General features: G+C 35.8%; 1 non-coding gene and 1 pseudogene across 1 annotated transcript; one reads left to right on the top strand and one right to left on the bottom strand.

Annotated features, from left to right (window-relative positions):
* Positions 1–27,702: 27,702 nt before the first annotated feature.
* Positions 27,703–27,857, bottom strand: LOC139179097 (U1 spliceosomal RNA; annotated as a pseudogene).
* Positions 27,858–49,518: 21,661 nt separating this feature from the next.
* On the top strand, positions 49,519–49,625 carry LOC139179367 (U6 spliceosomal RNA). Its single transcript, XR_011563737.1, has one exon. It is a non-coding gene; the product is annotated as a U6 spliceosomal RNA (small nuclear RNA).
* Positions 49,626–72,089: the final 22,464 nt, after the last annotated feature.

Below are 72,089 nucleotides of genomic sequence, written 5' to 3'. Positions count from 1 at the left end.
TTAGGACTGTGAGTTCATAAACATTTAATTCTCTATGTGTGTGTGTGGAGTCGGGGGGCAGGAGGTTGAAAATGCCAAAATTCAAATCAAAATCATGCATTAAAAGTTTTTATTTGTTATTTAGTTCACTGAGAATTAAAATTATATTGAAGTGAGCAATCAAAAAACATGCTTTTAGGCAACCAAGTGCTGATAGAATGAATAAAACACAATCTCTGCCTTCAAGGAATGCAGAAGAAACGTCACCCCCCCGGCTCTTTTGAAGTTTAGAGTTTAACTGGGAAAATAGAAACAGGAATGTTATTTTGAGAAAAGGGCAAAATTATACAGTAGTTCAGAAATGAGTGACATAAGCTCTAGCTAAGAGTGTTACCGTTTGAGCAGAGTATTATAAAAAGGAGTATGGATTTCTCAGAAAAAATGAGACTGAAGAATGGAACAAGGATGGGCAGAACAATCCACAGCAGATTTGGAAATCATAGTCAGCCAGTAAGGTGTGGTGTAAGCAGAACATGTACAGTAGAGAAGTTCCAAAGGCTGATGTAGGGATGGCAAACAGATAGGTGGCACTGAAGCCCACAGATTACATCGCTATCAGCCTGGAGGGTGTTGATCTTAACTCTGTCTGACCTGAAAACCCATTTTTACAAAGAAATATGTAATTACATATATGTATTATATATGAGTAATTTGCACACATACATATGCATAGGTCCCTGGAGAAGGAAACGGCACCCACTCCAGTGTTCTTGCCTGGAAAATCCCGTGGATAGAGGAGCCTGATTGGCTACAGTCCATGGGGCCGCAAAGAGTCAGACACAACTTAGCACACACAGACAAAGCACACATGCATATGCATATACACAAAATAACATTAAGACGCAATCACTTCACTGTTTAACAATAAAATCTATAGGTAGCTTATTAATAAAGTTAACTACAAAATGCAACTTAATATAAAGAAGAAAATTTTAAGACATAAATGCCCAGATATGACTGCATTAGAAGACGTAATAAAGAACCCAGATGCTTGGATCTGAATCACTAAAGATAAAATCACTTATAAATGCAGGCTGATTCAGGTGTGTTGTATTGGCAGCATAAATATCACTAACATGGTTGTTAGATGTGATATAATTTTCCTAAGTGGTGAGTTTTTTTAAATTTTCAAGATTCATTAATGTTTCAGCATGTGCTTTATTCTCTTTATTGTCAAGTAAAATTCTTTTGCATAGGTAAATCACATTTATTTAATCAATTATTGGACGCTTGAGTTGCCTCCATTTTTTGTATATTATAAGCAATGCTGCTATGAACATTCCCATGAGGGCACTTCTTACCCATAAAAATTAAAATATTATGTTTTTAGAACAGCACCATTAAATAAATGAAAAGGGAATCCATAGACCAAAATAAAATATTCACAACATATAAATTGTCAAAGATCTTGTATCTAAGATGTAAAAACAATGCTTACAAAAAACAATTGTAATAGGGTAAATAATTAAAAGTGTTGAAATGATTTGAACAGTACCTTCACAAAGGATTATATACAAATAGATGATGAATTCAAGAAATAATGCTTAATATATTAATCAATAGCAATAAGGAAATTAATGTTAAAACCACAGTGAGATTCCACTACAAATATATAAGAAAAAATAATTATAAAGACTAAAAATACCAAATGTTGATAAGGAATGTGGAGTAACTGGAACTCTCATACAGTTCTGTGGGAAATGTAAAATAATACAAACATGGTGAAACAGAGTCAAGCAATCTCTTGTAAAATTAAACATACATGTACCAAAGAATTAAATTTATTTTTAAGGTAAAATGATGGCTAAATAGAATAAAAGCAGTTAATCCAGATGACTATATGTCAAATTTTAGACCAGATTTGATAGATTCATACTAAGAGATTTTGAAATTTTCCTGTTACACATAAATAAATTCAAATTTTTATTTATGTGAAATATTAAGTATTATGTGAAATGCTAAGTATTATAACTGGGCTAGATACTGAATATTCAGTCAAAATCACATAGACATAACACTGCAACTCTTACAAATGATTTTAAAAGTCACGCTTTCCTACTGACATTTAGTCTAAAACTTTATACATCCATGACTGTCATTGATCATATTAAAATTCAAAGATCATTTCTACCTTTTGCTTGTTAAAGTGTTGCTTTTAGACTTCTCTTTCTTTTAGAGTACAAAATATCTGGCCAATGACTCCTAAATATTTGGAGAGTCATATAGAGCTTTAAAATCTGAAGAAGCAATCATCTTACTTTCCAGAAAAATATACCAAATTGCATGCACAGGAAGTTTAAGATATAATTTTACAGAGTCCTTGATCCCCTAACACACAGCTGCGTACTTGTTAGGGATCTATAAACTCTTAAAAAAAAAATCCATGAAGCAAATACAATTTAGAAATGTTGAAAATATGACATGGGCAGACATAGCATCAAAATCTCTTTCACCTTGCCGTAGATCTAACTTAATATAACAGTAAACAAAGCTCTTTACCACATGCCATTGAGTATTTCTTGAGGAACCAAAATTTGCATCATTATTGGAAGGAAATATAGGATAGATAACTGAGTACAATGGCTCGCACATATAGTGCACTTAACACTTATTAGCTACTATTGATGCCCTTATTGGAACTATAAGACATCATTTAAAGATAACTTTCCAAAAGATGGTGAGTTTCCTTAATTCCAGTACTCTTTTTAAGTGGTTGCTTAATGGCACCCCACTCCAGTACTTTTGCCTAGAAAATCCCATGGACAGAGGAGTCTGGTAGGCTGCAGTCCAGGGGGTCGCTAGAGTAGGACACGACTGAGTGACTTCACTTTCACTTTTCACTTTCATGCATTGGAGAAGGAAATGGCAACCCACTCCAGTGTTCTTGCCTGGAGAATCCCAGGGATGGGAAGCCTGGTGGGCTGCCGTCTATGGGGTCGCACAGAGTCAGACATGACTGGAGCGACTTAGCAGTAGCAGTAGCAATCTCACTATTACTTTTATATTTGTATAACAAAGGAATACTATTTTTACTATAGACCCTAGAGTATAGTAGGGCTTCCTTGGTGGCTTAGAGGGTAAAGGGTCCGCCTGCAATGCAGAAGACCTGGGCTCAATCCCTGAGTCGGGAAGATCCCCTGGAGAAGGAAATGGCAACCCACTCCAGTACTTTTGCCTGGAAAATCCCATGGACGGAGGAGCCTGGGAGGCTGCAGTCCATGGAGTCGCAAAGAGTCGGACACGACTGAGCGACTTCACTTCACTTCACTTCACTAGAGTTTAGTATTGAACACATTCTTTTCCTTACGTTATTATAGAACAAGAGAACTCTGATGATACACTGCCCCACACAAAGCTTCCTTGTGTAATATTAAGATAGATCATTTGCCAAAAGAATAACCTCACTAAGAGGCCAAAGGCATGGGAGCAACAAAAACGTCTTTATGTAATGATTGATCCAGAGGCATCCTGTGCCTTGAAGCATGATTCAAATTTCCTCATTGGATTAACTCTGTACAGCTCTCACGCATAACCAAGTCCCTCACAAATCAACTCTCCTTGCTTCTAGAATTCATTAGGGATGTAGCTTCTCTTTAAAATAACTACAATCTAACTTTCTCCCAGTTTTGTTTTCAGCACAGAACAAAGAGGAGCTGAGTATTTAACTCCTTAGTTAACAATAAACATATTAGTAATAAAAGATAAAAATGGGATAGAAAACTTGGATACCCAACACACCAGCTTTTTTGGTTGAACTCAAGTTGCTCAAGTCTTAAGTTTACACAATTAAAATTCTAAATAAAAGAATACTTAATGATAAAGTTGTGCAGACCTAGGAATGAGAAATCTGGAAATACTTCCTTTAAATTAATCATATTATAAACTTAATTATATTCAGAACATGAAATTAGAATAATGAAGAATGCCTCTTTTTAAAATTAGTTTGAAGGTTTAAATCAAGCTCAGTAAATTTAGCTGAGCAGATACTCAGGTCCCTTATAGCTTTTTTTCCCTCTCCTTGGGTTCTTTCTTTTTATTATTGCTTTGCCTTTATTGCTGAAGCCTGGCTTGGAGAATTTTGAGCATTACTTTCCTAGCGTGTAAGATGAGTGCAATTGTGCGGTAGTCTGAGCATTCTTTGGCATTGCCTTTCTTTGGGATTGGAATGAAAACTGACCTCTTCCAGTCCTGTGTCCCCTGCTGAGTTTTCCAAATTTGCTGACATATTGAGCACAGCACATTTACAGCATCATCTTTTAGGATTTGAAATAGCTCAACTGGAATTCCATCACTTCCACTAGCTTTGTTCGTAGTAATGCTTCCTAAGGCCCACTTGACTTCACATTCCAGGATGTCTGGCTCTAGGTGAATGATCACACCATTGTGATTATCTGAGTCATGAAGATCCTTTTTGTACAGTTCTTCTGTGTATTCTTGCCACCTCTTCTTAATATCTTCTGCTTATTTATACATATAAATGTATAGTTGGTCTTGTTCCTTCATTTCTCCAATTTACCTAGAATAGTTTTGTTTACACCATTGCAAATTAATTTCCTCTTACTATTCTAGTTCTGCTAGTTTTCTGTATTTTCTATTCATTTAACTTCCTTGATCACATATCATATATCATCAGTTCTGCCTCTTAAATATCTCCAAATATATTCATTTTTCTTAATTCCATCAGACTTTTTAAATTTCTCCTTTGGATTATAGTATTTGCCAAGTCAGTGTCCTTAGTGCATGGCTTGGTTCCCTTTTATCTGTTCCCTAAATTGGAAGAATTTTCCAAAATGCAGAGTCCATCAAATCATCCTTTTTTATCATACATTTGATGTGGTATTGATATGGTACCATTAAACTGTACTTTATATACACTAATTTTTTTTTTACATCTATGTAGCCCAATCTCAGAAATTGAAAAACATTCTAAAAGCTTCCCATACATGAATAACAAAGTTCAATCAAGCATTGTAAAATGAAAATCAAAGATGTTTATTTTTCAGCCTCTGCTTATCCTGTCTGCCTTGCTGCTTCAAACTGTGTAGCCTAAAATTTTTGTAGTTTTTGGAATCTAATATGATCTTGTTAGTGTCTGTACCTTTAACATGATGTTTCTTCTGATTAAAAGCCCTTTATTCCTTCCTTACTTAAAATAACACTTCATTCATTGTCTTTCAAGGTTCTGCCTGGGAGCCACCTTGTAACCTATTCAAAAATAGATGTGTAGTTTAAAGGTCTGTCATGGGAAACCAACAACTCAAGGGCAAAGACCTTGTCTTACTAGTTTTTGTGTGCACAGCACCTAATATCTACTTAATGCTTAGAAATATATGCCAATAAATATTGCAGGTTTGACTGTCTTCCTACATTTTCACTTCACTCCTCAGACCACTTTAAGCCATACATTATTTTGGATAGACACACTTGGTCCTATTGACACTGTCTGTCAAATACATTTTCAAAAGTTTGTCAAAGCTAAGAGATAATGTGTAGTATGGCAGAAAAGATGAGCTTAAATTTACAATTTATACACTAGGAAACAACCGAGAAAATTTAAGAGGTATACAGCCAGACTGCATATTAGCATTATCACTTTGATGACAGTCTGAAAAACTAACTGGATATGGATGAGGATCATGCCAGGGTGATCAGTTTGGAGGGAGGCTGTTATAACAGCCAGGAGATAAATACTGAGTGCTGAGAGTAGGCAGGAAAGAAATACCTGGGAGGTAAAATCAACAAATTTTTGTTAAGAGATGTAGGGCTGAATTACAGTTAAGGAAAACTGAGTCAAAGGAAATTCCTAGATTTCAGCCTTTCCATTCTGCCAAATCAGAAAAACAGGTAGAAACTTTGAGGTTGGTGTATGCGGCAGTGAATTTGCAGAGAAGATAATCAATTTGTGTTCCAAACATGTTAAGCTTGAGAAATATATGGGACATAGAGCAAGAAGGTTCAGTTCAGTGCAGTCGTGTCTGACTCTTCGCAACCCCATGAACCACAGCACGCCAGGCCTCCCTGTCCATCACCATATCCCAGAGTTCACCCAAACAGATGTCCACTGAGTAGGTGATGCCATCCAACCATCTCATCCCCTGTCATCCCCTTCTCCTCCTGCCCCCAATCCCTCCCAGCACCAGTGTCTTTTCCAATGAGTCAACTCTTTGCACCAGGTGGCCAAAGTATTGGAGTTTCAGCTTCAGTATCAGTCCTTCCAATGAACACCCAGGACTGATCTCCTTTAATGCATTGGTTGGATCTCCTTGCAGGCCAAGGGACTCTCAAGAGTCTTCTCCAACACCATAGTTCAAAAGCATCAATACTTCGGCACTCAGCTTTTTTAATAGTCCAACTCTTACATTCATACATGACCACAAGAAAAACCATAGCCTTGACTAGACGGACTTTTGTTGACAAAGTAATGTCTCTGCTTTTCAATATATTGTCTAGGTTGAACATAACTTTCCTTCCAAGGAGTAAGTGTCTTTTAATTTCATGGCTGCAATCACCATCTGCAGTGATTTTGGAGCCCAAAAAAATAAAATCAGCCACTGTTTCTGTTGTTTCCCCATCTATTTGCCATGAAGTGATGGGACCGAATGCCATGATCTTAGTTTTCTGAATGTTGAGCTTTAAACCAACTTTCTCACTCTCCTCTTTCACTTTCATCAGGAGGCTCTTTAGTTCCTCTTCACTTTCTGCCATAAGGGTGGTGTCATCTGCATATCTGAGGTTATTGATATTTCTCCTGGCAATCTTGATTCCTGCTTGTGTTTCCTCCAGCCCAGCATTTCTCAATGTACTCTGCATTTAAGTTAAATAAGCAGGGTGACAATATACAGCCTTGACATACTCCTTTTCCTATTTGGAACCAGTCTGTTGTTCCATGTCCAGTTCTAACTGTTGCTTCCTGACCTGCATACAGGTTTCTCAAGAGGCAGGTCAAGTGGTCTGGTATTCCCATCTCTTTCAGAATTTTCCACAGTTTATTGATCCACACAGTCAAAGGCTTTGGCATAGTCAATAAAGCAGAAATAGATGTATTTCTGGAACTCTTTTGCTTTTTTGATAATCCAACGGATGTTGACAATTTGATCTCTGGTTCCTCTGCATTTTCTAAAACCAGTTTGAACATCTGGAAGTTCATGGTTCACATGTTGCCGAAGCCTGGCTTGAAGAATTTTGAACATTACTTTACTAGTGTGTGAGATGAGTACAATTGTGCAGTAGTTTGAGCATTCTTTGGCATTGCCTTTCTTAGGGATTGGAATGAAAACTGACCTTTTCCAGTCCTGTGGCCACTGCTGAGTTTTCCAAATTTGCTGACATAATGAGTGCAACACTTTCACAGCATCATTTGAAATAGCTCAACTGGAATTTCCATCACCTCCATTAGCTTTGTTTGTAGTGATGTTTCCTAAGGCCCATTTGACTTCACATTCCAGGATGTCTGGCTCTAAGTGGGTGATCACACGATCGTGATTATCTGGGTCTTGAAGATCTTTTTTTGTACAGTTCTTCTGTGTATTCTTGCCACCTCTTCTTAATATCTTCTGCTTCTGTTAGGTCCATACCATTTCTGTCCTTTATCGAGTCCATCTTTGCCGAAATGTTCCCTTGGTATCTCTAATTTTCTTGAAGAGATCTCCAGTCTTTCCCATTCTGTTGTTTTCCTCTATTTCTTTGCATTGATTACTGAGGAAGGCTTTCTTATGTCTCCTTGCTATTCTTTGGAACTCTGCATTCAAATGGGTATATTTTTCATTTTCTCCTTTGCTTTCCACTTCTCTTCTTTTCAAAGATATTTGTAAGGACTCCTCAGGCAGCCATTTGTCCTTTTTGCATTTCTTTTTCTTGGGGATGGTCTTGATTCCTGTTTCCTGCAAAATGTCATGCACCTCTGTCCATAGTTCATCAGGCACTGTATCAGATCTAGTCCCTTAAATCTATTTCTCACATCCACTGTATAATCATAAAGGATTTGATTTAGGTCACACCTGAATGGTCTAGTGGTTTTCCCCACTTTCTTCAATTTCAGTCTGAATTTGCCAATAAGGAGTTGATGATCTGAGCCACAGTCAGTTCCTGGTCTTGTTTTTGCTGACTGTATGGAGCTTCTCCATCTTTGGCTGCAAAGAATATAATCAATCTGATTTCACTATTGACTATCTGGTGATGTCCATGTGTTGTGTTGTTGGAAGAGGGTGTTTTCTATGACCAGTGCATTTTCTTGGCAAAACTCTATTAGCCTTTGCCCTGCTTCATTCTGTACTCCTCGGCCAAATTTGCCTGTTACTCCAGGTGTTTCTTGACTTCCTACTTTTGCATTCCAGTCCCCTATAATGAAAAGGACATCTTTTTTGGGTGTTAGTTCTAGAAGGTCTTGTAGGTCTTTTTAGAACCGTTCAAGTTCAGCTTCTTCAGCGTTACTGATTGGGACATAGACTTGGATTACTGTGATATTCAATGGTTTGCCTTGGAAACGAACAGAGATCCTTCTGTCATTTTTGAGATTGCATCCAAGTACTGCATTTCGGACTCTTATGTTGACTATGATGGCTACGCTATTTCTTCTAGGGGATTCCTACCCATAGTAGTAGATATAATGGTCATCTGAGTTAAAGTCACCCATTCCCATCCATCTGATTCCTAGAATGTTGATTTTCACTCTTGTCATCTCCTGTTTGACCATTTCCAATTTGCCTTGATTCATGGTACTAACATCCCAGTTCCTATGCAATATTGCTCTTTACAACGTCGAACCTTACTTCTATCACCAGTCCCATCCACACCTGGGTGTTGTTTTTGTTTTGGCTCCTTCCCTTCATGCTTTCTGAAGTTATTTCTCCACTGATCTCCAGTAGCATATTGGGCACCTACCAACCTGGGGAGTATTTTATCTTTTTGCCTGTTCATACTGTTCATGGGGTTCTCAAGGCAAGAATACTGGTTTGCCAGTCCCTCCTCCAGTGGACCACATTCTGTCAGGCCTCTCCACCATGACCCGTCCGTCTTGGGTTGCCCCACACAGCTTGGCTTAGTTTCATTGGGTTAGACAAGGCTGTGGTCTATATGATCAGATTGGCAAGATGGTTAGAGCAGTTTTAAATGTATAAACCTAGAAACCTTGGGACAGACAGACCTATACATAAATACTGTATAACATGAAGCTTAAAAATACTGTTTGATATCATGACAGTATGTGAAATTTTCAAATGACACAGTAGATTTTTATCCAAGAAGTCTAAACCACATTTTTTGTACACCACATAGCTAATGAAATTGAAAACTGACAGCACAGAAACTCAAGTAAAAGCTAGCATGTTTATCATTTACAAAATAATAATAAAGTTAAGCTGATACGTTCCACTGTGGAATCTACAAAGTCTTATTTTCTGACTTAATTCTATGATTTCTGTCTAATGCACCCTAATGGGGTGCATCGTTATGTTTTATATGTTTTAAGGACATTTATATAGTACTCAAAATCATTCCTTCATCTTTGTCTTTAATCCATAACAATTTTTCATGGTTGGCACGTCTTTATTTTATCCAAATTCTTCTTTTGGGATTGTGTGTAAAAGCTGCAAAGGGTCAAACGATGTGTGGGTTGAAAGTAGTTTCATGATTCATGGGAACTACCAAACTATGCAAAATTATCACTGTGGTACAATGAGTTTCTTATGAAAGGCTTCTTAATGCAAAAAGGAAAATGGAGCATTCCATGGATTTTCCATCTCAAAAAATGCTAAGAAGTACATGGAAAATAGTCACATACCAGTTTCCAAATAATGGCCATATAGCTCCGTTATCATGCAAACATTTTTTCCACTGTTGCCTAGATGCAAGTGCTATATATAACTGGTTCTCTTGTAATTCTGATAATCTACTGCCTGATTCCAATCTTATTCAAATATAGTTTTTTTAAGTTTGTGGTCGATTTTGAATAATTAGAATAATAATATCACGCACATTTGTTCAAGGCTTTGCTATTTATTAACTTCTTTCATATAGATTATTTCATTAACCACATAAACTATAGGTCACCCAGTGGCAAAATTTTATTTAATTACATTTCCATTCCATTAGAGGTCCATTGTTAACTTTTCTGACCACACAAATGCAGTCCATTTTAAAGTTGTTTCTCATTTTATGCAAATATTTAGGAATAAGTTTTATAAATTAAATAAATTAACATTTATAAGTTATATCCAATGCAGGATATAACAGATGTGCTGATGCTATCTATCCTGCTTGGCAGAATGGAAGCTGATTAAGGACCGACAGACTTGGCAAGTTATATATTCACATTAAGTTTTCCTGAATGTTTACATTAATTCAGAAATAGCCAGTGTAAAGTAATACTTTTACTCTGCCTTTTTCTATAGCATTCTAACCATCACTGGCTTCTCTCATCCTCCTGGAGCATCTTCAGCTTCTGTTCACTCACCTGTGCGCTCACTCAGTCATGTCTGACTCTGTACTCAATGGACTGTAGCTCACCAGGCTTCTCTGTCCATGGAATTTTTCAGGCAAGACTACTGGAAAGGGTTGCCATTTCCTACTCCAGGGGATCTTCTCAACACAGTGAACGAAACTGCATCTCTTGTATTGCCTACATTGACAGGTGGATTTTTTACTATTGTGCCACCTGGAAGCCCCCTACTACACTTGATCTTAGCCAAAAGGCCTGGAGCTAAATTTTCTCCTAAGCCCAGGATCTGAACAATGAGTATCTCTTTCCTTTCTTCTCCTCTTCTTTTCTTTCCTCTTCACTTCTCTCTTTCTCTCTCCTGAAATATGAATTATAAAAGGTTTGCCAAAAGAATGAACAATGTAAAAAAATACAGGAAAAACCTAAGTTTTAGTTCCCAAAGATTCAAAAGTAAGCATGTTATTGAAATTCATTAAATTAGTCATTAAAAACTCAAATTAAACAAGAAAGAGAACGTTAAAATATTGAAATTACTTAAAATTTTTCATTAATACACATGTATATGATTTCCAACAAACAAAAAAATAGGGAAAATAGATTTAAAATTTGATTTAAAATATTTTAATCATATATCTTGGCTTCAGTATGTTATTAACTGTTTGATAAGCAAATGGTAGGATCAGTAAGGAGCGAGCCAGAATGAAAATACCTAAGAAAAAGGAATCTACTTTACACTAACATTTTGATGCTATGATTATTAAGCTGGACAATGCAGGCAACGTTCTGGTATCAAATTATTATGATTACTTTCCATGAGTATATTATCATATTGAGATTATTATCATGTATCATAACAATTAAATACTGTTGAAATATGATTATAAATATAAAGGTGATATGCAGCTAATCAGTTTTAATGTCCTTTTATCACAAAAATTCTCATTAAGTGCAAATACCGCTCATAAGCATTCCAATTTGAAAACTATGAATTGCTATAACTTTAACACTTTGTAATTATGTAATTGTGGTTGTTTTGTAGCTTTTCCAGAGGTTAAAAAAGCAAACAAATGAAAAATCCATGAGTTTCTTTTGAAGATGTTATTCTGAAATGTTCATCAATTTAATTCAAGGCAACAGACAAGGAAAATATTTAGAAATCAATAAATATGTGTCAAATTAATGACTGGATGATTTAAAATAAATATAAAACTAAGCCCCATTTCAAAGCACTTATGTTATCTGCACTGATAAAAATAAATATTACAACTATAAAACTTGCAAAACTGACACTGTAAGTATTCATCCCCTTTGTAGATCATCTTTAATTGAAAACAGTCACTTTTAAAAGTATTCTTTTGTTGTTTGAAGCTAAATTCAAAGATCACATTTCTTTGGATTAAAGGCTATGCTGACTTGTCTCTATAGCCAGATTGCAAATTTAAATGGAGGCAGCAAACATAATAACCAAACATCACAAATTTCCATGCAATGTATAAAGCACCAGCCAAATTTGCAGCTCTATCTGCAAAATTCCCACAATACCATATAGTTTAGCTTGCCGTTTTCCTGCTTAACTGTCTGTATAAATAAACATATATATATATATAATATGTGTGTGTATTCCCTTGTAGCTCAGTTAGTAAAGGATCTGCCTGCAGTGCAGGAGACCTGGGTTTGATCCCTGGGTTGGGAAGATCCCTGGAGAAGGAAATGGCAACCCACTCCAATATCCTTGCCTGGAAAATCTCATGGACAGAGGAGCCTGATGGGCTGCAGTCCATGGGGTCGCAAAGAGTCAGACACAACTGAGCGACTAACACTACACTACAGTCTTACGTTTACAAAGTGTTTAAGCCCTAAAAATGGTTATTAACATTTCTAAAAGTTTCAGAAGCATGAAAGATTTTAATGACAACTGTTATCTCTAAATTTAGGAAAAGAACCACAAGGACATCTCTGTTAGTACCAATAAAACAAGAAATTAGCCAAAGTTAGTGAAAATAATAGCAATCATATGTGCTGTTTCAATAGTTCAAGATGTTAAGCTAAAACTATTGGACTGATAGTCAATTGTTTTTAAATTTGCTTAATAGCATACATTTAGTAAAAATTATTGATCATTCATGATATGCCAGGAGAGCTTCCCTTGTGGCTCAGTCAGTAAAGAATCCACCTGCAATGCAGGAGACCACCTGCAATGCAGGAGTCCTGGGTTCGATCCCTGAGAATGGAAGATCCCCTGGAGAAAAAAATGGAAATCCATTCTGGTATTCATGCCTGGGAAATCCCATGACATAGGAGCCCGGCAGGCTACAGTCCATGGGGTGCTGGAGTTGGACATGCCTGAGAGACTAAACCATCATATGATACATCGGACGCAAAGATAATCTCCTCTAAAGATCACAGACTTTCAGGATAAACAGTTTTATTAATTAATACTTAAAATTAGTTTGATAAAAATTATATAAAGGTTTGAGGGTAGTTATATTTGTAAATTCAAGAAAAGAGTGATGAACACTTCTGACAGAGTAATAAAAATCTTCAGAGGAGAAGTGATATTTGGGTTAAAACTAAACTGGGAGAAAATTTATTACAGACAAAGAACAATGCAAGAATTATTGCATGCAAGAGTATAATTATTAAACAACAGGATATGCTTGTTGTGCTGTGCTGTGCTTAGTCTCTCAGTCTGTGTCCAACTCTTCGAAACCCCATGGAGTGCAGCATGCCAGGCTCCTCTGTTCAAGGGGATTCTCCAGGCCAAGAACAATGGAGTGGGTTACCATTCCCTCCTCTAGGGGATCTTCCCAACCCAGGGACCAAACCCAGGTCTCCCGCATTGTGGGCAGATTCTTTACCATCTAGCTACCAGGGAAGCCCAAGAATACTGGAGTGGGTAGACTATCCCTTTTCCAGGAGATCTTCCTGACCCAGGAATGGAACCCAGGTCTCCTGCATAGGATGTGCTTAGGTATCTGCAAACTTGTGAAAGAGCAAATGTATTTACAGAGTAAAAAGGAACTATATCATTAAAAGCCTTCATCATATTTTTATTAATAAGCAAAGAAAAAATAGAGATATAGAATTACTAGTATTTTCATTACTTCAACAATTCTTTTAAATGGCAAACACATTCCAAGTTCTGAAGATACAAAAATGATTTAGACATGATCTTGTTCTCCAAGAGTGGAAAATCATTGGGAGAAACAAATTGTTTGAATTTATCTACTATTTATGTTGTTCTGATCTACACTTTTTTCAGCTAACATTTAAGATAATTGGTGAAACTTTATGAAGACAGCATATTTTAAAATATGGGGATATATGCAATAAAGAGTCAAGGGAAAAGGCTGGAAAAGAGGCCAGAATCTTATGGCATAAAGATATATACACACACCCAGTACTTGGCCATAATTGGTGGCTCCAAGGGATTTGGCAGCGAAAATAAAAAAGTAGGACTTGGCAATTACACAAGTCACAATGTTCATTAGTTTGCTTCTTTTTTTAATCCAAACCACAATGAAGTTCAAACAGGATTTTCTCAGCAAGTTTCTCATAAAGAGCACATTGCATGATGTCATGTATATCTTAAGCAATATTTTGTTTAGGATGCAGCACTTAATGGGTTAAAACAAGCTCACCCCTTCAACAAGGACAGCTAGATATATTTTGACAGCAACAAGCAATCCCTCCTGAGTAAAAAACATTGCTTGCATTGCTTTTCTTCCCAATAAATTACTTTTAAAATGATCAAACTGTGCCATATTATTTGTAATGCTGTTAAGAATAATATCTAAAATACTTAAACTAATTATGCCTATTTTGTAAGATTAATTATCATTAATAATTTAACATATTTTATCATTTAAGTCAGTATCCGTTCTGATCTTTAACTTTAGAGAGCGCACTGTATATGTACCACATAATTAGGGCTTATGTATCACATAATTAAGGCTAAATACTAGGAAATCAGACTAATGAGACCAAATCAAACTGAATTATTTAAGCATTTTTTCTTTAATTTTAGAGGTAGAATATTTAGTAATTAAACACTGATTTCATTTTCTTGAACTTGCATATGTCGCCTTTGTTTCTGAGGTCTTTGCTACAGAAAAATGTTGCCCTGAGAAGTGAGGAGTAATGTGGTTTTAGTGTTTTTCTCTCTCGCTCTCCTTTTCCCTCCATTCTTAAGTTTCCTGGGGTCTTCACTGTTTTTGTTGTTGTTGTTTTTCCAGGGTTCCAAGGATCTGTTTCCAAATGGGAATTTTCTCAGTTTCCTGTCATTTTTATATTCTGTGACATGATGGAGAATTAACAGTTATTCAGCAAAATAATATCATTCGGGATTTCAAGTTTTATGAACAAATACTTTAGAGAAAAAAGCTTTTGTGTTCTTCTCAAAATTTTACTCATTTATTTATTCACTTACTTCATCATTCTTTGAACAGATGTTTGTGAATGGCTATTGTGTGTCAGACTGTTGTTTATAGCACAACTAATGAGACTGTGGATATGTGACTTTGATAAATAACAAATCACATTGGAGGATGTCATCCCACAAATTTTCACTAAGGGTCTCTTGTGTTCCCAGGGGGTGGAGTAGGTGCTAAGCACAGTGTTGTGTGAGAACAAGATCTATGCTTTCAGACCTGATGGTCTTGTTGGGAAGACATAAACACATCATTCAATAAGATGCCTTATGATGGAAGATGTGTAGAGTCATACATGGGAAATAATTTTAAGTAGGGGTCAAAGAAGGACTCCTGGAGGAGGTGTCATTTAAGCTAAGTTCTGGAAGATGGTGAGATATCAGGTACACAAGTAGGTGTGGGGGTCGGGGGTTGGGATGGGAAATAGCTGATTAGAGTTGAATTAGTAAAGGATGTTCCCAATAGATGTAACAACACTTGTGAAGGCTGAAGGGAAGAAAACACTGTAACTTGATTCAGAAACAGTAACTAATTCTGTATAGCTGGAATGTAACATTAAATGAGTCTGGAGATGTCAGTGAAATACAGACCAGAAACTGGGGTCCCAGCTAGTTAAATGCTTTAAATGGACAAACTTTCATTTCTGATTCTAAAATCTCCATTGTACCTGATGATTCTCTGAACCAAGAAAACACAAAGAAGTTACTTAACTTGAAAAAAATCTTTCCATTGACAAATGATTTCTTAGAAAACATCAATAAAATTAAAAGTGTCCATTTTCAGAAAAGCAATTGATGTATCTGTACACTTGCTTAGCTGTAATTATAGGAGGTGATGTGGTTCAAGAAGGTAGAAAGAAAGATTTACTCTCTAACTTCAGTTCCAACTTGACTCCACTCTGATAATCTTTTTTTTTTCCTGTCCCTTCCAACTCCCTCCTCCTTTAGATCTGGACCCAAAAGAGCTGTGTTTAGGCAGCAGGGTTCTTTAGACAGGAGACCAGAAGCAAAGTGAAGGATGCCCTTCAGACAGAAATCAAAGAAGACGTATTAAGAGGTTATTCCTAAAGGTAGTTGCTAAGATTCTGAACTAAGACTCTGGGACTGGAAATGTTAAAAACAAAAAAAAAGATAAAAAAACAGCCAGGTTTGGAAGTTATTTGTGAAATAGAAGTGACCATATGTGGTGAACTAACTGGGGAACGGCTGGTATTAGAGGGAGAAGGCAACAGAAATTCAGATTTTATCATTCCTGAACAAGGAATGAAGAACAGGCTTGGAAGACATAGAGATTTCAAAATTTTCAATGAATTTTATTATTCTTTTTATTGAGCTTTCCCTGATGGCATAAACATTTGTCATTACAGTCAGTGCTTTAAACATGGGTTAAATAATTGATTGGATTCATACAATTAAATAGAGCAACTAGGTTACTTCTCATATAGCCAAATGACCTACAAACAAGTTGTTTTTATTAGTCAATGTGGAAACCTCAACAGGTAGACCTATTAACCAATGCTTGACATACGGCCCATAGTGTTCTGGCATTATTCCCTGATGGGAGGGGAGAAACTGATGGGCAGTTCAGCCTTCATCCCTGGTCCACTCAGGTAGTTCCTTGTCAGCAGTTCAGCCCCTCTGAGATCTCTCTGCATCACTCTGCTGCTCTCAGTATCATTCAGTGATAGCAAGACTTTGAGGAGATTAAAAGTAACTTTTCAGAAGAGTCAGTAACCCTTATCTGGAAAAAGACATACACTACTCCACGGGCAAGTCCTGAATCAGAACATGCTACTGGTTGATAGTGAAGATGCTGGAAAGGGTAAAGAAGAATCATTTCTCCTTAATGTCAAAAATGACTTGAATCCAAATTGGCATACTTTTTTTTTACCCTATCCATCTATCACTGAAGAAATCTTAAGTAATTTTTCAATCATATTTTTGACATGTACTGGCTATTTCTGATGGCCTCAAACCTTACCATAACCTGGAATTGTTTTTCAATCTCTACTGGGGAAAGAAAACAAGACCATCATTACCACAATATTCATCTTGGGTAGCACAAAGTGACATACACAATTTGGACTAGAAGACAAATGTAATAATACCTTACAAATGAATCTCTTGTTTTCCCAAAGTAGATTTGGGAGAAATTATGAATAGAAAAGATTTTAAACCTGAGTCAAGGAAATAGAGTTCTTCATTCATCACAGAAACAAACAGTAGAGAAATGACATAATTTCCCATAATGTCTCTTGATCGAGTCAACCTATTTCACTCATTTTATTACATAGGCCCTACAAATGCTTTAGATCTTCCCCATCACCTGTCAATTCATGCTTCATTATCCTGCTCCTCAGTGCCACTCAAGGTTGACTTCCTTTCGGATAGTCATTCATGTCCAAACAGGAGTCATGCGTGTCATTTCCCCCCTACTGTCAATTCACAACATGGTTTACCATAATTGTATATTTTAGAAGTCATAGTGAGCTCAATTTTCTCTGCCAAAGAGAGGAAAGAATTCAGACTTTGTAGGAAAAGTGGAAAAGGAAAAGTGAATCTGCAGCAATTTTGTTGGGCAATTATGAGTTAAGATAGAGTGTTTTCTCCACCTTATAATTCCACAGAGTGCCCACAAAGGGCCTTTGGCAAACCCTGTCATGAAGTACTTTTTAAGAGCATGGTTATGAACAGAAGAACAAAAATATCTATGAATTTCTCAGAGAAAGCCATGGCTTTAGCCTGCTGCAGTTTCTCTGTGAATGCGTAAGTCTATCTGACACAGAGGACAAGGTTCAAATTGAGCTCTTCAGGTTCAAGACAGCACAGTCAATTCACTTTGCTCCATGTGGGACAAAACCTACTGTGACAGTCTTGTGAGGAGGAGCTGCTCCAAACGCATACATTTTTCTAACTACATCATCACTGGCCACTGGCGTGGTTTCTGTCCCTTCTGCCACAGTCATAGTCGAGGAAATATTACTCATAATGAAATCAAATGAACAAACATTTAAGTACCTACTATGAGCTGTTACCCTTTATTCTTGTCTTCAGGTGTGTCTAAATCAGTTTAATTATCTTGAATGTACTCAGAAGAAAAGTGAGAATGGGAGAGGTTGTTGAAAAAAAATCACGTCAGTAATACATGGTAAAGTCTAACGTAAAACCCAGATCTTATGGACTCCAAAGCTCATATTTGGTCCCCTTCACAACACTGTATTCAGTACAGAAGTTTTATGCTTAAAGATTATCAGGTTTAACCTTCACGTTTACAAGGGCAGAAACTGTGACACCTATTGGGTAAATGACTTAGTCAAGGTCACATAACCTCGAATGAGTTAGAGCTAGCACCAGCATTTAAACTCGTGATTCCCAGCTCAGTTCTCTCCTGCACAAATTCAACTTAAAACAATGATCAATAACAATGATCTAATAACAATCATCATTATTGTCACCACTGCCAATGGAAACCATACTTTTAGTTATCACTGGAACTTCCATAGAACTACCACATTATTCCCTGTGGTCTCATTGTTTCATGTGTCCTGGAAATAACAGCATATTCAGCATGGACCCTGTACTGGTTCAGTGAGAGAGTGATATCATTAGAGTCAGGGATCTGGAAGTCTTGACTTTCAGTGTGTTAAGACTTAACATTTTAAATATATATTTGTGTGTCTAAGGATGGACAAGATAGCCTATTTGATCTTTTCACTTCTCTGAGCTTTGCTAGAACTAGGTTTATTTCTAACCAAAAAGAAATAGAGAATACTTTCATTTGAATGTCTCGATGAAATGCTGATGCCTTCTTTCTGTGTGTGTGTTTTTTTTGTTTTTGTTTTTTTTAGAGAGGATCTATGTTATTTATCAGATTTTCAAAAGATTAGATTTTGTGCTGCTTGGACAATAAATAATTTTAAGTTACATGATTTTATCAGCCCACAATATATGGAACATATAGAAACTGTATGGAAATAGGGGCGGTCTGCATATGTTTGCTCACTTGGTACATAGGAGTAGTGCATATTCACCTAACCTTCTTCACATAGTGCTATGCAAACATTTCACTGAATTGATTTTTTTAGAGCCGGGCATTATTCCAACATTGAAGGTCCATAGGAAAATGGAAATGCCAGTGCAAATTTCTATTTTTAATTTAACTATCCACTGATCCAAATTCGCACTGGAAAAAACCAGGATATTACCATGTAATGGCAATTCTCATGATGATTGTTGCTTTATAACATCATTTGCAAATCAGGCACAAAGATTAATTTAGGACCCATTAACAGAAAAATTTTCGGAGGAACTTGAGCTCAAATTATACCAATCTGTTACTGTTCCAAAATAAACGCATCAGGTGGCATTTTAATGCAGGTGGTTAACCGTTTTATCTGTGTAGATATTTAAGCTATTAGAAATATAATTAGAAAATTAAACACACAATGTAGATTCTAATTCTAGCAGCACGGTCCTTAGCATTATGCTATTTCTACTGTAAGTTATAAAATGTGCCTAAATTGCACAGGTTTGTTTCTGAGTGATAGCTGAACTCAGATAATTAAGTTGTTAACCATGAACTTCAGTGGTCAACATGGTTATATATCTTTGTCTTATGTCTACTCCTCCTTCTTGTTTCCACAAATCTCAGGGGAGGCAGATGAATGGCACTTGACTCTACCCAGCTACACAGTCGACTGATTAGACATAGCCCTGTACCACAGGTACACTCAATTATATGCCTTTCAGAGAGTCAAGCATTTCCTGAAGCTAAAAGTGTTGAATCTGTTGATTTCACACATTTTATACTAGGAGAAAACTGTGATCAAACATATTTAAACCTTCAATTTTATTTCATAACATACATCCTCCTTCTGCATAACACAGGAGGTAAGGAGTTTATTGAGATAAAAAGGATAAATCAATTTGCTTTCAAATAATTAAGTCATTAAGGACTGGACAATGACTTCATTTTTAGTAATTAAGTCATCTGTGTGTGGGGAAAATGTGACATTAGATTTAAGGCACAAGTATGTGTCCATCATACTACAACCTTGTATTTAAATTTTAAGGTGTCACACAGAACAAATTCAGTAAAAAGATAATGAAAACAATCATATTGGTTGTCATTATCCTAGTAAAAGAAAAGCACTTAGTAAGCACTGCCCTTAATGCTGCTTGTATGGTAAGAAAAATGCACAGTGCTGAAGATAAGCCTGAAAGTATTAACTGCAACTAGTAAATTTGCACTGTACATAAAATAGGCCTTTCTATTGGTTGAGACTCAACATGTGTTTATTGCTAACATTTTACTTTATAATATGTATAATGAGCTGCATATCATTTACATTCCCTATCCACTCTGTTTCTAAACAATCTTACACAAAGGAATATTCAGCTACCTAAATGTATGCCTAGTGTAAGGAAGGCATGGATAGTCACTTAAATGCATAGCTATTTAAGGGAATAAAATATAAATTTCTCCCTTTTTAAAACTTAAAAATAATTATATGTTCTACAGTTAGAAGTCCAGTAGGTCTCCTATACACACTAATCTTAATATCTTTGCTGCTAGCCAAACCTTCAAGAAGCTCTTAAAGATGCTAAAATCTCTAATTTGAAATAGCATTTGAAGTGGCAAAATGATTATCTTTTAGCAAGAAACAAGAAGGCTGTCAAGAATCGAAAAATTTTAGAAATCAAGGGATTTTTCCTTGATTTATTTCCTGACCAACACAACTCGCAAGGCCTTTGATTCCTAAGCTTTATTATAAGCTAAACACTAAACAATTTCTGCCTATTTTGGCTTTAATGAAGGTAGATATAATTTCTGAACAAGTTCAGGAAAGTACTTCTTTCAAGCAGGGAAACTGCTTAAATTAATTAAGCTAATTAGGTTAATGAATAATTAAGGTAATTCTTTCTTCCCCCACAATTCAATCTCTTCATCTCTTAGTCATAAACCTCAAATGGTGGCATTAGAACTCCTAAATACAATCGCACATTATACTTGTTTAACATTCTATATCACAATTAAGACTAATTTTTTTTTTTTGCTTTTTCTTAGTTTATAGCTTAAATAAGAATGGGCATCTTTCAGATATTAAGTAGCTCTCTAATTAGGAAATATAAATATCATAAATTAGAAATTAGTCTAGACTAGAGATCTTCAGATATAAAAAATACTTTTAATAATAACTCATTTCAAATATAATAATAGGTTCATAAGCATTTATCTGTCACACTGCAGGCTCTGCAAGAGTATTCCATGTACTCCTTTAGTGACTCAAGAAGGTGTGTACAGTTATCATATTTTCATAGTTAAGTAACTGAAGACTCAAAGATATGAAAAGTCTTGCCCAAAGTCATACAGCCTGAGTATAATGGGGCTTGGATTTGACTGTTTCAAAGGAATTATTAAATCCTTTTAGCACTTGGCTTAGTTTTGGAATGTGAATATGGTATTACTTCTCTAAATGTATAGAGTATATTTCTATAATCTGTATATTTCCAATGAATTATCCAACTGCTGAGAAATGAAAAATTGGTTAAAAAAATGATAGTAAAGAAAGATTGAACTGAATTGGTCAGGTGGTACTTTGTGACTTTTGTATTCTGGGCCCATATCCTCCTGAACACATTGTCGATATAGTAACCCGATGCTGCGTTTTAATTTAGGTGTAAAGTCATAAAACTGGATTTTAAAGAATAAAGATATTTTGCTATTTACTCCCAAGATAACAGACATAATTCTGTCAGTCAGTCATCTAACTTCAACTAACCTCTGTCATCCCCCTCTCCGCTAAGGGGCAATACAGCAGCACACATGGCACTATAATTAGCGTGCAGCAGCAATTTTCATTAGACCGATGATCTCCAATAAGATTTTCCCAAGGGCTGCATTCAGTTATATGTAATAGTTAGGTGGGCCACTCATGTATTAGCATATAATTTGCACATGATTTGCATCTGCATTTAAAGATTGCATCATATTTCTGTGAATATTTCAATAAAAGTGTAATTACTACAACACTGAAGGTGATGTTTCTATTTTTCTGTACTATCCTACCACATCTGACCCAGATGGCTTATAATAGACTAGCTCAGCAGAAAACTAGGAGAAACCAGAGGGGAGGAAATAGTCAGTAGTTAGGGTCAATAGAAATATTTGAGGGGGCACTACTGATGATAGCTGAAAGTACATTGCATTCAACAATTTTTCTCTTTTGTAAGGATAAAGGAGTAACTGCACATTGGGTGGACCTTCTAAGAAATGCATTTCTAGTTACTGCTGATATCTTGTTGAGTATCTTTTTTTCAAACCTCATTACAGGCTAAATGGCAAATTATCTGTTATCACTTGGGAAATCTCAGTTACCTCTTAATTCTAATAGTGTAGTCACATAACAACTTTGAGTTTTCTTCTAAACCTAATTACTTTCTGTTTTGAACACTAATTTTAAGTGAAGAGCTCTCTATTTCCCTTTAGTTTTTTATACATATGGACCAATCCTACATAACTAGAGAGCCTTCCCTCTTCCACTTAAAGAGCTTTCTGGTTGTTAGTATTTGGTTAGGTAGAGAAAAAGTTACAAGAAAGGGAACAAGATTTATACAGGAAAAAAATCAGAAAAAAGTGGCACTAGGTACACACATAAGCATATGAAAACATATTTACTCATTTTAATACATACTTGCTCTTATATTTATGTTGCTGCTGCTGCTAAGTTGCTTCAGTCGTGTCCGACTCTGTGCGACCCCATAGACGGCAGCCCACCAGGCTCCCCCGTCCCTGGGACTCTCCAGGCAAGAACACTGGAGTGGGTTGCCATTTCCTTCTACAATGCATGCAAGTGAAAAGTGAAAGCGAAGTCACTCAGTCGTGTCCAACTCTTCGCAACCCCATGGACTGCAGTCCACCAGGCTCCTCGGTCCATGGGACTTTCCAGGCAAGAGTACTGGAGTGGGATGCCATTGCCTTCTCCAATGATAGGTAAATGATAGATACTTAGATGGACAGATGAATGAATGGATGATAGGCAAATAATTATAAAACTCTTGTACTGAAAATATATACTTTATTAATAAATCACTGTCTGAATATCATACATTAAAGCATGTATATGGAATCTAGAAAAATGATACAGATGAACCTATTTTCAAGGTAGGAATGGAGAGACACAGACTTAGAGAATGGACATGTGGAAACAGAGGGATAAGGGGAAGGTCAGACGAATTGGGAGATTAGGATTGACATATCTACACTGCCATCTATAAAATAAATAGCAGTGGGAATCTGCTGTCAAGTGCAGGGAACTCAGCTTGGTGCTCTCTGGTGACCTAGACGGATGGGGTGGAGTGGGGCAGTTGGGAAGGAGGTTCAAAAGGGAGGGTATATATGTGTACGTATAGCTGACTCATGCTGTTGTATAGCAAAAACTATCACAACATTGTAAACAATGATACTCCATTTTTAAAATATTTAAAGTAAATAAAGAATAGATGTTTTCAAGTAAAACAAAATTATATATAGCTATCTATAAGTTCCACCAGAATTTTAATTTATGCTTTCCCGTTTCAGATGATCAGAATCATGTGGAGACAGAAAAGCAAACTTTTCTTTACCTACTCTTTGAACTTCCAGACCAGTAATCAATAGAAAGTTTTCAACCATTTCTCAGTAATCAAGAGGACCAATTGCCCAGCTGGCTCCATTAAGGTGATGGAGCCAGAACTTGAACCTATGTCTGTTTGGAAGCAGAACAGCAGAACAAACTTAAGTAGTTATCAGTACCTTGATCTTGTAGCTCAATGAGCATGTCTATTATCCAAATAATTAGTTAACATTCTCAACAATGACTAATAGAGGAGATAAAAAAAAAATCTACTTTTCCCTTGTCTTCTTTTATGCCATTTGTCCTTTAACATCAAAATTCTACTATGATTGGGTGCCATCAGTAACACATGCCTTTGATATATAACATTGTATCCCCCGACCATGCCTGTGCAAAGAATATAGTGAATTCTCCATGAGCAATTTTTTATTAGATGAATAAAACAAATGATGAATATTCAAGTACTATACATGGAATTTTATTACCATGGGAAGGAGTTCATAATACATTAAATTAAAATGTAGATTACAAAACAGTTCTTTTAGAATGATCCCATACTGAGGGAAAAAATATGTATGTCTTCAAGGAAGGACAAGTATTAATGTCTATGCAGTTATTTACAGTGTGGATTTTTATAATAAGAGTAAATGTTTTATATTTGTTTTGCTGATTTTAAAAGTGGTCCCTTCTTATACATTTCCATAATACTTTCTGGAAAACAGTTGGAAAGGCACTGCAGTTAGTTTTCCAGTGTTCCAATTTGAAATGTGGTCTTAACCTTCTTACTCAAGAACTTCAGCTTCTTATATCATTTACTACCCACTGTTATTTGTGTAAAAACTGTCTCTTCCTTTACACTGAGAAGTGTTTTAAGGACCAGAAGCCGTATTTTGGAGCTATCTCACCACTACACCAATCCTAGAAATAAAGTTAATAGTAAATAGACAATGCCAAAAAATATGTATTAAATATTTGGTAAATTGTTCATCAAATCCAAAGAACTCACATATTTTTCATTTTAATGTAAGCAATATCTCCATTGATTTGTTTTCATAAGGAATGACTACTTGGGCTCACTGGTGAACCAATTAGAATGATAATAATGTTTTTTAATTTATTTTTTAAATTGAGGGATAATTGCTTCATTTTCTGCCAAACATCAACATGAAGATAACAATGTTGATAACATTGCTATCAGTAGATAACAATAATCTATTGTTATCAATAGATAACAACTGTGTTGTTGTTATTTTATATCAGGGCTAAACTCTATATGGTTTATGCCACTCAAAGTTGCCCTTTTCAGAATAATCCATGAACTAGGATTTTCCTATTCCAATATATTATTTTTTTTCTTCAGAATACTGTTTGAGCTACATATTTGATAAGATCATATGTGTTCGTAGGCTAATGTGTAGTAACGGTTTAACTTTCTAGGTAACAATTGTGATAATGCCCAAACCCAGAGGAATATTTCTCATTATAGACACTTCAGGTAACATAGCAAAGAATGGAAAAAAATATTCTAAATCAGTTGAATTTATAAGTATTTTGTGCTATATTTACAAAATAGATTCTCTTAGATAGCAAAAGCTCAATGAATAGTCTTCATGATTCAATGTTTCCTTTAGCTCTTGGGGCTTAGCAACCTTGGTGTTAAGCAAATGTACAACCATAGCAATTACTCTCAAATTTTTCTTTAGCAGCAGAGTTAGTTTATTGTTCTAAATTCTTGAAATTACAGAGTAGTATAAAAAGGAGTAAAAGGCTATGTGAACTGAAACTTCAGAATAACTCTTTAAACAAGGTCAAAGCATATCACCATTATTCTATTTCAATCATTTATATATATTCATTATTATATTTACTAAGAATCTATAATACAGCACAAATTCAGTAAAGAACAAACATGTGTTGCTGGTGAGAATGTTTTGAAAATAGCGCTTTGTAAATTCACTTGGAAAAAAATTAAAATACAAACTTTGAAATTCCATTTATACTGTTGGCAGACTGTTTCAAATGCCTGTAAGCCTAAGTATTTCATATAAATTTCTTTTCCTTCATTAATATTGAGCACCTGAGAAAAATCATGTAAGGCTTTCAGAAACCTGATTTTGACTAGATAAATACCAAAATGAAATGATTATTCATGATACTAGTTGGCCTCTTTAGATACATACCTAAGACTGTGGGTATGTAAATCCACCATGTTTAACTGAGTACATCAGAGCTGAAGATTGAATTATCCACAACCCAGGGATAGAAATAATTATATTAGAGCTCATTTCAGACCATGTAGTTCTCTATTAGTAATTGTATTGGGCTATTGAGACACAATCATTAGAGACATAAAATGGTCATTTTGTATATTAGTAGTAAAAGAAAAAATCATAAACCTTTAAGGAGAATTCATAAAATATGTACTTTTGACTCACAGTTAAAACATTGATTAAATTGTACTCTACAAAAGCAGGCATTAAAAAATAGGGAGCATCACCAAGGAGGCTGACTACCAACAACCACCTTAACTTTTTACAAGTATCCAGTCACCAATAATGTAATAAGCACAGGACTTTGAAACACATCTATTATTAAATGCACCTAGAAAATGAGATGCTTGCCATCAAACTGCTCAATGTTTTGAATAAGACTCTTATAGCCAAGAACAACATTAAGCTGGTAGAGATGCTCAAAGTCTATGGCTCAATTTGTTTCTTAAAACGTTTCAGAGGTTTCTAAATAAAATTGCCACGCTATGGACTTTGCATAATAAATACCTTTCTTATAATCATTCAAAGAAAAACATCTAATTGGACAACTGTTCTAAAACCTACTTATTGTTTTATCACTACTATTGTTGTTGTTTAGTCACTAAGTTGTGTCCAACTCTTTGCGACCCCATGGGCTACAGACCACCAGGCTCTTCTGTCCATGGGATTTCCCAGGCAAGAGTACTGGAGTGGTTTGCCATTCCCCTCTCCAGGGGATCTTCCTCACCCAGGGTTCAAACCCCGGTCTCCTGTATAGAAGGCAGATTCTTTACCATCTGAGCCACACCGTAACTGTCTCTAAACCTTGGATTTATATTGTATTGTTTCGTTTCCCTGTAAGCCTACAAATATAGGTAGATGCTTTACGTGAATTAACTTGCTTACTCCTCACAGCATGGTGTTGTGAGATCTATAGTTTGTCCCATTAGTTTGTCCCATAGAGAAAAGTAAAACACAGAAAGGCATAGAATGTTGCCCAGTGTCATGGATCTAGGAAGTAGCACATTTGTGATTCAAACCCACCAGATATTCTAGCTCCAGGACCATATGTTTATTTTCACCAGTTCCAAAGTTCATTTTGAACATTGTTAAATAAATCACTTCTTACTTTTACTTATGAAAGTTAAATACTTAAATGCTTATTGTATTCTCTTGTTTTCAAAAGAAAACTGAGACAATGTAAGAAGGCCAGTAAATCATGGCTTCATCAGTCACCCTCCAAAACTCTCAACTTTTCCTCATCCAACATTTTAAGTGCTGATTATGTTGAGGTGAGTTTATAAAATTGGCCACTTGTTTTTTAAGCTAAAAGAAATAAAAAAGATATACAGTCTATTGAATAATCATTATTTTTTTGCAACTATTCCCTCAAACTACATTGAAAGCTAAATATGATCTCCATAAACATTCCCAATGGCAATGCCACTAAACAGAAAAAAAAAAGTCAGTTAATTATGTCACATGTCATTTAGGCAAGTTGTCTCTTAACATTTAAATATTAATCATATGAGCTACCTCCACAAACTAAACACATCTTGGAGTCGCAGTCAGACATGTGGAGTCATAGTCAGACTTAGGCTGAATTTATACCTCAGGGATGGTGTCTTTGAAAAATCAAAGTATAAGTCAATACAAGTTTAAACATGGCAACTGACTCATAGAAAGCATGGTACAAAAGCTCATCCCTGGCCACATCTCAATGTCTTCCCGTCAGTTCTAGAATTCTCTTCTATGGAAATACATATATCAGGCAATCACATAGGTCATATAATTCCAGAAATTCAGAAAAGTTTCATGGTCTCTTTTGATCCTTCTTAAATAAACTCACTGATGTTACTCACTAGTTGACCTATCCAGTTACTGCTCTTATCTTGACCAGATTTAAAATGAATTAACTTTTATTAAATGCTATTTTTAGTGCAAATACCAGCCTCCACTATCACAAATTATACAGTTGGGCTTCCCACATTTGGGGAAATTGCAGGGATCAGCACACTGGTGTGAAGTGGATGAACCTAACTGGGAAAACCATCTTCATGGTCATGGTACCTCCCCTACCAGGTAAGTGTAAATATCTACTATTTTTAATAATACACATTAGATCAGGAGTTTTAGCAATATTATTTCAAAAGTAACCCCAGTTTTACAGAGGGAGCTGAGACTCAGAGAAATCAAAGAATCTGGCTCTAGGATAACCAGGCAGCCAGTAAATGGCAGAATTAGTACACAAACTCACATCTTTATGCTATAAAATAATTTATAATATAAAAGACTTTATGATATAGAAGAATTTTAAAGAGCCATCACATGAAATTAGCTGTTCTTTCAAAGGGTGGTCATACTCTGGCCACACCCTAATCCTAGCAAAGATGGCCTTATTTTTATAGTCTTATTTTATAGACTCTGAGATTTTCTGCCAAGAACCCTTTGCCCTGAGCCTCAGGCCACTTAACCAGGGCCGTAAGCCCTGTTTAGCTTCAGCCGGTCTTCTTTTCAAGAGCGTATATTTCTGTTGTCTCTTCCTAGATATGACTCGGATCCTAGTAAGTTCCTCCTTAACTCAGCAACTGCCTGTCCCTTGGACTAATCTTCTCTTACCCTATTCCCAGAAGAAGGGGCAATGGGAGCAGTGTTCTAGAAGGAATGAGAAGGAAAGAACGAATTTTAACTATTTCACAGTTGTGCGTGTGCATGACAAGTTGCTTCAGTCGTGTCCAACTCTGTGCAGCGCTATGGACTGTAGCCCGTCAGGCTCCTCTGTCCATGGAATTCTCCAGGCAAGAATACTGGAGTGTGTTACCATGCCCTCCTTCAGGGGATCTTCCCCATCCAGGGATCAAACCCTCGTCTCTTATGTCTCTTGCACTGGCTTGCAGGTTCTTTACCACTAGCACCACCTAGGCAGCTCATTTCATTGTTAAATCAGACTAAACCTAGCTAAGGAAATAAACATGCTTATTATATAGATAGATCTTGTGAAAGTCTCTCAGTCGCGTCTGACTCTGTGCAACGCCATGTACTGTAGCCCACCAGGCTCTTCTATCCATGGAATTCTCCAGGCAAGAATACTGGAGCAGGTTGCTTTGCCTTCCTCCAGGGGATCTTCCTGACCCAGGGATCAAAACTGGGTCTCCTGTCCTGAAAGCAGAATCTTTATGGTCTGAGCCACCAGGGATGAGTACAAACTGCATTCTTTGTATGAATTTAGCTCTACAATGATCCCATTTGATCCATAAGGTAACAGCCTCAGGGAGAATTAAATGGCTTAATATAAAATTGGCTGATAAAGGCAGAAATTCTGGACCATTCTTAGTTGTTGCCATCCAATCTGAAATCTTAAGTCATAAATCTACTTTTTAAATATATTATTTTACCATTTTAGTTTATATGTAAGTATTCTTAGCGGTACTTTCAATCAGACTAAATGAATCACATTGCAATATTTAAGCATTGTACTTAAAAAAGCAGTCAGGTTATGTTCTTAGTGTCTAGTACTTGCTGAAGAACACTTCAAATGAAAAAAAACACACCCATTGGCTTTTTATTTTTGAAAATATATGAATCTCAACTAGGCAGCAATTGCATTCTAGAGAAAATTTTTAGTCAGATTCTACTACGAACTGATCCTGTGCTCTCTTTGTCATCACTACAGAGGGCAGCAACAGACAGCAGAGCTCCTTAGCATTACAGAGGCAATGTTAAATTTCCTAGTAAACAAGAGGGTTAAACACAAAGTCACGCTTAAATCACTCTAAATTATCTTTTGCCTTGATGCTGCTTAAAAGTAACCACACCTATAAACTTTTATATAAGTTAGCAGGCAGATGGATATGGGAAGTATCAAGAAAAACTACATTTTTTTCAAAAGTTGAATCTAGGACATTTTGTAATTCTGCCAAAAGCAGCTTTGAACAATAAACATAGACTATGTGTCATGTAATATTGCAGCAATTGAAATTTAGTCTGCTTTTCTTCTGTTTTTTTTTTTAACTCGTTTTCTTTAAACCTTTGTCTTAAGTGAAAGTACTTTATATAAAATATTTACTATTATTATAAAAATATTTTAAAATATATCCAAGTTTATTTTTCAGCAGGTAAGAACATTAGAAGCCATGGTTTTAGAGTAGGAAGATTTACCTGCAAAGTGCATTCTGGACAGAAATAATTGGGAACAGCAGTCTGCAAGGAGAACTTAGTACTTGCTCCTTAGCTTGGTTGCATAGACCTACAACTGATTGTACATGCAAAGGAGGGCAGCAAAGGTCTTATGATCAAAAGAGAAGAAATGACTGACAACACAGAGCTAGTTCAAAGGAACTAATGGAATAATTAGTCCCAAAAAGACCAAAAAGACTGAAGAATTCATGATGTCATAAAAAGCAGAGCTACTTAAATTGGATTAGAAAATAAAAATGACATGAACATTGTAAATATTCACAGATCACATCATTGACGTGTAATGTGCCGTTAAATGATGTCAAATTAAAGGGGAAATTACATGTGTTAGAACTAGGACGAATAAAGAGAAGACATTTAAAGATACATGGTCCTTCAAGTGAAAATTCCTAACATATATTACATAGATGATCATCATCCAGACAGTGAAACTGGGTGAAATATAAAATAAAATATAAGGGAAAATATGCTAACTAAAAACAACTCATTTTCCTAATATTATAAATTGTAGGGAACTTTAGATTTCAGAGGAGATAATTTCAGAATTTGCTTTATACAAAGAAAATCCAAATTCTTACGGTAAATAACCAATAATGCCTTTAAACTCTTAAAATCTGTCCTATCATCCGCCCTAAGTATTGTATTAGTAGCATGCAAATTTGTCAGAAAAAGAAAGAATCTCCAGGTCTATTTTAATTTTCATATACTCAGTGTCCTCTTGCCAATCGTGTACGTTTTTGAATCATTTCAGTGACTTTGCACTTGTTTTGAAACCTATCTATAAGTCATAAAAAGAGAAAACAAAAACACTGCCTGAGGCAAATGTAACATTTGCCTTCTTCCAGGGTCCTCCTCAAATCTCTTGCTGACAATAACTTGATTAACACATAATTAACCTGAATTTAGGGCTTCCCTGGTGGTTCAGTAGTAAGGAAACTGCCTGCAATGCAGGAGACCCATGTTCAATCCCTGGGTCAGGAAGACCCCCTGGAGGAGGAAAGGACAACCCACTTCAGTATTTTTGCGTGGAGAATTCCACCGACAGAGGAGCCTGGCGGGCTACAGTCCATGGGGTCTCAAAAGAGTCAGACACGACTTACTGGCTAAACAACAACAATCAGAATTTAACACACAATTCAAATACTTCCAAAATGTATACAAACACTGGAATAACTTCATGGCAATACACAAATATTTAGCTAAAAAACAGTTTCATTCCAGACGCATTTAATTTTTGACAAATACTTTACAAAGCGTTTAAAATCATTCGCCTTTTAACTGGGATGTATTCTTTACATTTATCTATTTTTACTGTCAATAAGCTCAGCTTTACATGACTCTTTTGTCATATTAATGAGATACTAAGTACTTTTTTTTTTTTCTTATTGAGGCTTAACTGAAGTGACTTAGCACGCACGCGCACACACAGCCGCTAAATTGTGTCAGACTCTTTGCGGACTTCCAGGTTCCTCTGCCCATGACATTTTCCAGGGAAGAATACTGGAGTGGGTTGCCATTTCCTATTCCAGGGGATCCTCCCCACCCAGGGATTGAACCCATGTCTCTAGCATCTCCTGCATTGGCAGGTGGATTCTCTACCAGTAGCATCACCTGAGAAGTATACCATAGCCTTAATACCTCTAATTAACACAAGAAGTAAAGCCCAAATTAACAACAGATATTATTTCAGTTCCCTGATAATATATTAACTTCTTGGCATCCCTGGTGGCTCAGATGGTAAAGAACCCACTTACAATGCCAGAGACCTGGTTTTGATCCCAGGGTTGGGAAGATACCCTGGAGAAGGGAATGACAACCCACTCCAGTATTCTTGCCTGGAGAATCCCATGGACAGAGGAGCCTGGTGGGCTAGAGACAGACATGACTGAGTGACTAACGCTTTCACTTTTAGTTTCTTTCATTATACTCCTTCAAACTGACCACATGTATTAAAACTCAAAATGTACTCTTGGTGCTGAGTAGGATTTTTCTCTATTTTCAAAAGTTTCATAGGTTTCCTTATGGTATGTCTGAAAAGGCAGATGAGTTAAGACAAAAATGTAATCCTAGTTGCATTGAAATATTCAGCAGAGTCTTTCGTCAATAGATATAATCTCCAATTACAATAATTTATGTAAGCATTTCATTAATCTCATGGAACTTGAACTGACTATGTATACTCCTCACAAAGAAGAACAAACTTTCAGAAAATATAGCAAGTAGGAGTTGTCTGTGACATGGTGCGGAGTGTTTCTTCCTCTCCCATGCTTGGTTCTAGTAAAATCTGTAAAATAAAATGCTCATTCCTCAGGAGGAAGATTAAAACTCTGGAATAGAGAAGGGAAGAGTGCATCTAGTGTGACGCACCTAATTAATTCACAGATAGGAAAACAGGAAGCTTAAATATTGCAAATCAATACATAAAATACCTAGCTTTTTTCCAGCCTTAGACCAAGGACATCAATCCTTTACTTCTTCAGGCTACACTTATATGCAATAACAGAGGAAAAAAGAAAATAGGTTATTTCTTTTTTTTTTTTCTTATAGGGAAAAGGGAGAAAATCTACTATGAACCAGATTTTGTGCAGTTACCTTTTATATGTCACTGTTCTAATCCTCATGAGAGCAAAGAAACAGGGCCAGAGAAATGAAGAAAAAGATTCAAATTTAGTCATACAATATGTTACTTATAAAAAAGAGAATTCAAGCCCATTTTAGCTGACTTCAAAGTTGATCATCTTTCTCTAATAGACTTAAAATCTCATATTCTATAACAGCCATCTATAAAAATGAATTTTACCAAAAATAGAATAATTGGCCTCATTTGGGAATAGAGTTTTGGCCCTGGCCCCCAAAACTCCTACCTTATGAAAATCCAGTAGTGTCCATGATTAAGAGTACAGAAACTGGGAGCTACATGACTTAAAATTTCTATCTTTTCCATCCACCAGGTCTTTGATCTTGAGTAAGTTACTTACATTCTCTGCCACAATTTTCATCTGCAAAATTAGAATAATGATAATAACAATACTGCATAGAGTTGTTCTGAGAATTAAAGTAATTATTTATGCAAAGAATTTAAAGCAATTCTTAGTATACAGTAAGTGAATCATTGGTCATTTTAAGCATTATCAACCTACAATCGAAAAAATTATTGATATTTTCATAAATACTTCTCACAAATATAATAAAACCTAAAGTTGTAAGTGCTGTGTAGAATTTAAGAATCTTAATTTTGGGTGGGATACAGTCAAAATGACCATTGATAAGAAAACGGGGGAAGAAATACAGAATCAAAGCTGAAAATGCCAGAGAATATAAATCAAATGAATGACTGGAATTGAAATAGCACATTATTTAGAATTAATCATAGACAAACATAGACAAAAATTAAATATGCACTAAATTCTTAGTACAATGAACAAGAGAAAAATTCAGAGTAGGCTTTAATTTCTGAAAGAAAGAGTAAATTACAACCCTAATAATCCTTTCCTAGAATCAGCTTAAATTGCTCAAATATGCTAGTTTGATTTTATTTTATAAGAGGAAGCTTAAAAGTTTGGGTTCTCCATTCACTTCTGCTCCTTGGTAGAGAAGGGGAAAGAAAGGTAGAAAAATTCACTCTAGTAATGGTTAATTTTTTCAAAGTGTTCTGAACATTTTAGATAATCAGTGTAGACTATGCCACTATGGAAGCTTTTGAAGGATTAATAAATCTGTTCTGAAGATTCCTACTGAAAATGTGGCAGATGGGAAGGGTATATATGGCCTAAGGTAAAACCTTTGACAAGACAGAGGGTATCTGGATTCTGAATTGGCCTAGGCTATGACAAGTGATTGTAAATTTCCTTTTGCAGTCTATAATCTTGTCAGAAACTAATGCAATTCTCTCTGTTGCAATTTTCATTAATATTTAGACTAGCTTTAATGTAGAAAATGGACTGAATACTGGGTATAAACTATTTTATTGACTAAATGTGTAGATAGCTTTTAAGTTCTACCAACATTTCTAAGCCAACTGCAATGATTTTGAAACTAATATTATATAAAGAATTTTTATATGCATACTCTGCATTCTCTGAAGGTTATTTTCTGAGTTATATTAAATTTCAAGGAAAAAGAGTCCTATAACATATTAGAATGTTCCCACATTTTATCATGTATATCAATAATATAAATTGTGGTCAATAAAGAAATCAATCTATGAAGAATAATATTACCATATTGGTTAAATGAGTTAACCTTTTCTAGACATAGTGTGAGGAGTATAACAATGAATATTTTCTTTTAATGAATATAGGCATTCACAGTAGAGGAAATAAATGCTCATAAACTTGTGGACTTACTCTATGACAGAGGGGGAAGAAAGCTGATAAATCTAGGATATTGATCATAAAATGTAATTTTTCAATCATAGTCTTATTTGGAAAAATGCAATGAGAATGATAAGAAACAGTCACTTTTATTCTAAAGTATGCCACCCCCACTCCTGGAAGAAATTAACTCATAGGGGATTAATATATATAATCCCATTTCCTCCTAATATCAAGCATTAACATTTTCAAATAATAAAAATTATTTGAATATTTTTCTCAAGTTCTCTTATAAATCTCATTCCCGATTCTTCATCTCCATCTTTTCCTCACAACACTGTATCTTTGGAAATGCGAGTATGAATTAATCTAAACTGATTGAATAGAGTTCCAGGTAAACAAAACAATTTTTATATAAACATGTACAAACCAGAAAGTAAATCAAGCAATAGACCTTTGTTTGTAATAATTTATATTATTTGAGCTTAGAGTTATTTCTAAATGTGTGTGCAGTTTTTGGGCAAAATAATGTGTTGTTGTTGCTGCTACTGCTGCTAAGTTGCTTCAGTCGTGTCCGACTCTGTGCGACCCCATGGACGGCAGCCCACCAGGCTTCCCCGTCCGTGGGATTCTCCAGGAAAGAACAGTGGAGTGGGTTGCCATTTCCTTCTCCAATGCATGAAAGTGAAAAGTGAAAGTGAAGTCGCTCAGTCATGTTCGACTCTAGCGACCCCATGGACTTCAGCCTACCAGGCTCCTCTGTCCACAGGACTTTCCAGGCAAGAGTACTGGAGTGGGGTGCTATTGCCTTCCCCGAAATAATGTGTATTTTTCTCTTATTGAAGATGAAAGAAATTCAATGATATTAGAAATTATTTAATGAAATAAAGTGTTTAGTCCAGAGTTTTAAAAGCAAAGAAGGATGCAATAGCACATAACAAGGACTCCTAATGAGAGCATAGGGTTTTTTCCTGATAGATTAATACCAGGGTTACAGACAGAAAGTTTTCAGTTCATCATAAGGAAAACTTTTAAAAAGTTGGCACAGGATGGCTTCAAACACATTAATTGTGACATGGTATTTAAAATTTTATTATGAGATTAAACATCCAGAAATGGACAAAACAATTAGAAACTGAAACTCCACTCTAACAGGGCATGTTGGAAGTATAAGGGTAGAATAATTCTACTAAACCATAGCCAGGCCCTCACTACTTCTCAGGATTCTTTCACTTTTTGTTTGTATGTGTGTGATTTCATTATTTTTCTCAGTTGCAACTCTGAAATAATCTCTACCTTGTTTAAAAGAACAGCCCACTTTTGCAAATTGCCTTGGCTACTATTTCATGAGAAGATGGAGTTTATCTGCTGTGAATACCATCTTCTACTTCAGAACCTCAACTTTTATCCCTTGCTTTCAATTTCTGTCTTTACTCAAGAAAGTGATGTTTTTTCATGTGAATGTGCTTGTCCTTCACTTTTCTAGAGCCTTTCAACCCAGGCATAATTTCTCTGCTGTAGAAATTGCTTTCCCTTTTCATTTTCAAGACAACATCTTATCATTGGTTTTACCTTTGTTATCAAATATTTACAATGTCCTCTATATCTCTAGTGCACATCTCCCCATCCACCAACTTTTACTCTCTTGAAGTGTGGATTGCTTCTCACCACTGTGCCAAAGCCACTCATGAAGGTTAGAAGACTACCTAGCCATAAATTTCTAAGTAAAACAGAATCCTGCTTTATTATCTACCACTTCCTCCAAGCATGCTCTCTTTCTAATTTTACAATTTTATTAATAGCACCAGTATTGTCCCCAACACTCAGAATTGTCCTGGATTCCTCCTTCTCCCTTACTCCTTTTTCCTTGACCAGGTTCCATCATCAACCTATGTCCAAGACCAGTAGATCCCACATCCTTTCATTGTGGGATGATGAGGTTATTGTCTTAGGGGAAGCACAGAGAGTCTGGGAGAGAAACTTCAAGAGGTAACTAAGGAATAAAATTGAAAACTGTCAAGAGACATTGAGATTTTACTAAAATTAGAAGGAACTACTATGGGGTCGCACAGAGTCGGACACGACTGAAGCGATTTTGCAGCAGCAGCAGAGATTACAGATGCAGTCCTTTATGTTCCCAGAGAAGGCAATGGCACCCCACTCTGGTATTCTTGCCTGGAAAATCCCGTGGACGGAGGAGCCTAGTAGGCTGCAGTCCATGGGATCGCTAGGAGTCGGACATGACTGAATGACCTCACTTTCATGCCGTTGAGAAGGAAATGGCAACCCACTCCACTGTTCTTGCCTGGAGAATCCCAGGGATGGGGGAGCCTAGTGGGCTGCCATCTATGGGGTCACACAGAGTCAGACACGACTGAAGCGACTTAGCAGCAGCAGCAGCCTTTGTGTTCCAATGAAAGTTCAGGCCTATTAAACTTAGAGGATATCTTGATCAGTAAGTCTGGTATGGTTTGCTCTGCACAATGGAGGCTTTTTAAGAAAAGGGAAGAATGGACTCTAAAATGAAGGGCTTATATGCTTATATATGTGAGAGCTTTCTTATTCTTCTGCTCAATGCTCTGTGGTGACCTAAATGGGAAGGAAATCTTAAAAATCTTTAAGTTACTCTAAAATTGATTTGCATATTTTGGGAATAGGAAGGTATGGATTTTCTTAGCTACAAGGATTGTCATCTAAATTTCTCAAGATCTCTAGTTTCTATTATTGTCTAATTAATTAGAAACAAAGTAAAGAATGCACTGGAAATTGTTCAGCACAAATGTTGTCAGAGGCATAATATCATTTAGAAGTTGAAATTGCTCTCAGGGTATTTCTAGCTGATGACATTGCCTCAATCTGAAGTTAAATTTCTTCATTTTTCTCTGCTTTCCCATTCTAACTGAGCTCTCGCAGAACTGTCAAGGTTGTTTTCCTGGAAGAGAAAAAACAATGGAAACCAAAAAAAAAGAAAAGAAAAGAAATCAGGACAGAGGTTGTTACTTGGCTGCTCAGACCTACAAGGTGTTTCAAGTCCAATTTCAATTCTTATTTCACCAGGTATCTCTGTGCTCCATTTTCCTATGATTCAGCCACACTGGCAAGTCTCTTTTCAGAAGATACATGGCCTTTCACACCCTAATTCTTCCTCTTTTTTTATGCTTTTCGTTCATCTCAAAATGCTTCCACCTCTCTTTTTATCTCATTTAACTAAGATCTTGGTCAAATACAACTTATTTCATGAGGCTTTCTCTGACAGCTCAGATAGAATTTGTTGTCCTTTCCAATGTATCTTTATTGTATCTATAAGTTCCTTCCAAACAGAGATCATATCATGGTTGATGATACTAAATGCTTTCTGGGTTTAATTGAACTGAAGTTCAGCTTGATCCAAAATAAAATTTTCCCCCTGAAGGATTTTCTGATTGTCTGTTAAAAATGACCTCCTTCCTTATGTGCTGCAATTTTCAGTCTTTAATGCCACTTACTTTATTTTTATAGTTAAATGTAAAAATGTTGCTCCTGATATACATCATACAATTCTTGGGGGTAAGATTGTGTTTTCCAACATGTACTCTAGAGTTAATTGCACATAAGTATTCAAACATTCTTGCCTGGTAAATCCCATGGATGGAGGAGCCTGGTAGGCTGCAGTCCATGGGGTTGCTAAGAGTCAGACAAGACTGAGCGACTTCACTTTCACTTTTCACTTTCAGGCATTGGAGAAGGAAATGGCAACCCACTCCAGTGTTCTTGCCTGGAGAATCCCAGGGATGGGGGAGCCTGGTGGGCTGCCATCTCTGGAGTCGTGCAGAGTTGGACATGACTGAAGCGACAGCAGCATTTAGCAGCAGCAGCAGCATTCAAACATTTATTCAATATATTTTATATTTTTCAGAAATCTTCAAAAATGTATGCATCAATATTAACAAATCTTATCCTCAAATCCATATGGTCAAATTAAGAATCAAATTTGCAACACTACATAATATTAATAGGATATGAAACATCAAAAAATATAACAGAAGTTTGAGAGTGGATAAATTTAGATATCACTATAAAAATGTTTTATTTTCTACTTTTCTTGAATGTGAATTTTTGAAGTATGCAGTACTTCATAATTAAAAATATAGACATTTTTGAAAACCAGATATGGTTTTTACAACAGGATTGCTGTCAGGTCATTTGAGTGTCATAAAACCTCTCCCCTAAACTTAGCATATTAATGATATGATTAGAGACCCCAAAATGACTAATTATGATCAAGAAAGAAAAATTTTACCCACCTATGACAATTTAAATGGTCTTCCCTCTCAATGTAATGCTATTCTCATTATTAAAGAATTAAGTCTTTCCTGAATACTTTTGAGGGACAAAATAATGAGCCAATTCTGTTTTACTCAACAGAAATAGTACAATGTGTTATTGTAATCTGACTTGTATCCTACTTGTAAAGCCCTGGAAATTATTATTTTAAATTATGATGTTAGATTAGGTTTTCTGCAGTTTAGTATATGGTAAATGTAACATCATTGCTAAATGCAAATTAGATACTATACAGCTTTTCCATAGAAAAGCCAAGCATTTTACATATTATAGTCAAGTGCATGTTATTATTAAGAAACAAATTATAATGAAGCTTGATTTAGTATAAAGACAAGATACTGTAGCCTTATAATAGGTGACAATACAGTAGGTTATATATACAGCAAATCTGCCACATTCAAGTATCAAAAGTATTAAATATGCACCACACTTTAAAAATTTCCACTTACTCCTATTACTTCATGTCAAAGTTACACTTGAAGATTATCATATGTTCCAAACACTGACCAATGTTATATTGCCAAATAAAGCCTGGAATTCATCCAGTAATACTCCAGGGAGATGCACAGGAGGTAAATTCCTCCTCTTAAAACAGTAAAGGTAAAGAGTTCCTATTTCATTCATCAGCAACTAACATTAATTGTTAATTGCCATTTTATGTGTGACTATCTTGTCCTTCAACTATATTTCAAATGGAAGAAGAGAACAGGGGGATACCTTCCCCTTTTTCCTAACCCAAAGTGGATTTGGTTTCAACACAAGTCTAGCTGTACAAGATAGGGAATTAATTTAATTTCCTTGCAGATAAATTTCTTTCTCTTAAAAGAGAAATAGCTTGCACTACTAGATAATCTATAAAAAGTCTTCAAAATAAAAAATTCTATGAAAATTGATCTAACAATTGTTCAGAAAAATAACTGCGATCTGATTAATTGTACAAACAATGGAATCACTATTTAACATCATAGTATGCATAAATTCTCAAAACCACCCTTATAGTTGGTGAGGATAAATCAAGTAGCTGCCATCCTATCATCCAGAAGCATTTGGCCCTGCCTAACACAACCCACCTTTGTACAAATTGTGGGCAGGCAGTATTTGGAAGAAGAGGAAAGTGAAAACATAGCAATTAGAACTACAAGTAGCAAAACAGCCTACAAATTATTAAACAAAACTCCTCAAAGATATGTTTCTTACTGTTTCTAATCATTGTGTTCATTAAATAAAGTGCTATTTACAAAAGCAAAAAAGAAAAGAGCAGGGACACCAATGGGTTTGTTGCATGCAGAATAAATCGGCTCAAAAGCAATTCATTATTAATGCCTGAATATTCTTGCTAAACAGTTCTGATTATTTCACAAGAAAGAGGTCAAGGTAGTGGAGAAAGGGATTTAATCAAATAAACTCTCAATCTCTCTCCAAATAGCATTTTCATCCAGCTGCATGTAAATTCATCAGATGACTAGCCTCCAAAAGCACAGGCAAGGTTAATCTGCTATGACTGTTAAAACTTCTATGATATGCCTATTGAATAAAGATTTAAAATGGGATGAGCTGTGCAAGTTACCCCAAAATAGATTTTTTTTTTTTGCTTTTAATATACATGAAATTTCCACTGTTAAAAACAAACAAATAAATTACATTTCTTTCATCTACATTAGAGACTTAAATCTTCCATTTAAATTATTAATTTCTTAGAAAGAGCTCTTAGTGATGTTGTGTAGCTTTCATTTATTAGTATTTTTAGGACTTTCCACCCTCAGGTTCCAGAAACTCAAAGTAGTTCTATACTGGTTAAAATTAGCTTAAAAACCTTAAAACCTATGAATCACATAAAAAAATAAGTTTATAATAATTTTCACAACATTTAAAAAATCATGCTTATTTACTTATATTCAAGATTATAAAATTCATAATATTTTTATCAAAAGGCAATCTTGCTGGCAAAAATTACCAGTGCGTTGATGACTTTTTACTTAAAAGGTAAATGTGGTTTCAATTTCTAATTTTCAAAATGTAAAAATATATGATGATAATATCAGTAAAAGAGTATATTAGTGTCATTTTCACAGACAAGGTAAATGCATATAAAGGTATAATATCTGCACAGACACAATTTTACTGATATATTTTTGTCTACTTCATTGTACATGAAACTTTATAACTGTGTATAAATATATGATAAAAATTAAAATAAAAAATGTGGCAAGATATTCAATATATTTTACTTTCAGAATGAAAGACCCTGATTTATTTTCTGAAAAACTATAGAATTATGCTATATAGATGTTTCTATAATTTTTCAAAGATATAAAAGCATAAATAATCTTTGACAAAAATATGTGATATACCTTCAGTAATAGATAATTGAAATTGTAACAGATAATTTGCTTTTCAAATAAAGCCAATGTCAAAATTGTGAACCTATATAAAGATTTTTAAGACATCTATGATCTCTTCACTATTTGAATGCTCATTTTGTTTTATAAATTTTTTAATTTATAGTTTAAAAATCCATATGAAAGCATATTACACTATGGTAATGTTTAATTCAGCCTATTTCTATTTCAATAATCCTTATATTGCCTTTTTTTCTTGCTAAATTTGTACAACTTCTCTTATATTATACATTTTATTTCTATATTTAAGAAATCATACAGCAGTTACTAAATCCTCTACAAAGAAATCAAAGTGTTTTTCTGCTGGCAGTCTTTGCCCTCTTAGCTCTCAGCACCTTCCTTGAGTCTCAGACACCATTTTACATGAGGACAATTTCTAAAAAGCGAAATATAACTGTCTAATTAAGGACTGTGTGATTGGCTAGTTCGCGGTCTCTGTGACAGTTGTGACAAATACACATATTGGCACAGCCCTAACCTCACTTCACAGTTTGCAACACAAAGATGGTATTTTCAGAAATGTGGAGAACACTCTGATACAAAGCTTCACCTTGTCTAGTGCTATTCCATTTAATTTTTTATTAACTGCCTGAACATATGCCATTCTAGAAGAGGGTAATAGTTACAAAATGTCAGCAGAAACATTTAAACTGCTAAAATGTAAATGATTTTATAAATTTGTAATGAAAGGTAATTGTCATGTGGGAAAAGTAACAGAAAAACAGATATGTGTAAATGCAAAACTGGTACAAAATACATCTTATGGGTTGAAGGAAGGAAGACCTAAGTATATTTTAATGAGTACTGTAAGTAGTATTTAAATAAAATTAGATTCATAAGCAGAAAATGTGAATTCTATTATATTTTATTTTCTAACATTAGGAAAGTTCATAATAATGACAAGAACTCATAGAACTTTAATGTGCTAAATTCAATAAACAGTAAAACATTAAGATGCTTCACCTCATTAAAAAAAAAAACAAATAAATCAAAGTAGGATAATATAAATAAAAAGTGTCCTTGGTATCAGCACAATAGCTCTAAAAGCACAATATTCAAACATGATTAGCTTGTTTCTTTACTTTCCACTACAGTGAACAACTATTTAGTGATTAATCCCTTCAGCAACATGATGCTCGGTCAGTACTTTCAGATATGTCAAGAAGAAGACTCCGGCAAGGAATCGAGTATTTCCTCAGCCACCACACAGAGCAACCACCTTCCAGTTAGGTTTGCGGGCAACCATCTTTAAATGCTTGAGCTGTTCTGCGTGGCCATGACAAGATTTGCAATTCTCTACGTTTATTTACACACCATCACCCCAACTAGACATCACATGGAAGTGGCATGGTCACAGCTGACCCCAGGGTAGTCCCTGTCTCTGCCGATCCAATTTCATCGTGCTCTACAATTGAACTGCAGTCATACTATAGAGGATGTATGCACAGGACCCCATGCCTCAGTAAAATTAGCAGAAGCTTGTCAGGGGGCATTTTCCTGTTTTACAGTGACAGACCCTGGACAAATAGGTCTGCTTCCCAGAAATCCATAGAGGTCTGGCTCTCTTGAAATGTATATGAGCCCAGCATATTCGTGTCACAGTGTTCTTTATGGTAAGCTTGTTAAGTGATAGTTTGAGAACAATGTTAAGCCTTTGCTGTGCTTTTTTGGTTTCCTCTTCACAGTTCTCAGGGCATTTAAATTGCCTATGAAGAGACTACTTATTTTTGATTTGTAGAAAAACAGCTTCTGTTTAGTAGTAGTAACTGAGAAAAAAATTATTCTTCCTTCAGAGAAAAGATGTAGCATGGATCTATTCTATTTTTAAAGAAAATGTTCTAAAAGATTTTTTTTTGCAGTTTGATAAATCAATCTTCAAAAGTCTCTTTCTTGAACCCTGATCTTACCTGTAAGAATTAGTTATACCACAAGTAAAATCTAAAAAGACAGACATTTAAAATATACATGTAAATACATTTAAATGATTATTATTATTATTATTATTTGGTTTCAGATGAAATGTTAAAGGAGTAATGTGGTAAATAGACACATTTTACTATTTTGGGGCAGGACGCTTTAAAATATAATATGTTTTGTAATCCAGCCTAAAGTAATTTTATTATATATTCTGTGCAGTTCTTATATCAAACATTCTCAGAAACCCCAGGATCATTTTATATTCACTGGAAGACAGAAAGAAATCCAAAACCTAGTTAAATAAATTGTTCATTTATTCCTTCCCTTTTATGCACCAAGATCTACATGTGGTCATTAATTATAAAGAGACTATTATAGCACCATATTTTCATTCAATACGATGTCCTGGTATATATCAAAGAAGTCCCATAATTAAAACAGAAGGGCCACAATGACAATTAAAATTACAATCTATATGGGGAAAGAAAGTACAGTTCTGCAATTTTTCACCCTGTCACTGTCAGCAGCATGGAGTATTCTGGTCACGTCTCTTGTGAAGCAGCCTAAATTCTTCTTCACCAATGCAACCTCAAAAGCATTATCAGCACCTAAGCAAAAGCCTATGCAAGTATAATTTAATACGAAGCCACAGTTTGCAAGTAATAGTGTATAAAGTGATATTTAAGTGGTGTTTTAAGAACACTTCTGATGGCTACAGCCGCTTTTCCCTGGTAAATGCGTTTTCCTTTGAGTAGTGATTATGAGTCCTAGGTGAAGAGGTCCTGTGTGCAGGTCTGTCTGTAAGCCTTACTTCCAGCTGCCAATCTTTACTTCACAGTGAAGAAAAAGCCACATAGCACCTTGTTCTTACTCTTGTATGCTGTCATCCCCTGAGCCTGATAACACAAAATCATTTCCACATAACACTTCCCTGCTTCTGCCTCTTAAACCTTGAGACCTACACATTGTGCATGCACTTGCACCCTTGGTAACCAGCTCCCTGGAAGCCCCTTCCTTTGAACCATCAGTCTTCTGGGGGACTATTTTGAACACTCATCTTGGTAAATATCCGCATTAATGGAGTACAAAGCTTTTTGGTAGCAATATGTATTTGCTACAATTTATTGTCTATAAAAGTCACGAACAGTGAATTATGACTCTTAAAATTGTGTTTTTCTTTATAATAACTTTAAACTGAGCACTCATATATGAAGCATGCAATGGAGATTGAGAAGGTTTTGTATAATAAAACTGTGACATGGTCATTTTTCCCAGTTTTGCATTACAGAGACACACTCATGCATGGTGCTTTTTAAATTCTTATTATGTGTGAGGTCAGGGGGTCGAATGTCAGAAAGTACTGTTAATTTCACGGGGTTAGGGGAAAGTAAATTCAGAGGGAATACAGATCACTTAGCACAGAAAACCAGCTCCTCTGAAGTTTGGTTTTACATTTGTTAACCATATCCTTCAGCTGACGAACCATTGAGACCACGGTGACATTCTGGTCCCAGATATAATGGCTTGACATGCTGCAGTGAGAGTGTGATTCCGTCGCCCTGCTCCCCGTGCCAGCCTCAGCCTTCCTCTGAATCAATGAAGCACTAAAACTCCACACAACTGGAACTGAACAAAGCATGTTGCCATTTTGGCTGTGATGTTTAAATTATAGAGAAAGCAGTCAGGATGTCTTAAAGTTCAATCTGACAAGAAATGTAAAATATATTTCTGTCTTCATTCTCTGCGAAGGTAGCATCTTACACTGCACTGTATCACTACCCAGAGTCCTTTTAAAGTGGTTTGTAATAGAACATCAAAGACCAAATTCTTGCATTTCAGTTTTTTGTTTTTGTAATCAAAAAGATGTCTTTGCACTGGCCAAAGTTTCAAGGAGAAAAGAATAACCTAGATAATATTGTTTTATTCATTTGGCAGTGGAAGGCTATAGTCCCTTTATTTTACTATTTGTTCTGAAAGACAAAATTAACATGCTCTCAGGAATATATAAAGCAGAGGTTATATAACTCATCACCAACGACGAGGTAAATCAATGACCCACTATATGTTAGGATAGATAAGTAATTATCGAAATATGTTTTAGTGTGAGGATTAGCTGTTGCACTCTGAAAAAAAAAAAAAAAAGCTTCCAATTTTATTTAACTATAGTTCACTAGGCCAGGATAGACAGATGCTGATAGGTTTGGATGGGTAGTTTTGTTTTTATTAGCTTTTGTTTTTGTTTTTTTAAATAATATTTTTCAGACTCAAAACTCAAACTGGGCTCAGCTGCCCCCTTATAATTAAATTTTAATGACTCAGGCTGAGTGTTTGTGTTTTGGCAGCATGCTTAATAGTGTTAGCATTTAAATGGTTACAGCTAGACTTAGAAGGGAGCAAACCCATCACAAGTTGTAGGTGAAGTTTCTGCAAAGAAGCTCTGATTTACTGGGATGCTGTGGGATTTAGTGGGACATCTAGCCACAGGTCATCCGGTTGTAGTAAATCATTGAAAAATAAATTAGAATAAAATTCTACATACTCAATTCCATAGTAGCCTAAGGGACAATGCTTTTCAGTTTTAACACTTTTTCAATGGAAGTAACAGTTTTACATGTTCTTGTATGCCAAAGGGTCTATTGGTAAATAAAATCAGTATGTGGTTCTGATCATAAAATCACCCTTTCTCCCAAAATGGCAGGAAAAATCCAAGCTATCCATTTTAATCAGTTCATTTTTTTAAAAAGAATTACTATGAACTTTGTAGTGGTATATTTCACAGGCTTCCGTTTTATAATTAAAATCTTTTTTTCCTCTCAAATCCTCTTTTCAGCAAGCAGCCTGTTGCCTGAAGTTTTAATCCTTCATTACTAGTTAAAACAAAATCACCAATTAGGCACATGAACACGTCTGTATTAATCTCATTAAGGTGATGGCACCAAATAAATTGGAACTATTTTTGTGCTTTTACTGTGTTCCTATGGCTTTATCAGGCCCTGTGGTCATATACAAAGACCTCGAATCTTAGTCATTTAGAGTCATTCGGTTGTGGACTGAATGTGGCATTACCATCTATGGCTGAAAATTGCTTTCAGCTTTTAAACTGCACTGACTAGTCTGTAGTTAATCTTAGATCATTCACTTGCAAAATTAAATGAGCCAGAACGATGGTCTTTTTTTTTTTTTTATAAAATAATACATCACAAAACACTTATTTGCCCTGCCCAAAAGAGAGATCAAATTCATTTAAAATCCCATAAACCAGAGTTGTGAATTTTTAATTTTATTTAGTAGCAGAGAAATAGAGGGTAAGCTATCTTTCTACAGCACATCATTGCTATAAATTTACATATGGAACATAGTTTGATGCTTAACCAACCTTTAATCCACCTTTGATGTATACTTCTACTTCAACGTGGTCATGTGACACCCTTATTAATGCAAATGTAAAAAAGACTGTTTTGGATCTTTGATGTAATTAGCCATAAACCATGTTAAAAAAAAAGAGAGAGAGAGAGAGAGAGAGTGCCTACTTGAGTCACTGGAGTTGCATATAAAGTTCACAGTTATCACAGAAGAATAACCTTTAAGAAACTAAGTTTAAAATTTTTACTTCATTCTTATATTCTCTGCCCAGGTAACTACTGAAGATCATTTAACTATACCAGTGATAGTCAACTAAGATTTGATAGCTAAATAATTCATTTTGTAGGGGTAAAATACTTCAATATTCTTAGGATTTTTATCCTGCTTCTTGCAAAAGTAAAATCATATTGAAAGAAAAATGCTAACTGAGGCAAGGGGAACTGCAATACTTCTTATTGTGATTAGCATATATTACAATCACTTCAAACACACTGTCTTTTAAATGAATGTGCATTTTCTTATAGTTGGTTCCCTCTCATACCCCACAATGCGGGTCAAATGTCTATGTTTTGTTCTTGGCAGCCACTAATTTTAGCGTCCAAAAAACCTTGAGCCAATGCAAATGAGGTGAAGATCACCTTGTAATGCCAGATGGAGGGAAAAAGTTTGGATATTTGAGGGGCTGACCCAGTGAGTACCCTGGTGGGTGACAGAATGCTAAGGTTAGATATTGGAAAATAAGGTTCATGCTACTCTGTCACTGGGCTGGTGCAGGCTGCCTGCTTGACAGAGAAGGTGGTATGTGGTCTGGACCTCAAGAAAAAGGAAGTCAGCCACCCAGATCAAAAATTACCCTGTCTTCCATCCAAAAAATGATTCTGACATCAGCTTAGCGAGACGGGAAGAAATGATTTTTTTTAAGTTAAGATTGTACTTTATTCTAGAATAGTCAAGGGAAATTCATGGATCGATTGCAATATTGTAAAAGGAATTTCCTGAATTAAAAATGCAATTGCCAAAACCACATTGGTGAAAGCTCTTCACGTTTACTATATGTTGCGAGTGTACATAATTCAAGTTGTACAAATCTAGGAGTTAATCACTATTTTTAAGAATACAGTATTATAAGAATAAGGACAGTAAAATAAAATGTATGTCTATTGACTGTTCTCTGTACTGTAAACAAAAGCAAAATTGACTAAAATTAAAAGAAGCCACTTATTGGTTACGTGATTATTTTGCCAGCTATGGACATATCTTTTGACCTAATTTGTAATAACTTAGGAAAACAGATTTTTGTGATGAAAACATCATACTTGTTTTTATTGAAACTGCCTGTCCTGTCCTAAAAACTTTTTTGAGACTCCTTGACCTGATTCTAAATATAACTACATTCCTTAAATCTTATTGTATTGGTACTTTAAAATAGATACTGGGTTTATATTTATCAATAAATTTTAATGATTTAAAGGACTTAAATCTACTCAAGATTTGTCCCTTTTCTGAAAATACACATGAAGCAAAAGATAAATATATATGTATTACCTATATATATGTATACTATCTAAATATCAAGTGACCATTCTAAACACTGCACAGTTTTAGTTTTTCCATCTCAAGAAAAATATATGCATATTGTTGTTTATTCTGTAAAATATTCCTTTTTTTTAATAGCCTGAACCAAATAATTTCTCATTTTTACAGGCTTCACTTCACTTTTCTCACAGTGAATAAATTGCAACTTATTTCCATGAAATTCACAGATGACACAGATCTTTATTTTGCATAAAGGCATAAAGAAGTGTCTAATATCTTCAATATTCATCTGCTAAGTGGACATTTGCATTGGGTTAGAACGGAAAAAGAGCCCCAACCCTCCCGCAGTGACAGCTGTACAAAGGGATGACATCTGACAGCTGTGACAGTGCTGAAGGGAAACTCAGATGACTCGCAGCATCCATGATCCAATTACAGCACACATCCCTCTGACAGACCCAGCAGCTTGACTCCAGCGTTTGGAAGGACAGTATTGATCTCTTGTCAGGAACCAGTTGCCTGCCTGCAATTGTGTGCTGCTGAACTTTGAAAAGCTATAGTACCCTCTTAAATGATAGGGGCAGTCAGGTTATAGTATTCAGGTACAAAGAGAGGTGCAAAGGGTATCTGCTAAATGCTCTAAACTTGAACAAATCATAACAATATGACAGTCCAATCATACTCAAGGAGCCCAGCTGATCTAGCTAGCTACTGTCTGTGCTAATGGAAAGACAGCTCTTTGTGTTTAGTGGGATGATCTTACTTGATGAAAAGGCCACTGCAATTAGTGCATGCTGGTTGGCTGTGCTGGGTGACAGCAGCATGGATGGTATAATGGCAGCTGCCAATAACCCTAACTTCAAGAAAACAGACAATTAGTCCTGTGATCCTAACACTGTTAGTCCCTGTACTCCAGACCTCTGCTCCACTCTTACTGTAAACCTCACAAGGGCAATGTGGTACAACCTCACCAAACAGAACATCTTGGTCAAGGGGTCAATTACTTTTCTCCTCTTGACTTCTGTTCCTGCTTTCCTTTGGAGAGAGAGGGAGCAAGAGAGGCTTATGCAAAATGTAACAAACAAATATTGCCTTTCAACTATAGTTTAAAGAAGCTAATATATGAACATAAATGTTTTAAAATGCAAAAATTTTAAATATGTTTTTAAAATGTGGTAAAAAACAAGATGCTAAACTTTAAAAACAGAGCTTTCTAATGGCAAATGATCTCATGTTTTAAGACCGTGAGGACTGAAATTTAAGAAATTAGTATAAAAAAATACAAGGATATAAGGTATAGCATAGGGAATATTGCCAATATTTTATAATAACTTTATATGGATTATAATCTATAAAAATCTTAAATCACTCTGTTGTACATCTGAAACTAATATAATAATATGTCAACTGCACTTCAATAAAAAGGAAATTACAAAAATACTAAAATAATTAAAAATTATCTCTAGTTCATCACTTTAGAATTGGATAAAGATAGATGAAATATTCTGAAGTCTCAGAGTATACACAAAATTTATAATACAGATTATTTTAGTGCTTTTCATCAAGTGCAACTCCAGAATAAGTAAAGCACTTATGCAGTAGTAATACAAGTTAAATTAAATACTAGAGCATGCATATACTTGCTCACATACACACACAAGTCATACCAGTATAGACAAATATAATTAGAAAAATTAAGTCTAGTGCTCAATTCAGCAGCACATATGATAAAATTGGACCTATACAAAGAAGATTAGCATGGCCCCTGTGCAAGAATGACCCCAAAATTTGGGAAGTATTTCATATTTTTAATGAATATTCATTTTATACCTCAAATTTAGACAGTTTCTAACTTTGGAAGGTTTTTTATTTTCTGTAATTTCTGTAATTTCGGAAGTATTATTAATTCAATTTAGGTAGGTACTAGAAATCAAAATGCATAGATATTTTCCATTCAAATTTCATTTAAAAAGCAGAGACATTACTTTGCCAACAAAGGTCCATCTAGTCAAAGCTATGGTTTTTCCAGTAGTCATGTATGGATATGAGAGTTGGACTATAACAAAAGCTGAGCACGGAAGAATTGATGCTTTTGAACTGTGGTGTTGGAGAAGACTCTTGAGAGTCCCTTGGACAGCAAGAAGATCAAACCAGTCCATCCTAAAGGAAATCAGTCCTGAATATTCACTGGAAGGACTGATGCTGAAGCTGAAACTCCAATACTTTGGCCACCTGATTCAAAGAACTGACTCATTTGAAAAGACCCTGATCCTGGGAAAGATTGAAGGCAGGAGGAGAAGGGGTTGGCATCACTGAGGAACAATGAGTTTGAGCAAGCTCTGGGAGTTGGTGATGGACAGGGAAGCCTGGAATGCTGCAGTCCATGGGGTTGCAAAGAGCTAGATACAACTGAGTGACTGAACTGAGTAAAAAAAGAAAACTAAGTCTGTATCAGTGTCAGATCCTTTCTTATGGAGTGAGTATAATGGCAATACTAGAAAACTGACCTTATATAAAACATAATTTTATATTTCAAATAAAGTAAGGAAACTAGAGTTTTGAAAATGAACAGACAACCAGGGATCAAAAGATGAAAAAAAAAACTTTGGAGAACTTTAAAGCAGAGGAAACTGGACATATACTGGTATCTAGATAGACAAAGATGAAGAACCAATGTCTTTCAGAAATACAAATTCTTAATTATATGCAAAATAGTACTCTTCATGTGTATGTAAATTAATGCTAATTAAAGCACATATGAGATCACCGTACTATAGATTGAATACTCAAAATTAGTGAGCGTGTGGAGAAACATTCTCTTCTTGATAGAAATATGAATTGTAGCAGTCTTTCTTGATTAATTAAAAAATATGTATCCAAAATCATATTACTTTAATCTGAAAAATTCTTCATTGCACAAAGAATTGTATGCAAGAATATTCACTGCAGTATTATTTATAATGGGAAAAAATTAAAACAAACACAACTACCCAATAAGAGGAGATTAACTATATATTGATACACACATTAAATAGAATAATATAAACCCAATAAAAAGAATGAAGTAGATTTATATAATTTAATATGAATTTTTTTCAAGATATAAACATAGTATTATCCTGTCTATATAAAAGTATACAAAAGACAAATATTTATGTGTGGATGTCTGTGTACTTGTACTTATGTGAATATGTATATATCTCTCTATATGTATATAGATAGATAGATATAGATATATGCTTTGGGCTTCCCAGCTGGAGCTAGTGTTAAGAACCCACCTGCCAATTTACGAGATGTAAGAGACGCGGGTTTCATTCCTGAGTTGGGAAGCTCCCCTGTAGGATGGCATGACAACACACTATAGTATCCTTGCTAGGAGAATCCCATGGACAAAGGAGCCTAGCAGCTACAGTCCTTTGTGAAGAGTCAGACATAACTGGAGTGACTTAGCATGCATGCACATATATGTTTTAGTATATTAACATTTCTAGAAATACAAATAAGAAACTGGTAACAATGGTTATCTATCATGAACCAGAGATGGTAAGAAAGCTCATGTTTAATTTACATTTCCTTATTCTATTTGCATATATATATTACTTCATAATTTTTCAGTTTAGTTCAGTCACTCAGTAATGTTCAACTCGTTGCAACCCCATGAACTGCAGCACACCAGGCCTCCTTGTCCATCACCAACTCCCAGAGTCCACCCAAACCCATGTCCATTGAGTAGGTGATGCCATCCAACCATCTCATCCTCTGTTATCCCCTTCTCCTTCTGCCCTCAATCCCTCCCAGCATCAGAGTCTTTTCAAATGAGTCAGTTCTTTGCATCATGTGGCCAAATAATGGAGTATCAGCTTCAACAATATCCTACCAATGAACACCCAGGACTGATCTCCTTTAGGATGGACTGGTTGGATCTCCTCGCAGTCCAAGGGACTCTCAAGAGTCTTCTCCAACACCACAGTTCAAAAAATTCAATTCTGCACTCAGCGTTCTTTATAGTCCAACGCTCACATCCATACATGACCACTGGAAAAACCATAGCCTTGACTAGACAGACCTTTGTTGACAAAGTAATATCTTTGTTTTTTATTTTATTTTTTAAATTTATTTTAAATTAATTAATTTTTTAAATTTACAATATTGTATTGGTTTTGCCATACATTGACATGAATCTGCCATGAGTATACATGTGTTACCCATCCTGAACCTTCCTCCCATCTCCCTCCCGATCCCATCCCTCTGGGCCATCCCAGTGCACCAGCCCTGAGCACACTGTATCATGCATTGAACCTGGACTGGCAATTCGTTTCACATGTGATAATTTACAAGTTTCAATACTATTCTCCCAAATCATCCTGCCCTTGCCCTCTCCCACAGAGTCCAAAAGACTGTTCTATACATCTGTGTCTCTTTTGCTGTCTCATATACAGGGTTGGAGAAGGAAATGGCAACCCACTCCAGTGTTTCTTGCCTGGGGAATCCCAGGGATGGGGGAGCCTGGTGGGCTGCTGTCTATGGGGTCGCACAGAGTCGGACATGACTGAAGCGACTTAGCAGCAGCAGCAGCATACAGGGTTATCGTTACCATCTTTCTAAATTCCATGCATATGCATTAGTATACTGTATTGGTATTTTTCTTTCTGGCTTACTTCACTCTGTATAATAGGCTCCAGTTTCATCCACCTCATTAGAACTGATTCAAATGTATTCTTTTTAATGGCTGAGTAATACTCCATTGTGTATATGTACCACTGCTTTCTTATCCATTCGTCTGCTGATGGACATCTAGGTTGCTTCCATGTCCTGGCTATTGTAAACAGTGCTGCGATGAACACTGGGGTACACGTGTCTCTTTCCCTTCTGGTTTCCTCAATGTGTATGCCCAGCAGTGGGATTGCTGGTCGTATGTCAATTCTATTTCCTGTTTTTTAAGGAATCTCCACACTGTTCTCCACAGTGGCTGTACTAGTTTGCATTCCAAACAACAGTGTAAGAGGGTTCCCTTTCTCCACACCCTCTCCAGCATTTTTTGCTTGTAGACTTTTGGATAGCAGCCATTCTGACTGTCATGAAATGGTACCTCATTGTGGTTTTGATTTGCATTTCTCTGATAATGAGTGATGTTGAGTATCTTTTCATATGTTTGTTAGCCATCTGTGTGTCTTCTTTGGAGAAATGTCTGTTTAGTTCTTTTGCCCACTTTTTGATTGGGTCATTTATTTTTCTGGAATTGACCTGTATATTGCTTGTATATTTTTGAGATTAATTCTTTGTCCATTGCTTCGTTTGCTATTATTTTCTCCCATTCTGAAGGCTGTCTTTCCACCTTGCTTATAGTTTCCTTTGTTGTGCAGAAGCTTTTAATTTTAATTAGGTCCCATTTGTTTATTTTTGCTTTTATTTCCAATATTTTGGGAGGTGTGTCATAGAGCATCCCGCTGTGGTTTAAGTCAGAGAGTGTTTTGCCTATGTTTTCCTCTAGGAGTTTTATCGTTTCTGGTCTTACGTTTAGATCTTTAATCCACTTTGAGTTTATTTTTGTGTATGGTGTTAGAAAGTGATCTAGTTTCATTCTTTTACAAGTGGTTGACCAGTTTTCCCAGCACCACTTGTTAAGAGATTGTCTTTTTTCCATTGTATATTCTTGCCTCCTTTGTCAAAGATAAGGTGTCCATGCATGCGTGGATTTATCTCTGGGCTTTCTATTTTGTTCCACTGATCTATATTTCTGTCTTTGTGCCAGTACCATACTGTCTTGATGACTGTGGCTTTGTAGTAGAGACGGCATCTTTTCTGATCATAATGCAGTAAGATTAGATCTCAATTACAGGAGAAAAACTATTAAAAATTCCAACATATGGAGGTTGAACAACACACTGCTGAATAACCAACAAATCACAGAAGAAATCAAAAAAGAAATGAAAATATGCATAGAAACAAATGAAAATGAAAACACAACAACCCAAAACCTATAGGACACTGTAAAAGCAGTGCTAAGGGGAAGGTTCTTAGCAATACAGGCTTACCTCAAGAAACAAGAAAAAAGTCAAATAAATAACCTAACTCTACACCTAAAGCGACTAGAAAAGGAAGAAATGAAGAACCCCAGGGTTAGTAGAAGGAAAGAAATCTTAAAAATTAGGGCAGAAATAAATGCAAAAGAAACAAAAGAGACCATAGCAAAAACCAACAAAGCCAAAAGCTGGTTCTTTGAGAAGATAAATAAAATTGGCAAACCATTAGCCACACTCATCAAGAAACAAAGGGAGATAAATCAAATCAACAAAATTAGAAATGAAAATGGAGAGATCACAACAGAGAACACAGAAATACAAAGGATCATAAGAGACTATTATCAACAATTATATGCCAATAAAATGGACAACGTGGAAGAAATGGACAAATTCTTAGAAAAGTAGAACTTTCCAAAACTGAACCAGGAAGAAATAGAAAATCTTAACAGATCCATCACAAGCATGGAAATTGAAACTGTAATCAGAAATCTTCCAACAAGCAAAAGCCCAGGACTAGATGGCTTCACAGCTGAATTCTACCAAATTTAGAGAATAGCTAACACCTATCCTACTCAAACTCTTCTAGAAAATTGCAGAGGAAGGTAAACTTCCAAACTCATTCTCTGAGGCCACCATCACCCTAATACCAAAACCTGACAAAGTTGCCACAAAAAAAGAAAACTATAGGCCAATATCACTGATGAACATAGATGCAAAAATCCTTAACAAAATTCTAGCAAACAGAATCCAACAACACATTAAAATCCAAAAACACACATACATCACAACCAAGTGGGTTTTATCCCAGAGATGCAAGGATTCTTCAATATCCACAAATCAATCAATGTAAAACACCACATTAACAAATTGAAAGATAGAAATCGTATTATTAATTCAGTAGATGCAGAGAAAGCTTTTGACAAAATTCAACATCCATTTATGATAAAAACTCTCCAGAAAGCAGGAATAGAAGGAACATATCTCAACATAATAAAAGCTATATATGGCAAACCCACAGTAAACATTATCCTCAATGGTGAGAAATTGAAAGCATTTCCCCTAAAGTCAGGAACAAGACAAGGATGCCCACTCTCACCACTACTATTCAACATAGCTTTGGAAGTTTTGGCCATGGCAATCAGAGCAGAAAAAGAAATAAGAGGAATCCAGATTGGAAAAGAAGAAGTAAAACTCTCTCTGTTTGCAGATGACATGATCCTCTACATAGAAAACCCTAAAGACTCCACCAGAAAATTACTAGAGCTAATCAATGAATATAGTAAAGTTGCAGGATACAAAATCAACACAGAAAACCCTTACATTCCTATACACTAACAATGAGAAAACAGAAAGAGAAATTAAGGAAACAATTCCATTCACCATTGCAATGAAAAGAATAAAATACTTAGGAATATACATACATAAAGAAACAAAAGACCTATATATAGGAAACTATAAAACACTTATGAAAGAAATCAAAGAGGATACAAATAGATGGAGAAATATACCATGTTCATTGATCGAAAGAATCAATATAGTGAAAATGAGTATACTACCCAAAGCAATCTATAGATTCAATGCAATTCCTATCAAGCTATCAACGGTATTTTTCAGAGAACTAGAAAAAAGAATTTCACAATTTGTATGGAAATACAAAAAATCTCGAATAGCCAAAGCAATCTTGAGAAAGAAGAATGGAACTGGAGGAATCAACCTTCCTGACTTCTGTCTCTGCTTTTGATATGCAGTCTACATTGGTCATAACTTTCCTTCCAAGGGGTAAGCGTCTTTTTATTTTATGTCTGCGATCACCAGCTGCAGTGATTTTGGAGCCCAGAAAAATAAAGTCAGCCACTGTTTCCCCAGCTATTTGCCATGAAGTGATGGGACCAGATGCCATGCATTTAAAACCAAACAAATTTTTGTGTTAATAACCTCTTGCTGATAATATAAAACTAGCCATTACAGTTGTTCATGTAGATGGAAGACATATCAAGAAGAAAATAAAAAGACATATTCCTTTTAAGAGATGCATGCTTAGAGATTTAAAACTATGAAGATAGAATTTAAACAATTTGTACTTCTCATTTCTTTAGTAAACATTATTAGACATTCATTGTAAGTTAGATCTAGGCTAGTCTGGGAACACAGAGAGTAACTCATTGTGTGCCTGCCCACAAGAATCTACCTTCTAGATGAGGAGATGTAAAAGTAAAGAGTACAGTGAAAAATGCTGAGCATTATGGTAGGCACAGGTGGTTTTGAGTGCAACAGGTGGAGACATCTCAGTCATAGGATGTCAAGGAATGATTCCAGTAGGATAGTAAATTTAAATCTCAGATAAGTATTGTCAGCCAACTGAAGGAAACTCATAGACAGCTGTCGGGAGCTGCGTTAGGCATTACTGACAAAATGGAGGCACGGCCCCAACCCCCTCTTCTCACCTCGCAGGCATGGTCTGGGATGAAGGAGTTAGGCCTTGTGATTCTGACTTGTTCTTTCCTTTCTTCAGTTGAGTTGGCTGGAAAGAATGTTAAGGTGCTTGAGATAAGCATGAGAAAGCACAAAGCCTTCTGCAGTTGTGCTCAGAAAATAATCTATAAAGTAACCATTGACATTTGTTCAAGGATTTTTACAAAGTATGTCCCAGGATGAGCACGTAGGCCGCAGCTTGAGGCCATGGGAAGGATTGTTGTCTGAGACCTGTTTGTGAGGGAAATATTCATGGCAAAAGAAGTTTGCTGAGTTCAGGGTTTAGGAATAATTAAGAATAGCTAGAAGCCTTTTTAGAAGATAGTGATCTTAAGATGCTAGGGGCAAACAGGATTTAGAAAGATAAGAAATAAACTGAGGAATGTAGCATGAGTTACAATGTAATCACAAGTATAGGACAAATAAGAGAAAGTAGGTAATAGATAGTAAAGCCAATTCTGAGAGAATCGCTGAAGCAGGAACTCTGTTTGAAGGACAACAATGATTTCTGGAGACAATAAATCTGGGTGGGGAAAACTAAAAATGTCAAACCTCTGACCTAATGCTTTTGTCAAAGTATAAAAGAAAACCTGAAGCTTGAAATAAACATGTAATTCCATACTATGAGTCAGAGGCTACATCATCATCCGCCGACACCACTCACCCCTTCAGGCTGATTCCCTGGCTGCTGGAGCTGGACTCCAACAGGCAGCAGGTTTTGAAGTGCAGGAACAGCATGAGCAAAAGAAAATGGATCATGCAGGCAGTCCAATGTAACTAATTCTTAAAAAATAGATTAGTGGTGAGAGATAAATCTGGAAAGGAAGAAGATATCTTAAAGGAAAAGGAGTGATTTTGATCAAAAAGACCTGCAAGTTTTCCAGATATTTTTGTTCATTAAAATAGTACAAAGATGCAGTAGTCTAAGGGTGTTAAAAAATAAGAATAATCTGAACTTCATGTTAAAATAAACAGATTTTCAAAGTCCAACACAGATTATTCAAGTTGAACTGATAATCTACAGCTATAACAAGTATCCCAGTGATTATTATTATCTGACAAGTTTAGAAAACAATGGTAGGTTAGCATATACATGACATTATCATGTTTAGCCAAAACTTGACCCACCTGAAGAAAAGCAAACAGATCAAATAAAAAACTTCATCTTTGAATTAATCTACAGCAACAAATATTAAATGAAATAAATGACAATCTTAATTCCACCAAGAGGCTGTTATAACTGTTTACTTTCTTGGCAACTAAAACAATTTTATTTCCTTGGATGCAACATCTAATAGAACAGAGAAAGTCCATAACCTCTATTTACTTGACTTTTCAGTACAATTTATTACTAATTCAAAGTATAAGATAATATGAACTAATGTTAGTTTTATCTCCTTCACTAAATAGATGAATAAAAATGATAATTGAATATATTTTATTGATATCAGTTACCTGCAATCTTGAAATACAGACCTCTTAAAGCTAAACCACAGCAAAGAAAGGGAAATATATTTCTAGTGTCATTACAGATTTCAAGATGGTGAGCTTATTGGTTTGAGTACTATGCTTCTATGGCCTAATTCTAGGCATTGATCCCTTTGTGGGTCATTTAACATGCCCTTAAAACTGTCTATCTCTCCAATACCTGTCATTGGTTAGAAGTGAGGGAAGAGTGCAGATAGTTCCATTAAAAAAAAAATACACAGCTATTCAATTAAATTCAACTCAATTAAATTTAACAAAAACTTAAAGAACTCTATGCCAGGAATGCAAAACCATCAACCATGAACTGGAGTTCAAAGGTGTTATAGCTTATTAGCAGAGATAAATATGTAAAGAGAAATAATAGTTTATTGAGGTGAACACAAGAGAAATATATACAAGGAACAGGAAAGCAAGGATCATCTGATGGGAAAGTAAGAAAGAAGAGCATATTTGTGAACTTATAATTGTAAATTTTAAATAAGATGCTTTCTGCTCCAAATTCACCTCTGCCAAGTATTTTCAGAGCAGAAAAATATAGTATACCCAAAAGTGCATGGAAGTGTACATGTCAGAAAACTGTGGTCTTTCAGTATTGATCAAATGTATGTTTGTTTTGACAAAGACAAGGAGAGACCCAGTCCTACTGAGCTTTTTTTTCCCCCCCAATTTTAGAGGTATAAGCACAGCAACATTATGTTGAGAGTGCTGTATGTGTAAGAATGGATGTTGAACTTGGGAAGCTCTTAAAGAGATTGAAACAGATCAATAACTTTTTCCAGCTTTTGGTTCTCTTCTTAATCTAATTGGTTTTACAGAGATACAAGTCTGCTCCAGTAACCTGGAGACCATGGACATAACCACATAAATCACATAGGAAATGCTTGACCACAATCTGATACAAGGTTTGGTGTAATGTCCTTCAAATGCTAATACATAGCTATTACATTCAATTTCTCATCTATATTTTATGGGAGAATTCCAGAAGAATTCCACAATATTTTTCATCCATATTCCTAGTTACAGTAGCACACAGGTCTACTTTGCCCCATTTTAAGGTATAGCTCCAAGTTTCTTTGTGAGTCCATAAAACTGTGTAACAATACTTTGTGGATTCATTTGGGCTACTTGTTTCCTCATTGGCTGAATCAACAGTTGCCACCGCATTATAGTTTATGGGCTGAATGATCACTTTACAGATTTAATAGTTAGTCCTAAGGTCTACGGAAAAGCCTGCTTCCCTTTGATGGAGAAATTATGCTTGGCACAAAAGTAATCTTCAATTAATGTCTCTAAAATAGCTTCTATACAGTGACCATATAAACATTCTATTTTATAATATGTTAAATCTTATCATAGAAACCATATTATATAGTAGTGTGAGATTTAAATACATTTAACATATTAACATCTTTTGGACACATAGATGTATCAATCACTATTCTGAGTTTCATACACACAGTCTATTTTACTCCTTACACCAACTCCTTTCTTAATTCAACTTATATAAGGAAATTGGATTTTAGAGAATTTAAGTAGTTTCCCATCAGTTAGTACAGAGCTAGACTGAGCCAGAGCTAAAGTTGCAATACAGTCCAATTCCAATGCTCTAATTTTCAACTACACTGTTTTTCAGCCTCCTAGGTAACAGTGATCACACCGGGTCTGACCTGTGCACACGTCAGTCTTTCTTATTGTGGATTCTTATGCCAAGTAAAATTGGTCACTTTTTGTGATCACTCATTTTCTCAGAAACCTCACATTCTCTAGCAACAGTCACATTATCAATTAATCTTCCACCAAATGTAGTTTATGTGCTATTAGAGGCATCAACACCCTATCCCTAATCGCATGCTCATCTTCTACATGACATTTAAACATTGTAGAAGGAATATATTTAAAATTGCATTATTTATAAAAAATATATAGTCATTATAACACTCACACTTATTTAAACCAGATATAGACCTATCATTAAAGGGAACATGGCAATGAGTGACTTCCAGTAATGGATATCCTGGTGGTGGTTTAGTCACTAAATCATGTTCGACTCTTCATAACCCCAGACTATAAGGACTATAGTCTGCCAGGCTCTTCTGTCCATGAGATTTTCTAGGCAAGAATCCTGGAGTGGGTTGCCATTCCCTTCTGCCCCAAATTCAACATCAAATATTCACTTATGTTGCTACACATACACTTGGAAGATAAATTATTTGATGTGTACTATTAACCTACTTCCAGTCCAGCGTTTCTCATGATGAACTCTGCATAGAAGTTAAATAAAAGGGTGACAATATACAGCCTTGACGTACTCCTTTTCCTATTTGGAGCCAGTCTGTTGTTCCATGTCCAGTTCTAACTGTTGCTTCCTGACCTGCATACAAATTTCTCAAGAGGCAGATCAGGTGGTCTGGTATTCTCATCTCTTTCAGAATTTTGCACAGTTTATTGTGATCCACACAGTCAAAGGCTTTGGCATAGTCAATAAAGCAGAAATAGATGTTTTTCTGGAACTCTCTTGATTTTTCTGTGATCAAGAGGATGTTGGCAATTTGATCTCTGGTTCCTCTGCCTTTTCTAAAACCAGCTTGAACATCAAGTTCACGGTTCACATATTGCTTAAGCCTGGTTTGGAGAATTTTGAGCATTACTTTCCTAGCGTGTGAGATGAGTGCAATTGTGCGGTAGTTTGAGCATTCTTTACCATTGCCTTTCTTTGGGATTGGAATGAAAACTGACATTTTCCAGTCCTGTGGCCACTGCTGAGTTTTCCAAATTTGCTGGCATATTGAGTGCAGAACTTTCACAGCATCATCTTTCAGGATTTGGAATAGCTCAACTGGAATTCCATCACCTTGTCTAGCTTTGTTTGTAGTGATGCTTTCTAAGTCCCACTTGACTTGACATTCCAGGATGTCTGGCTCTAGGTCAGTGATCACACCATCATGATTATCTGGGGCGTGAAGATCTTTTTTGTACAGTTCTTCTGTGTATTCTTGCCACCTCTTCTTAATATCTTCTGCTTCTGTTAGGTCCATACCATTTCTGTACCTTTACTGAGGCCACTTTGCATGAAATGTTCCCTTGGTATCTCTAATTTTCTTGAAGAGATCTCTAGTCTTTCCCATTCTGTTGTTTTCCTCTATTTCTTTGCATTGATCACTGAAGAAGGCTTTCTTATCTCTTCTTGCTATTCTTTGGAACTCTGCATTCAGATGCTTATATTTTTCCTTTTCTCCTTTGCTTTTTGCTTCTCTTCTTTTCACAGCTATTTGTAAGGCCTCCCCAGACAGCCATTTTGCATTTTTGCATTTCTTTTCCATGGGGATGGTCTTGATCCCTGTCTCCTGTACAATGTCACGAACCTCATTCCATAGTTCATCAGGCACTCTATCTATCAGATCTAGACCCTTAAATCTATTTCTCACTTCCACTGTATAATCATACATCATGAGAAACGCTGGACTGGAAGAAACACAAGCTGGAATCAAGATTGCCAGGAGAAATATCAATAACCTCAGATATGCAGATGACACCACCCTTATGGCAGAAAGTGAAGAGGAACTCAAAAGCCTCTTGATGAAAGTGAAAGTGGAGAGTGAAAAAGTGGGCTTAAAGCTCAACATTCAGAAAACGAAGATCATGGCATCTGGTCCCATCACTTCATGGGAAGTAGATGGGGAAACAGTGGAAACAGTGTCAGACTTTATTTTTCTGGGCTCCAAAATCACTGCAGATGGTGACTGCAGTCATGAAATTAAAAGACGCTTACTCCTTGGAAGGAAAGTTATGACCAACCTAGATAGCATATGCAAAAGCAGAGACATTACTTAGCCAACAAAGGTCCGTCTAGTCAAGGCTATGGTTTTTCCTGTGGTCATGTATGGATGTGAGAGTTGGACTGTGAAGAAGGCTGAGTGCCGAAGAATTGATTCTTTTGAACTGTGGTGTTGAAGAAGACTCTTGAGAGTCCCTTGGACTGCAAGGAGATCCAACCAGTCCATTCTGAAGGAGATTAGGCCTGGGATTTCTTTGGAAGGAATGATGCTGGGGCTGAAACTCCAGTACTTTGGCCACCTCATGCGAAGAGTTGACTCATTGGAAAACAGTCTGATGCTGGGAGGGATAGGGGGCAAGAGGAGAAGGGCACGACAGAGGATGAGATGGCTGGATGGCATCACTGACTCAATGGACGTGAGTCTGAGTGAACTCCAGGAGTTGATGATGGACAGGGAGGCCTGGCATGCTGAGATTCATGGGGTGGCAAAGAGTCAGACAGGACTGAGCGACTGATCTGATCTGATCTGATTAACCTACTTTTAGATTTTCAAGATCAGATTTCCAAGAAAAACTCCTTCCTTTGTCATCTGCATAGTAAAGCTATGGTAAAAATAGCTATGCTTCTGAAATCTCAAGCCTGTTTTTATGTGCTCAATTTGGCTAGATTTGGGTTTTGCAAATGTCATTATTGGAAATGACCTTGTATTTCCCATCAACACAGAATTATATGACCATCAAGCAAAAGAAAATATAAGTGAAAGGATTTTCAGAATTAATTTAATCTCTTTATTTTATATCTGGTGACATTTGATTTAAGTAATGATTATTCTGTTTTGCTTGTTTTTTTAAAGCTTATTCTTAATGTTGTTTTTTAGTAAAATATTCTTTTAACCATGGCTATATGCTATGTTTCCCAAGCTTCAAGAATTTTCCTAGCTATATAAAAAGTAAAATTCGCTAGGAAAGCTACAAGAAATTCAGTATAGAACTTGTGTTTTTCAATCAAGCAGAATAAAACATTTTATCCCCAAAAAGTATTGATATATGTTTTCTCAAATATATATGTATGTTTTAGATGAAGCATTTTATTATGCATAGAAAAATGGAATGATTGTTTAAATTCTTGATCATTAAGAAACGAAATAGCAATGACGAATTATGAGTCAGATATATATGAAAAGAGTTACCTTTACATTTTCTGTTGTCTTTTGTATTTCCTTATCAATGGCATTTTATAAACGCTCATATCTGAAAATTCATAAAGCAGCACATACAGGATGATATTTTGCTATTGTCCACCTCAGCTTTAAAGTTAATGCCTGAAGTCATACTAATTTAAATGGATATAACAAATATCTTAGTGCTTTGAAAACTGACAATTAGTTTTACATATTTTTATTCACTTGTTTCAATTTATGAGCTGCAACCCATGGCCTCTAAGTACGTGTGCATGATAAAATTATCAGAAAACAAATTATAAATAGCAATTAATGACCTCTTTCTTAGCCACTGAACTTTGTCAATGGCCTGACCCAAGATCCTGGGCCTGAAGGCCAATCAACTTGTACTCTGTCAGTTCACAAGGCAAAGAAATTTCTAAATAATATCCTCTACATAAAGAACTGCCAAACTCTAGTTTGATGAAGCTGAGATTCACTGTCTGCTGTCTTTAGTAGTCATATAGCAAATTTTAATTGCAAAAATATAATAAAAACATTTACTACAATGATCTTATGGAAACTAGTTTATGTATTTAATTCTTTTCTATATCAATGTATACAAATAAATACAAAAGTGATAAGTGAAAGTGAAAGTCACTCAGTCGTGTCCAACTCTTTGTGACCCCATGGACTATACAATCTATGGTATTCTCCAGGCCAGAACACTGGAGTGGGTAGCCTTTCCCTTCTCAAAGGGATCTTTCCAACTCAGAGATCAAACCAGGGTCTTCTGCATTGCAGGCAGATTCTTTACTGATAGCTGAGCTACCGGGGAAGTACACCAATAAATATAATTTGGCAATTTAGAATTTATAGTCTGAAATATTTTTTTAAGAATTATCAGTTCAGTTCAGTTCAGTCACTCAGTCATGTACGACTCTGTGACCCCATGGACTGTAGCACGCCTGGCTTCCCTGTCCATCACCAACTCCCAGAGCTTGCTCAAACTCATGTCCATCGAATCAGTGATGCCATCCAACCATCTCATCTTCTGTCATCCTCTTCTCCTCCTGCCAAGGACCTTATGTTGACAGAATTAATGTGATAACAATTGGCCTGAAAACTATAACAAATTATGAATTTTTCAGAAAAAGTATGTTTTCCACATTTCAATATAGAGACTAGAATCTTGAGAAAACACTAAAAGTTACTTGAAATTTTGTAGCAAAAGAAAATACTTGCTTTTTATCTGTAATGTTTAATGATTGGATCTATTTTTCCTTTTTACTTTCTTCCATATGTTATGATCTTTAAAACACTTGAATGTTATTTAAAAAAATGTGAAGCACTTGTTAATCTAAGGCCTCACTCTCAAAGAATATTGGGAAAGAGAGGATAAGAAGTCAAGGGCTGTGAGTGGAAGAAAGAACAGGAGGAGGGAATGAGAGTCAGAAAAAATGTCAAATCCTTTAAAAACTTATTCAAGTGGAAGTGGAACACCTGAATTAAAAACAGATGAGAAAATTATGAAGAACTGAGCAACAACTGATGGTTTAAAAGAGTACTACACATATTCAGAATGTGTACTCTATTTAAAGAAAAACTTTGACACATTAAAGCCATTTTCTTCTGGAATGGGCACCAAAAGAGAATCTATCATATTATATATAAAATAGATAACTAATAAGTACCTACTATATAGCACAGGGAACTCTACTCAGTACTCTGTAATGGCCTACATGGGAAAAGAATCTAAGAAAGAGTGGATATATATCTGTATAACTGATTCACTTTGCTGCACAGCAGAAACTAATGCTAAGTCACTTCAGTCGTTTCCAACTCTGTGCGACCCCATAGACGGCAGCCCACCAGGCTCCCCTGTCCCTGAGATTCTCCAGGCAAGAGGGCTGCCATTTCCTTCTCCAATGCATGAAAGTGAAAAGTGAAAGTGAAGTCGCTCAGTCATGTCCGACTCTTAGCGACCCCATGGATTGCAGCCTAACAGGCTCCTCTGTCCATGGGATTTTCCAAGCAAGAGGTACTGGAGTGGGGTGCCATTGCCTTCTCCAGCAGAAACTAATACAACATTGTAAATCAACCATACTCCATTAAAAAAAGGGTAAACAATGCTTGTATGGAGAGTTGAAACACACAGAAAGCCAATAACATATTAAAGGAGAACAACATTGGAAGACTGATGCTATCAAACTTCAAAACTTACTGTAACTTTACAATAGACAGAACAGTGTGGTAGTTAGCCAAAGAATAGACACAGAGGAGTAAAATAGAATAGAGAGCCCAGAAATGGATTCAGATAAATGTATTCAGCTTACTTTGAAAAAGGAGCAAAAGCAATACTGATGTTGAACCCAAGTTCATGTGCCTGATGCACAGTGAGGACAAACCAATTGAAAAGTCAGAGTTGTTATTGTGGTTTAGTCGGTAAGTTCTGTCTGACTTTTGCGACCGCATGGACTGTAGGCCACCAGGTTTCTCTGTCCATGGGATTTTTCAAGCAAGAATACTGGAGTGGGTTGCCACTCCCTACTCCAGCATATCTTGCTGGATTTAACCCACATCTCTTGCATTGGCAGGTGGATTCTTTACCACTGAGCCACCTAGGAAGCCCCATTGGAATATTACTCAGCACTAAAAATGAAAGAGCTATCAAGTCATGAAAAAACATAGAGAAATTTAAGATCATATTACAAAGTGAAAGAAGCCAATCTGAAAATACTAAACACCATAAGATTCCAACTACATGACATTCCAAAAAGGCAAAACTATGGAGACAGTAAAAACAGCATTGGAATTGCAACTAATCCTTATAGTCAAATGGTCTCTTTCAAGTGGAATATACCTTATCTGCATGGAAATTTAATACTATTTTATCGATTTAAATTTATATTTGTATAATATAGTTTTTATTTGCCAAAATTGAAAACTTTATTCCTTATTTATCATTGAAAAATTGGAGCATGAATTGTACAGCACTCAAATTGAGGCACTTAAAACTTCCTTAAGTTTGGTCACATTGTATCAAAAATTAATAAATTACCAACTAAGCCAATCTATCTTAATGTGACCATTTAAAAGAAGCAGTAGAGAGATACATTTGTTATACAAAAATGGTAAATCACAAAGTGGGGGGAAAAAGCCTTTTGGGAGAATATAGTAAGTCCAAAAATGAGGTAACCAAGATTTTTCTCATACCACATCTCATAAATATGACTTGAACTATTGACATTATCTGATCTCAATATCCTTACTGGTAAACTCTAATTGACATTAAAATGAAAGGGAAAAAGTTCTAAAGAAAGCAAAAGACAGCATTCTTGCTCCAGCATGTACTTTTTTTCTCTAAATTTGGGCATAATTGTAGAAGTAGTATAATAACTTATCTCAAGAATCTTCATTCAAGCCCAAAAATCATTAGAAAGGTTATGAATTTAAGTCTTGGCAAAGGGACAAATTTGGAACCTCAGAATAAGATCCACAGGTAATCAGCTTATTCCTTGAGAAATGAATATTTAGCAAAAAAGAAATGGACCCATTTTAATCAGAAAGTAATATTCCAAATTTGTTTGCATCTTATTGAGGATTTGTTTCAAAACTGATCAAAGGGTTATTCCTTAAGAATTATACTTATTAACACCATTCTAAACTGTTTCTCTGGAGAAGGCAATGGCACCCCACTTCTTGCCTGGAGAATCCCATGGATGGAGGAGCCTGGTGGGCCGCTGTCTATGGGGTCGCACATAGTCGGACACGACTGAAGCGACTTAGCAGCAGCAGCAGCAAGCTGTTTCTGAGTGTAATTGTGCGGTAGTTTGAGCATTCTTTGGCATTGCCTTTCTTTGGGATTGGAATGAAAACTGACCTTTTCCAGTCCTGTGGCCACTGCTGAGTTTTCCAAATTTGCTGGCATTTTGAGTGCAGCACTTTCACAGCATCATCTTTCAGGATTTGAAATAGCTCAACTGGAATTCCATCACCTCCACTAGCTTTGTTCGTAGTGATGCCTTCTAAGGCCCACTTGACTTCATATTCCAGGATGTCTGGCTCTAGGTGAGTGATCACACCATCATGATTATCTGGGTCACAAAGATCTTTTTTGTACAGTTCTTTTGTATTCTTGCCACCTCTTCTTACTATCTTCTGCTTCTGTTAGGTCCATACCATTTCTGTCCTTTATTGAGCCCATCTTTTCATGAAATGTTCCCTTGGTATCTCTAATCTTCTTCAAGAGATCTCTAGTCTTTCCCAATCTGTTGTTTTCCTCTATTTCTTTGCATTGGTCTCTGAGGAAAGCTTTCTTATCTCTTCTTGCTATTCTTTGGAATTCTGCAAAGGTCCATCCAGTCAAGGCTATGGTTTTTCCTGTGGTCATGTATGGATGTGAGAGTTGGACTGTGAAGAAAGCTGAGCGCTGAAGAATTGATGCTTTTGAACTGTGGTGTTGGAGAAGACTCTTGAGAGTCCCTTGGACTGCAAGGAGATCCAACCAGTCCATTCTGAAGGAGATCAGCCCTGGGATTTCTTGGGAAGGAATGATGCTAAAGCTGAAACTCCAGTACTTTGGCCACCTCACGCAAAGAGTTGACTCATTGGAAAAGACTCTGATGCTGGGAGGGATTTGGGGGCAAGAGGAGAAGGGGACGACAGAGGATGAGATGGCTGGATGGCATCACCAACTCGATGGACATGAGTCTGAGTGAACTCTGGGAGTTAGTGATAGACAGGGAGGCCTGGCATGCTGCGATTCATGGGGTCACAAAGAGTCGGACACGACTGAGAGACTGAACTGAACTGAACTGAAGCTGTTTCTGTTCCAAAAATCACACAAGTATTTTCCTGTAATCTTTTCTATTTATTATAAAACAATAGTGATAATTATATCACTATTTAATCTAACTATAACAATTATATCAATAAATCTGTAAATTTAGATTTTCAAAAATTCCCCTGATTAAAATTATTGATTCTTATTCAGTTTAGGCTTCTCTCACCTCAAACAACTGTGATAATATAAAACCAACACAAAAGTTAGATATGTCTTAGAAATGCTTTGACTGTACTAAATCTAGTAAAGCTAAGATACAACCAAGACAGAGTATAACACCATATATGAATGAACTCAAAAGAAAAATCTTTCAGTTACAGCAAAAACCAATAGACCTACAATGACCTTTGCTTCTCTTGAAGGAGGAAATAAGTTATTTTATCAGCAGGGCTAAAGCTAAAACTTTATATGCAGAACTGGACCACTACTGGTGATTATTATTCAATCATTACTAACTTACATCATTTAACTGAGAACCAACAATAAACTGAGCACTGTTCAAGTTTTAGTTTAGTACACAAAACGTTTTTGCTTTAGTCACAATGTGGTCAAAACTACAAATAGGGGAAAATAATAAGATATTACCAAGGTGTTACATTTTATCAGTTATCTAGTCTATAATAGAACACCTCATATTTAGTGGCTTAAAACATTAACAAATTGCTATTCCTCACAAATCTGCTTTATAGTTCCTTTGCTGAATTTTCTGTCACCTTAGAGACTACTGGGCTTTAATGTTCAAGATAAACCCACTAACTAATCGTGAATTTGGTTCTGGCACAGTTTTCCTCCATGTGGTCTCCCATTCTCTTCATGGTTTGAATGGCTTTTTAAAAATTTATTTATTTTTTAACATGGCCATAATGCTGCATTTCAAAGGACAAAAGCAGAAGCTATAAGACAACTGGAGAGCTAGGCTGGATAATTCACACAGTGTGATTTCCACATTATATTAATCAAAGACTAGATCAGATTGAAGAGGCTAAAAAATAGATCACAACTTTCCAAGAGAATTGGTAAAAGAGCATGGCCATATTTTAAAATCTACCATAGAAGTAAGTTTTTTTCATGAGTACATAATAGATCAAATATGTTGATTGATTGATGAAGATGAGAACTGCATGGTCTAGAAGGATAGTTGTTTTTGCTTGCTCTCTCTTTGATTATTGCATTTTACATCACACTTGTATTATAATGAAGCTCTGCAATCTGGCAAGCTGTTGAATATTCCTTCATATTCTTCTGAAATTAAGACAATGGAAAATAGAAAATATTAAATAACAAAAAATAAAAGAGCACAAAATAAGAAATATGTGAGAAATGGCTATATCTTCAAGTAAAAGTAATTTTCACATATTTGACAGTTTTAGAAAGTGTTTTTAAGTTTAAATCTATTTTATTGGATTTTCACAATTATTCCATGAGGGAGAGTATAATATGAGTATAGTATAATAATGTATCAGTTCAGTTCAGTTCAATTCAGTTGCTCAGTCGTGTCCGACTCTTTGCGACCCCATGAATCACAGCACGCCAGGCCTCCCTGTCCATCACCAACTCCCAGAGTTCACTCAGACTCACGTCCATTGAGTCAGTGATGCCATCCAGCCATCTCATTCTCTGTCTTCCCCTTCTCCTCCTGCCCCCAATCCCTCCCAGCATCAGAGTCTTTTCCAATGAGTCAACTCTTCGCGTGAGGTGGCCAAAGTACTGGAATTTCAGCTTTAGCATCAGTCTTTCCAAAGAACACCCAGGACTGATCTCCTTTGTAATGGACTGGTTGGATCTCCTTGCAGTCCAAGGGACTCTCAAGAGTCTTATTCAACACCACAGTTCAAAAGCATCAATTCTTCGGCGCTCAGCCTTCTTCACAGTCCAACTCTCACATCCATACATGACCACAGGGAAAACCACAGCCTTGACTAGACGGACCTTTGTTGGCAAAGTAATGTCTCTGCTTTTCAATATGCTATCTAGGTTGGTCATAACTTTCCTTTCAAGGAGTAAGTGTCTTTTAATTTCATGGCTGCAGTCACCATCTGCAGTGATTTTGGAGCCCAGAAAAATAAAGTCTGACACTGTCTCCACTGTTTCCCCATCTACTTCCCATGAAGTGATGGGACCGGATGCCACGATCTTCGTTTTCTGAATGTTGAGCTTTAAGCCCACTTTTTCACTCTTCACTTTCACTTTCAAGAGGCTTTTGAGTTCCTCTTCACTTTCTGCCATAAGGGTGGTGTTATCTGCATATCTGAGGTTACTGATATTTCTGCCGGCAATCTTGATTCCAGCTTGTTTTCCAGTCCAGCGTTTCTCATGATGTACTCTGCATAGAAGTTAAATAAGCAGGGTGACAATATACAGCCTTGATGTACCACTTTCCTATTTGGAACCAGTCTGTTGTTCCATGTCCAGTTCTAACTGTTGCTTCCTGACCTGCATACAAATTTCTCAAGAGGCAGATCAGGTGGTCTGGTATTCCCATCTCTTTCAGAATTTTCCACAGTTTATTGTGATCCACACAGTCAAAGGCTTTGGCATAGTCAATAAAGCAGAAATAGATGTTTTTCTGGAACTCTCTTGCTTTTTCCATGATCCACTGGATGTTGGCAATTTGATCTCTGGTTTCTCTGCCTTTCCTAAAACCAACTTGAACATCTGGAAGTTCACAGTTCATGTATTGCTGAAGCCTGGCTTGGAGAATTTTGAGCATTACTTTCCTAGCGTGTGAGATGAGTGCAATTGTGCGGTAGTTTGAGCATTCTTTACCATTGCCTTTCTTTGGGATTGGAATGAAAACTGATCTTTTCCAGTCCTGTGGCCACTGCTGAGTTTTCCAAATTTGCTGGCATATTGAGTGCAGCACTTTCACAGCATCATCTTTCAGGATTTGGAATAGCTCAACTGGAATTCCATCACCTCCACTAGCTTTGTTCATAGTGATGCTTTCTAAGGCCCACTTGACTTGACATTCCAGGATGTCTGGCTCTAGGTCAGTGATCACACCATCGTGATTATCTGGGGCGTGAAGATCTTTTTTGTACAGTTCTTCTGTGTATTCTTGCCATCTCTTCTTAATATCTTCTGCTTCTGTTAGGTCCATACCATTTCTGTCCTTTATCAAGCCCATCTTTGCATGAAATGTTCCTTTGGTATCTCTGATTTTCTTGAAGAGATCTCTCGTCTTTCCCATTCTGTTGTTTTCCTCTATTTCTTTGCATTGATCTCTAAAGAAGGCTTTCTTATCTCTTCTTGCTATTCTTTGGAACTCTGCATTCAGATGCTTATATCTTTCCTTTTCTCCTTTGCTTTTCGCTTGTCTTCTTTTCACAGCTATTTGTAAGGCCTCCTCCGACAAGTGACTGTTCTGAAACCATATTCCTGGTATGTGGTAGACACAGATCTAGAATTCAGGTTTTCTAAATTTAATAATCAGTTCATTATGTTTCAGTATTAAGAAAAGTACACCTCTGTTGTGAAAAACTACTTAGAATATGCATCTTTCAGACAGTTTCTAGGCTTTTCTTTTCTACCATTTAGGGCCATGCATTTTGCTTTTTATTTTAATTCCGTTATGAGAACAGAGAGTTTGAATTTTGTCTGATTAACCGTTAGACTCAAGCATAGTTGTGCATTCCCTGTGGGTGACCATAACTGTCTAATAACAATGATAATATTAAATACCAGAGGTCCGTGGACAAAATCCAATAAAGATTTTAATTAATTAAAAATTTACCTTATTATCTGTGTTATTGCTTGAGTTTATTTTAAAGATTTTTAGAGATTTTGAAAATTAAAATATCCTTATCTAATTACAATTTCAAAATGAATACAGACATCTTAAAACAGTCTTCATTTGCTTCAGAAATTTTGTTCTTGATTTATATAAATATATAAAACTACCATGAAAGAAATGATATCCTAACTAAAATATTGATCATGGAATATTTCATCACCTATTAAACAAGAAAAAAAGATTATATATCAAGCCTGTGAATTTGGTGTTGCCTACTTTAACATTCAATCAATTTAGTATCAGCTATGATTTCAAAACTCTGATTTGTAACTGGGTATTTTAAAAATTAATCCAGAGAAAATGTGCCAAACATTATTAAGTTATAATATATTTAAGGAAAATAACTCAGAAACTTCTATTTAGAATTAAAATTTTATGTAATTTAGTTTTTAGATAACATATTTTATACTAAAATATGCTAAATATTCAAGAGTGAAGAAAATCTCTATTTGCCACTATTTGCCATGAAAATTACTGCTAGTAACTGAATTATGTACTGCTAAAAGTTAAAATTTTTTATTAAGCAAAGTGACTAATGCAAAGCTAGACAAGTATCAACAAATGATACAAAGGGTTTTATTATAAAGTGGAGTATGGAAAAGATTGAAAGCAGGAGGAGAAGGGGACAGCAGAGGATAAGATGGCTGGATGGCATCACCTACTCGATGGCCATGAGTTGGACATAGCTTCAGGAGTTGATGATGGACAGGGAAGCCTA

Source organism: Bos indicus, chromosome 2 (assembly GCF_029378745.1).
Source record: "Bos indicus isolate NIAB-ARS_2022 breed Sahiwal x Tharparkar chromosome 2, NIAB-ARS_B.indTharparkar_mat_pri_1.0, whole genome shotgun sequence".
NCBI lineage: Eukaryota > Metazoa > Chordata > Mammalia > Artiodactyla > Bovidae > Bos > Bos indicus.
The sequence above is the reverse complement of the archived record's forward strand: the minus strand, read 5'-3'. Positions and strand labels throughout refer to the sequence as shown.